Source organism: Lethenteron reissneri, chromosome 47 (genome assembly GCF_015708825.2).
Source record: "Lethenteron reissneri isolate LAM-NWPU_2019-01 chromosome 47, ASM1570882v1, whole genome shotgun sequence".
Classification (NCBI taxonomy): Eukaryota; Metazoa; Chordata; class Hyperoartia; order Petromyzontiformes; family Petromyzontidae; genus Lethenteron; species Lethenteron reissneri.
The window spans coordinates 6,598,053-6,670,141 of record NC_083825.1 but is presented as its reverse complement, the minus strand read 5'-3'; the positions used below and the strand labels follow the sequence as shown (position 1 = coordinate 6,670,141).

The following is a 72,089-nucleotide window of genomic DNA, read 5'->3' as shown; positions in this document are numbered from 1 at the left end:
CACGATTAGATTTGCGAGTACCCACACTTTACACCACCACACGTGATTTGCCGATTCACCCAATTGTGGTGAACCCATTTAAACTTGCCCCGCATGCCCCCCCCCCCACCACCACCGTCCGCCATTATTTCAACTGCCGCGCCGGTAGATCGGTTCGAATCGACGACCTCTGGATTGCAAGTCGAGCGTGCTGACCATCGATTCCGCCAGAACAGCGGGACACAAAGGGAAGTTCGCAGCGTCACGGCGCCTCTAGAATCCCGCGTCCTGCATTCAAACCACTTCCTCCACGTGCTAACGGCTCCGGCACGGCAGGTGTTGGGCCACGTGGCCACGTGACCACGTGACCCGCAGTGCGCAACACAAAATGCTGAGCCAGGCGGCCGCTGACGATCAAACCGCGGGTTCTCAGTCGGGCCGAGTGAGTTGATGGCGCCGCGGTGGCTAGGAGATGTTCACTACCTCGCCTGGTATGCAGGAGGTCGTGGGTTCGATCCCGACCCTGACGATGACTGCTGCAAAATTTGGAGTCTGCGTCTCTCATCATCATCACGGTGGCTAGGAGATGTTAACTATCTCGGCTGGTACGCAGGAGGTCGTGGGTTCGATCCCGACCCTTACGCCTGCTGCTGTATATTTGGAGTTTGCGTGTCTCTCTCATCATCACAGTGGCTTGGAGATGGTCACTACCTCGCCTGGTATGCAGGAGGCTGTGGGTTCGATCCCGACCCTGGCGCCTGCTGCTGTTTATTTGGAGTCTGCGCGTGTCTCTCTCTCAGCATCATCACAGTGGCTAGGAGATGTTTACTACCTCGCCTGGTATGCAGGAGGTCGTGGGTTCGATCCCGACCCTTACGCCTGCTGCTGTATATTTGGAGTTTGTGGTGTCTCTTTCCCCGTGGTCGCGTGGATTTTTCTCCGGGTCCTCCGGTTTTACCCTCCACGTTTAGAAACGTGCGTTTATAGGATTTGGCTGCTATACATTTTGACGTGATAAGCCGCTTCGCTCTCATTCGTGGCAAGTTTGCTTCTGAAAAGGAATTATATAGCCCAAGTGAGACTTTTATGATAATATAAAAATAGTTTAGTTTAGTTTTTGTATGGTCTCAGGCCTAGTTACCGATGACCTCTGCATAAACCCGTAGACTCACACGTGCCTGTCCACCTCAAGCTCTGTGTGTCAGTCCAGTGCTGGATGAAGGCATTCTCTGACCATACTTCACCACGCTGGTCGGTGCGGGTTTTGCTGAAGGAAATTCACATCGAGGTCATATATACAGAGACCAATAAACTCACGTAGTCACCCATAGACTCACATAGAGACCCATCGACTCACATAGAGACCCATAGACTCACGTAGAGACGCATAGACTCACGTAGTCACACATCGACTCACATAGCGACCCACAGACTCACGTAGAGACCCATAGACTCACAAAGACTCACACAGAGATCCATCGACTCACATAGAGACATATCGACTCATATAGAGACACAGATACATAGAGACCCATAGACTCACAAAGACTCACACAGAGATCCATCGACTCACATAGAGACATATCGACTCATATAGAGACACAGATACATAGAGACCCATACACTCACAAAGACTCACACAGAGACACATAGACTCACATAGAGACACAGACTCACACAGAGACCCACAGACTTACATAGACCCATAGACTCACACAGAGATCCATAGACTCACACAAACTCACACAGAGATCCATAGGCTCACATAGAGACCCATAGACTCACATTGAGACACATAGACTCACGTAGATACACATAGACTCACATAGAGACCCACAGACTCACACAGAGACACATAGACTCACGTAGAGACACATAGACTCACATAGAGATCCATAGACTCACAAAAACTCACACAGAGATCCATAGACTCACATAGAGACACATAGATTCACATAGAGACATACACTCACAAAGACCCACACAGAGATCCATAGACTCACATAGAGACACATCGACTCGCATAGAAACCCATACACTCACAAAGACCCACACAGAGATCCATAGACTTACATAGAGACACATCGACTCATGTAGAGACCCATACACTCACAAAGACTCACACAGAGATCCGTAGACTCACATAGAGACACATAGACTCAGATAGAGACACATAGACTCACATAGAGACACAGACTCACATAGAGACCCCTAGACTCACGTATAGACACATAGACTCACATAGAGACACAGACTCACACAGAGACACATAGACTCACATAGAGACACAGACTCACATCGGCTCACATAGAGACACAGACTCACATTGACTCGCATAGAGACACACAGACTCACATAGACTCACATAGAGACCCATAGACTCACATAGAGACACAGACTCACATAGAGACACAGACTCACATAGAGACCCATCGACTCACGCAGAGACCCATAGACTCACATAGATACCCACAGACTCACATAGAGACACACAGACTCACATAGAGACACAGACTCACATAGACTCACATAGAGACGTATCTTCTCACACAGAGACCCATAGACTCACATTGAGACCCACATACTCACATAGAGACACATACTCACACAGAGACACAGACTCACACAGAGACTTATCTTCTCACACAGAGACCCATAGACTCACATAGAGACCCATAGACTCACACAGACTCACATCGACTCACATAGAGACCCACAGACTCACATAGATACCCACAGACTAACATAGAGACACACATACTCACATAGAGACACAGACTCACATAGAGACACACAGACTCACATAGACTCACACAGAGACACACAGACTCACATAGAGACACACAGACTCACATAGAGACTCACACAGGACCCATAGACTCACATAGAGACACAGACTCACAATGGGTTCACTTGCAGTGCTCCCACCACTGCCACGAGCTCGCCACCTCTCAGCTCGGCGAGGTGTTGGAAGTTTCACAAATCTCGCCGTGATCTACCAACCCTCGACTCCACAGCTTCTGCACGACAGCCCCACCACCATCAACACCACCACTATGAAAACCACCACCATCAAAACCACCGCCATGAAAACCACCACTATGAAAACCACCACCATCAAAACCACCACCATGAAAACCACCACCATGAAACCACCACCATCAAAACCACCACCATCAAAACCACCACCATCAAAACCACCACCATCAAAACCACCACCATCAAAACCACCACCATCAAAACCACCACTATGAAAACCACCACCATCAAAACCACCACCATGAAAACCACCACCATGAAACCACCACCATCAAAACCACCACCATCAAAACCACCACCATCAAAACCACCACCATCAAAACCACCACCATCAAAACCACCACCATCAAAACCACCACCATGAAAACCACCACCATGAAAACCACCACCATGAAAACCACCACCATGAAAACCACCACCATGAAAACCACCACCATGAAAACCACCACCATGAAAACCACCACCATGAAAACCACCACCATGAAAACCACCACCATCAAAACCACCACCATGAAAACCACCACCATGAAAACCACCACCATGAAAACCACCACCATGAAAACCACCACCATGAAAACCACCACCATGAAAACCAACGCCATGAAAACCACCACCATGAAAACCACCACCATGAAAACCACCACCATCAAAACCACGACCATGAAAACCAACGCACGGTTTGGGCCACCCCTCTATACATTGAGCAACGCATTTCATACATTGCCCCTGTTTTTTCAGAAGCACGTGGTCCACTTTTTGTGTTGTTGTTTAAATTTATTTTGGGCCTCATGGGCCCTCAACCCTGCTGGCCCCCCTTAATTGGTCCCCTAATGAATTGTGGGCGACAGGACGATTCATCAGCACGCACGGGAGTCTGGGGCCCGGTGGGGGAGGGGTGAGGGTGGGGTGAGGATGCCCTGTCCCGATACTGCCACGATACAAACCGATTCCTCCGATGAGCACGGCTGGCTACGTACGGTGCGAAAGAAGTGCAACATGCACACGCGCGTGCTACATGATGACATTGCGAGTGGCGTTTCACGATAAGCGAACAGGGATTGATTCCCACAAGCCCAATGTCTGTGCAATGTTGGTACGAACAAAAAGAAGAAATGACTGCTGTGAATAACGATGATGTGATGAACACGATTTGAGTGTATTGGAACGAGACGGGGGACAGTGGAAACAAATGACGGTGGATCGCTGCGGGCTATCTGGCCATGAATCGTGATGATGACACTGGTCAACAAAAAATCTTTTTTTTCTGGCCTGGACTTTTGCAGCTGTCTTAGACTAATTTCAGGGTGCTGATTCCAAATCTGATCTCAGATTTGCTCTATCGCATCCCATTTTTATGCTATCGGCATTCCCCATTTTCATTGATTTTACCCGAAATTAACTCTGTCACTTATGATTACAAGTTGTTGCGAGTCAGTGACTGATTTAGTGTTAAAATATGGTACTGTATTTTTAGGATAGTGTGTTTATAATATAATTTTATGTAGATATCCACATTTCTTTAATATTTGTCTTCTGCAGTTTTTATTGAAAATGCAATATTTGATATCTCAAAAAAAAAAATCACCCCAAAATTACCTTAAAACCGTTGGAATACCTTATGCCAGAAAAAGTGTGTTCACCAGTGTGATGAAAGGACAGAGAGCATGGCTTACGCACTGACGCGCGCGTATTGCCCAGTGCCCAGGTGTCGCTGCTTTACCAGCAGCCTGCTGCTGTCTGTGGACCTTCATCGGTGCTGCTACTCGCTAACAGCACTTGCCGCCAACCGCATGTTTGAGGCTACACGAGGGGGTGGGTGGGGAGGGGGATCTTTAGATTTGAAGCTTTCGTGACTGCAATAATTCATACTCTTAGGTTTTTTCGGTAAAGTCACGTGAGTAAAAAATAAAATTAAAAGTTAATAAAAGTAATAATAGAAATAAAATAAAATAATAAATCACGACGTTTCGAAGGCAACACAAGTCTCCGTCATCAGGTGGGACCGTCACAGCTAAAATTAAAACCTCACTTGATGCAGTAATTTTAGCTGTGACGGTCCCACCTGATGACGGAGACTTGTGTTGCCTCCGAAACGTCGTGATTTATTATTTTTTAAATTTCTATTATTACTTTTAGTAATTTTTTATTCTATTTTTTTACCTACGTGACTTTACCGAAAAGACCTAAGAGTAGGGGGATCTGTGTCTTTGCCCTCTGGGTGGATTCGCCGTCTCTGCTTCGCAGGGGACGTCCCGGATTCCCTGCGACGTCGTCCGCGGGAGTCGAAGCCGGCGGCGTCATTGCTCCACTTTGTCAAAATTCGAGCCAAAAAAACTAAAATTTGACACCGCGAAGTGACTCGATCCAGTTGAACGCGTCGCGGTCGAGTCGGCTATCGCGACCGATGTTATCCAGAAGAGAAGATGTTTTATATTCTTAGGTTTTTTCGGTAAAGTCACGTAGGTAAAAAATTTAAATGAATTAAAAAAAATAAAAAAATCACGACGTTTCGGAGGCAACACAAGCTTCCGTCTTCAGTTGGGACCGTCACAGCACGATAGCTGTATCAAGTGAGAGAAATTCCAAGAAACAGTATTTGTATTTCTTGGAATTTCTCTCACTTGATACAGCTATCGTGCTGTGACGGTCCCACCTGAAGACGGAAGCTTGTGTTGCCTCCGAAACGTCGTGATTTATATATTTTATTTTATTTTTTAGTTTATTTTTATTAATTTAATTTTTTTACCTACGTGACTTTACCGAAAAAACCTAAAAATATGAATCCTTGCAGTCACGAAAGCTTCAAATCTAGAAAGAAGATGTTTTGTTCAGGGTTGGATCATCCCCGCTGGAGTTCTGTACAGAGGGATCAAATCACACCCCCACCACCACCTTCCAGACTGTGACAACTTGGCAGGATCCTCTTGAATAAGTGTCATAATACTCAGTAAGGTAAATCCGTGTTATAATTGTAATCATAATAATAATCCATTTTTAAGAATCGCAGCTCTTTACAACCACAACCAACGCTCCGCCATCACTAGCATCATCATCATCATAGACTCACGTAGTGACCCATAGACTCGCTTAGAGACCCAGAGACTCAGTAACATCGTGACGAACCACGCTCGTCACCATCTCTTCACCACCACCGCCACCCACCCGTGCCAGGCTACGTGCACCCGCGTTGTGGATCCGTGCAGCCTCACGCTGCTGTGCGTCTGTGCACCCCTCCCCACACTCATGAAGACAAAGATCCCCGCTCAGCCCCACAGGGCACGGGGTATAAGAGTGAACCTACAACCCCATAGGGCACGGGGTAGAGGAGTGAACCTACAGCCCCACAGGGCACGGGGTAGAGGAGTGAACCTACAGCCCCATAGGGCACGGGGTAGAGGAGTGAACCTACAGCCCCATAGGGCACGGGGTAGACGAGCTGTGAACCTACAGCCCCATAGGGCACGGGGTAGAGGAGTGAACCTACAGCCCCATAGGGCACGGGGTAGAGGAGTGATCCTATAGCCCCACGGGGCACGGGGTAGAGGAGTGAACCTACAGCCCCACAGGGCACGGGGTAGAGGAGTGAACCTACAGTCCCATAGGGCACGGGGTAGAGGAGTGATCCTATAGCCCCACGGGGCACGGGGTAGAGGAGTGAACCTACAGTCCCACAGGGCACGGGGTAGAGGAGTGAACCTACAGCCCCACGGGGCACGGGGTAGAGGATTGGACCTATAACCCCACGGGGCACGGGGTATAGGAGTGAACCTACAGTCCCACGGGGCACGGGGTAGAGGATTGAACCTATAGCCCCACGGGGCACGGGGTATAGGAGTGAACCTACAGCCCCACGGGGCACGGGGTAGAGGATTGAACCTATAGCCCCACGGGGCACGGGGTATAGGAGTGAACCTACAGTCCCACGGGGCACGGGGTAGAGGAGTGAACCTACAGCCCCATAGGGCACGGGGTAGAGGGGTGATCCTACAGCCCCATAGGGTACAGGGTAGAGGAGTGAACCTACAGCCCCACGGGGCACGGGGTAGAGGAGTGATCCTACAGCCCCACAGGGCACGGGGTAGAGGAGTGATCCTACAGCCCCTCAGGGCACGGGGTAGAGGAGTGAACCTACAGCCCCATAGGGCACGGGGTAGAGGAGTGAACCTACAGCCCCATAGGGCACGGGGTATAGGAGTGAACCTACAGCCCCACAGGGCACGGGGTAGAGGAGTGAACCTACAGCCCCACAGGGCACGGGGTATAGGAGTGAACCTACAGCCCCACCGAGCACGGGGTATAGGAGTGAACCTACAGCCCCACAGGGCACGGGGTATAGGAGTGAACCTACAGCCCCACAGAGCACGGGGTAGAGGAGTGAACCTACAGCCCCATAGGGCACGGGGTATAGGAGTGAACCTACAGCCCCACAAGGCACGGGGTAGAGGAGTGAACCTACAGCCCCACAGGGCACGGGGTATAGGAGTGAACCTACAGCCCCACCGGGCACGGGGTATAGGAGTGAACCTACAGCCCCACAGGGCACGGGGTATAGGAGTGAACCTACAGCCCCACAGGGCACGGGGTAGAGGAGTGAACCTACAGCCCCATAGGGCACGGGGTATAGGAGTGAACCTACAGTCCCACGGGGCACGGGGAAGAGGATTGAACCTATAGCCCCACGGGGCACGGGGTATAGGAGTGAACCTACAGCCCCACGGGGCACGGGGTAGAGGATTGAACCTATAGCCCCACGGGGCACGGGGTATAGGAGTGAACCTACAGTCCCACGGGGCACGGGGTAGAGGAGTGAACCTACAGCCCCATAGGGCACGGGGTAGAGGGGTGATCCTACAGCCCCATAGGGCACGGGGTAGAGGAGTGAACCTACAGTCCCACAGGGCACGGGGTAGAGGAGTGAACCTACAGTCCCACAGGGCACGGGGTAGAGGAGTGATCCTACAGCCCCACAGGGCACGGGGTAGAGGAGTGATCCTACAGCCCCTCAGGGCACGGGGTAGAGGAGTGAACCTACAGCCCCATAGGGCACGGGGTAGAGGAGTGATCCTACAGCCCCATAGGGCACGGGGTAGAGGAGTGATCCTACAGCCCCACAGGGCACGGGGTAGAGGAGTGATCCTACAGCCCCTCAGGGCACGGGGTAGAGGAGTGAACCTACAGCCCCATAGGGCACGGGGTATAGGAGTGAACCTACAGCCCCACAGGGCACGGGGTAGAGGAGTGAACCTACAGCCCCACCGGGCACGGGGTATAGGAGTGAACCTACAGCCCCACCGGGCACGGGGTATAGGAGTGAACCTACAGCCCCACAGGGCACGGGGTATAGGAGTGAACCTACAGCCCCACAGGGCACGGGGTATAGGAGTGAACCTACAGCCCCACAGGGCACGGGGTAGAGGAGTGAACCTACAGCCCCATAGGGCACGGGGTATAGGAGTGAACCTACAGCCCCACAGGGCACGGGGTAGAGGAGTGAACCTACAGCCCCACAGGGCACGGGGTAAAGGAGTGAACCTATAGCCCTACAGGGCACGGGGTAGAGGAGTGAACCTATAGCCTCATAGGGCACGGGGTAGAGGAGTGATCCTACAGCCCCATAGGGCACGGGGTAGAGGAGTGATCCTACAGCCCCACAGGGCACGGGGTAAAGGAGTGAACCTACAGTCCCACAGGGCACGGGGTATAGGAGTGAACCTACAGCCCCATAGGGCACGGGGTAGAGGATATTTATCACAATTTCACTCCCAGTCCGTCTAGAGTAAGGCTTATCGGACAGGTCCAGGTACCATGGATATTTTGTGGCTGGGAATTGATCACAAATAATATTCGATTTAAAGCTTTCGTGACTGCAGGGATTCGTCTTCTTGGTTCTTTCGGTAAAGTCACGTAGAAGGGAAGCAATAAAATAATAAAAATAAAACACAATTATTTTATTATGTTTTATTTTTATTATTTTATTGCTTCCCTTCTACGTGACTTTACCGAAAGAACCAAGAAAATAATATTCAATTCATAGCTGACCGGAGCTTTGCACCGAGTGCTGTTTGCGAGCACCTATTAAGGCCGGCACACACATGACGCCAGCACGGCGCTTGATTCATAACTCGATATTTTTCTGGAATACTAATCGGCTGGCTGAGAGCAGGTTTTTATCGGCGTAAGGCACTACCACGAGAGTGAAAAGTAGGTTTATTAATCTGCTTAGGGGCTGACTCCAGGGTCAATAAAACAAGTCAAAAGAATGAGAAATTTCCACCACTGGCTAGAGCTTTAAGCAGGGAATGAAGACAGCCTAAAAGCACATTGGTGCAGGAAATCACTTTGGGAAGTCGGGAGTTTGGACACGAGGCACAAGAATGCAAGTTACACCTGCATAAAATAATATAATCCACCATCAGCGTGCTATACTCTATATTCCTGTCATCCTCATCCGAACAGGTCTATGAAAATGACAAAATCATGCGAGATGGGATGTTGAGTGGCAAGAAATTATTCCAGGAATTGCATTCCTCCGGACTGTTCCGACTCAAAGTTCATCACCGGTTCTACATGATCACACCATATCATTAAAAACAAGTTTGGCTGGCTGGAAGGATGGACGGCTGGTCACGTTCCCAGAAGGCGCAGGCTGCTGTCGCCAATCGAGCCCGGGTCAATGTGTATACGGATATATTTACGTGCAATGTTTTCCGAATATTTTTTTTTGCGCGTGAATTTCGCAGCGGGCAAGCGGGCGATGAATGGAATAACGAGACGTAGTCAATGCATGTTTAAGGCCACTTTCTACCCCCCCTTCTAAACCGCCCACAAGTACCGTCTGCACATACAAAGACAAAGATCCCCCGTGTAGCCTTAACAGACTGTAGGGGCAAGTGCCGTTATCGAGCATGAAGGCCGGCACGGCACACGAGGGGGTGGGTGGCCAACACCACGCCCGGCCGCCTTTGTCTCCCTAGCGGCGATATTTACACATCGCACCAGATACTCATTTGAGGCTGAGTCGACCTAGGGGAGGCCCGGTACTGGTTCAGATAATCGTCGCAGGTGTTGGCCGTGAGCGGGAATCGAACCCGGGTCGCCAGGTTCATAGCGCAGCGCGCTAACCGCTACACTACCGCTCCCCACACACAGACACACACAAGCAGACACATACACAGACACACACACAGAGGTACAGACAAAGATCCGCTCTGCGCAGCTGCTGGGCCAAGTGCTGTTAGCGGACCGACCTATGAAGACCGTCTCCCCAGTGCTGATATTTACGCACTCAATCTATGGATCATTTTACAGGCGGAGTCGACCTAGGGGAGGCCTCGAAGCATCAAAGCCGGCCTCGATATCGTATCGACCGCGGGCGTCGCTTGACCATAGTTGACCAGGCTGGTCAGCGCGGTCGCTGGGCTCGTAGTGTAGCACGCGAGCCGCTACACTACAGCTCCCCATCACACGCCACACACAACACGTGCACAACGTAGGCACTCACACACACACAGACACAGAGACGAGGACGAAGATGACCGTGGACTCGCGCTCCTCTCTCCAATCCCCAAAAACATCCCACAGCGCGACACCTCTTCATCTTCCCCTCCTTTAGTACCACCCCCCCCACCACCACCCCCACCACCACCACCCCCCACCACCCCCCCCACCACCACCCCCACCACCACCACCCCCCACCACCACCCCCCACCACCACCCACCACCACCACCCCCCACCACCACCCCCACCACCACCACCACCACCCCCACCACCACCCCCCCACCACCACCACCCCCACCACCACCCCCCACCACCACCCCCACCACCACCCCCCACCACCACCCCCACCACCCCCCACCACCACCATCCCCACCACCCCCCACCACCACCACCCCTACCCCTCCTTTCACCCCCCACAGCTCCGCGTCCAAGCCTAATGACCAGCAAAATTGGCTTCAGTGTTTTAAATTGGCTCTCACGCTACGGCCACGCAAACGAGAGGGGGGTGGTGACGGGGGCGGGCGATGGGGGCAAAGGTGGGGGGAGGGGGGCAAAGGGGGAAGGGGTGAAAGGGGGATGGGGGGCAAAGGGGGAGGGGGGTGACAGCGGCAAGAGGAGCAGCCCCTGGCTGGGAAAATGTCGGCTCCGAGTGAAACACTCTTTCAGACGCGCTTCCGCGGCCGTCTGGAACGTTCTTCCCTTCCGATATTAGGAAGCCACTTGGTGGCTACGCACTTTTAAATCATCTCGATTGAAAACTCATTTCTTTAGAGCTGCTTCGTTGTCCTTTTCCACTCCGAGCACCTCCGATTAGCGCGGTTGGCCAACGTACGGCGCGAAAGAAGTTCAACATACAGACGCACCTCTGAGGTCAAGGGTCGCTGGCACGTGTACACATGGGTGACCGGACCGAGATATTCCGTCGCTATCATGGCAGCGACCACGCTTCTTCGACGGAGGAGGGATAGCAAAACGACGCACGAACTCTCCTCTCGCTTTCTGAAACTCCTGAAGCCCACTCGTTGTGGCCAACGGCAGCAGCAGTAGACTCACATAGAGACACAGACGTTAGCTCACGAACATCGAGCACAGGGTCCTGTAGTGCAAGGCCCGCGGGCTGTTGGCGGGCCTTGGTGGCCTTTAGTGCGGCCCCCGACAATTCACAAATCGTGAGAACTCCCCCCCCCCCCCCACCATCATCCATAATAGAGGTTGTTTTTGGGTTAGATCGTGTGAGTGTGTAAATGTGTCGTTAAAACCCGACACAGCCAACTAGTAAGAGGTTGTCACGAAAACAGAACGTGGCCAATTCGTTACTAGTACAGCACACCGGTGTGTTGGAGAGCCAAGCCACAACATTTACAATCTACGTGTTAAACTGACCCCCCAACATCATCATCATCATCGTGCTGATGTCAAACCCAACAATGGTTTCACATGTTGTGGCGGACCTTGCACTGATGATGTCTTATCGGCGAAAGTGGATACCCCCTCTGAAAACGAGTGAAGAACACTGGGCTAGCTGCTGCCATCATGCGCAAGAAGACGGGTCGAGTGAAAGTGCCTCACATTAGCAAGCGACGAGGTTCGAGTCGGAGCGGTGGTTGCGGTGTGTGCGATTGTTTGCTTTTGAGGCTGCGTTGGTAGTGCCCTTGCCAATAACATCGGGCAACCCAGCAAGTAGCCTGTGATGTTCATTATTCTTTCGTGATGAGAGAGTTGCAGAGATGATCTTACTGATTATTTACAAAATAAAATTAGTCCAGCGGCGGCGGTGGTGGTGGCTACGCTGCTACGCGTGGCCTGGAAGCCAAGCGCAGTGGAGGCATCAGTCAGGGTTGGCGGCTCACACGCAGATGCTGCGAACCTCCCTTCCCCGTGGGCGTCGTTGAGGTAGCGTACCCTGGCTCGCCAGAAGGCGGTACTGAACAATGTCAATTCATATCAACCATAAACTAAATTCATATAATCCATGAACTTAATTCATATCAACCGTTCCATCTGTACGAGATAGCGTGATACCCTCTCGCATGCACGCGTGGGTTTTCTCCAGATACTCCGGTTTCCCTCCCGCATGGAGCAAAGACTCAGTTTGCCGAGGACACCTTCATATGGAGAGGATCGCAGAGCTTGGAGGGTTAAAGGGGGGGGGGGGGAGGGGATATGGCGCCTGATCACTGCATGGCTGCCGCCGCCTCTCCCGCTCGTCTGTGGTCCCTCCTCGTCCTGGCGCCTCTGAGTCGGCCTTTCGGCGGTGTACAGAACGAGAAAAAAGATGCTGGAGGGTGACACTGACGGCTGCTCTGTGCTTCCAGTGTTCAGAGGCCTGCTTAAGGCGCGGCTCCGGCTGGAGCACGCCATGTACCACACACATGTCGGTGATGTGCAGCGCGTCTTCTTCGAACGCTGGGGAGCCGGACAAGCCCCTCTCTGCACCAGCGTGGACGGCACCCTCGTGGTGTTCACCTTCTGAAGCGCTCGCTCGTCACCGTGGCGTGCGCGATGACACCACAACTACCACGTGACTTTTATTTTGTATTGTGCGCGGTGCTTTCAGCGCCACAGCGCGTCGATTTGTAGCGTTAAATTCATTTTGTTTGAGAGAGTTTGTGAGTGAGTTTGAGAGAGAGTTTCAGAGAGATTTTGTGAGAGAGTTTGTGAGAGAGTTTGTGAGCGTTTGTGAGAGAGTTTGTGAGAGTGTGTGAGAGAGTTTGTGAGAGAGTTTGAGAGAGACTCTGTGAGAGAGTTGGTGAGAGAGTTGGTGAGAGAGTTTGTGAGAGACTATGTGAGAGACTCTGTGAGAGAGTTGGTGAGAGAGTTTGTGAGAGAGTTTGTGAGAGAGAAAACTTGTCGGCGCTGTTGGCCATGTGGGAGTTTTTGCTTAGCAGGCACGACGCTGCTGATGACACTCACAAAGGTTGAAACTGGTCCGCCACATTTTTATTTATTTCATTTTATTTTTTTATGCCGCTGGATAACATTGGCCTCGTAAGTGAACAAGACCGATGGACTAGAGCAAGATGTTACATCCATTGAGAACCAGTACCAACACAGCCGCCATTCGCCACGAAGTAACGGTGATGTCACCACGGCGCCCGTGCCAGGCCACGTGCACTTTGAGGCCACGTGAAGTGTCGAAGGCTGCTCGCTGACGGGAGGAGGTCACGGGTCAGACCCAGCAGGTGCCCGTGGGTTTTGTCGACTGACATGACTGAAAACCAGACAGGAGGTCACACACAACGCTCCGCACCAGGTTCTGTTGTTGTTGTTATTGTCGCGTGGTTCAAGATGGCCCTCTCGGTGGAGATAGGAGTGCTCTTGCTAGCGACGCCTGGCAACCCAGCGCCATTGTTGTTTTAGCAGGCACCACTCTGCTGATGAGACCGTGGAGGCTGAAACCGGTCCGGAGTGTGCCTGCTGAAGCACAATGCTGATTCACGACATCGGGCAGAGAGGCCAATATCGGCTGATGGGTTGAATTTATTTATTGAGCGCATAGGTGAGTTGGTGCACGAGTCATTTCCTTGCGTGCACGTCGGGTCTTGTTTGCTTAATGATCGCTAATCAAGACGGGGATGATGTCTCTCTCTCTCTGTGGCTTTATCTTTTTGTTCGCCCGTCTGTCTCGGGGTGTCTCTGTTCGTCTGCCTCAGTCGTTCCAACTCTCTCCGTGTGTCACTCTGCCCTCTCGTATCTGTTTGGGTCTGTCAGTCTATCGATTTAGTCCAGCCTCTCCCTGCATGTCCGCCCGCCCGTCTATCGAGTGTGTCTCTAATGTATGTGTGTGTCTATCGAGTGTGCCTCGTGTTCTGTCTGCCTGACATTGTGTCTGTGTCGGTCTGTCTGGCCGTCCTTCCCTGTAGCTGCCATCCATTCACTCATCGGTGCTTTGTCCTCTGTCCATCTGTACGGCTCCCTGGTCGTCTGTGTTTGTTTGTGGGGAGCGGTAGCGTAGCGGTCGTGAAGATTTGAACCGGTCATGGGCCTCCCCTAGGTCGACTCAGCCTCCGGGGAGACAAAGGCGGCCGGGCGTGGTGCTGATCACCCACCCCTTCATGTGCGGTGCCGGCCTTCATAGGTGCTCGCTAACAGCACTTGCCCCAACAGTCTGATACAGGCCCTCCGGGAGATCTTTGTCTCTGTGTGGTGAGTGTCTGTCTGGGTGTGCGAGAGACGCATGGGGTGTCCAGGTGCACGCGGTTTCCCTCCGAGACAGCTGCGAGGACGGAGCGATGACAGCTGACAGGCAGGGCGATTTGGGGGGGGGACGGGGAGGTGGGGGGAGGTCCCTACGGGTGGGGGAGAGGGCGGGGAGGGTGCGGGGAGGGCAACTTGTGCTCGCTTGTCCTGACAAGCAACCTGAACCACCCCCACCAACACGAGTAACTACTCACCCATGCACTCACTCACCCACTCGCCAACCCACCCTCCCACTCACCCATCCGTACACACACACACATCCACTCACCCGCCCATCCACCCACTCGCCAACCCATCCACCCATTCCCCCTCCAATCCACTCACTCACCCACCCATCCACTCACTCATCCACCCATCTACCCACTCGCCAACCCATCCACTCACTCACCCACCCACCCATCCACCCACCCATCCACCAATTCACCGACCCACCCATCCACCCTTCCACTCATCCATCCATCCACCCACTGTGTCATCCACTCTGCCATCCACTCACCCTGATCATAGCACACTCACAACATTACGCAACAAAGACAAAGCCCCTCCGTATAGCCTGTAACAGACTGCTGGGGCAAGTGCTGTTAGCGAGCACCTATGAAGGCGACACGGCACACGAGGTGGTGGGTGGCCATCGCCATGTCCGCCCACCCGACCGCCTTTATCTCCCCAGTGGCGATGTTGACACCCCGTCCTCACTTGAAGCTGAGTCGACCTAGGGGAGTCCCAGGGCCGGTTCAAATAATCGTCACTGGTGTTGGGTTGCCGATTTCGTAGCGCAGCGCGCTAACCGCTGCACCACCACTCCCCACACACGGACGTGCAAACAATCACGTTTCCCAACCCCAATACAGACCGCACGCACCTCTACACCCCCCCCCCCGCCATCCTCCCCCACCCTGAACCCCCCCTCGCTTTCATTGCAATTTCTTTTCGAGCCTTAAAATAAGCAAATTGCACTTTGAGGCTAATTTGAAGTGAATCGAAATCGGATAATTAGTCTCAAGTTTGTCGCTAATAGAAATTGATTTCTCGTGGTGAGCCTGTCCAGCCCTCTTACCGGTGGCATGCGCAGCAGTCGTCTACTGGACGTGACAAAGAGCCTCATAGCTCATCGGATTCCGCCGGTCGAAATAAAGATTCCGATTCGTCAGTACGCGAAGCGGCTTCCAGAGCACCCCAAAGTGTGACGAAGCCAACGTTTTTAATTCTAGATTTGAAGCTTTCGTGAACTGCAAGGATTCATACTCTTAGGTTTTTTCGGTAAAGTCACGTAGGTAAAAAATTAAATTAAAAGTTAATAAAAGTAATAATGGAAATAAAATAAAATAATAAATCACGACGTTTCGGAGGCAACACAAGTCTCCGTCATCAGGTGGGACCGTCACAGCTAGATTTACTGCATCTTGATGCTGTAATTTTTGCTGTGATTTATTATTTTATTTTATTTCCATTATTACTTTTATTAATTTCTAATTTTATTTTTTACCTACGTGACTTTACTGAAAAAACCTAAGAGTATGAAGCCAAGGTTTTTTTTTTTACCGCCGCAAAGCCGATTCAATCACTCCACTCGTCCCTTTGGTGGACGTGCTATCTCCTGTGGCTGTAGCTCTGTCATTAGCCTCGACAGCTGACCATTGACCCTACGGTGGCTAGGAGATGTTAACTACCTCGCCTGATACGCAAGAGGTCGTGGGTTCGATCCCGATCCTGCCGCTTGTATATTTCGAGTTTGCGGTGTGTCTCTCTCCCCGTGTTCGCGTGGATTTTTCTGCGGGTCCTTCGGGTTTTTCTCTCCACATTTAGAACATCACGCGTTCATGGAATTTGGCTGCTTTCAATTTCCACATGATAGGCCACTTCGTTGAGCTATCATTTGTGACCAGATCGCTTCTGAAAAAGGGCTACACAGCTAAGTGGGCCTTACCTGGTAAAATAAAATATGATAATTGTTTTTTACCCCTTTTATCTGAGAACAAAAATGACACCTTTTTTTACAAGGAGTCATGTTTGCATAGACCACAATACCTGCGGTCGGAATGCAAACAAAAAACACAACTCTGATCATGTATGCACTGTCCTTGAAATTGATTGGTCCACACCCGAGACAATTTTCTTAGAGCCTAGTCTCACATGGTAGTGGACCAGATGACGCCAAAAGGCGCACAACTCAAGGACAACGGACCATCAGAGTATGAGAGCTCGGAGTAAGCATTTACACCATTGGAACCTCATTTGCCAGTGAAAAATATGATAACAATATGATAATACATTATCAGAGTCATGTTTTTTGTTTGCATTCCGACTGCAGGTATTGTGGTCAATGCAAACATGACTCCTTGTAAAAACGTATCAGTTTTGTTGCCAGATAAAAGGGTAATAAACCAATTATAATATTTTGTTACTGACAAATGAGGTTCCAATGACTTTACCGAAAGAACCAAGAAGATGAATCCCTGCAGTCACGAAAGCTTTAAATCGAAATAAAATAAAATAGTTTAGTTTTTTTGTTTACGTGTATCACGATGCGTCGCATGCACCCAAATCCAACTTTTTGTTTTTCCTCGGCCACTGTGACGTCTCTGACGTGCCTTCTTCCTCCAAACCACGTGTCCCCCGCCCTGTCTCTCGATGCGATGCCACGTGTTCACCTCGCAGCGCGTATCTGCGCACTTTTAAGCTTTTGTTCAATTTTCTACTGTCACATCCGGTATCCGTGATCTTCGTATTATTCTTCTTGGTTCTTTCGGTAAAGTCACGTAGAAGGGAAATAATAAAATAATAAAAATAAAACATAATAAAATAATTCTCACGACGTTTCGGCCACAACGCAAGCAGCCGTCCTCAGGTGGAGAACAGGTCTGTCGAGGAGACAGAATCTGAATGACTCGACAGACCTGTTCTCCACCTGAGGACGGCTGCTTGCGTTGTGGCCGAAACGTCGTGAGAATTATTTTATTATGTTTTATTTTTATTATTTTATTATTTCCATTCTATGTGACTTCACCGAAAGAACCAAGAAGATGAATCCCTGCAGTCACGAAAGCTTTAAATCGAAATTTCGTATTATTCTTATTTTTCTCATTCTTATTTCGTACGGCTGATGGAGACTCAAAGCAACAACCACAACTTCACATCCAGGCGGTCAAGCCCAGATAACCGCATCAGGAGCAGCCGAGCAGTGGCATCGCTGTGGTGTCTCCTTAGTATGTGTGGATCGGGCATTGCATCGTCATACGGTCCGTTCTGGATGGCCACAGTCGCACACTGGAGTGGAGTGTCATTTTGGAAGCTGATTAATGAATGAAAAACAACATTCCGCGGTGACTAGAAATTTGGCAAAGTTCGAATATTATCCACAAATTTCTGAATTGAGATGGCTGTATGCATGACAGTAGTCATCGCCCCCCATACTGTCAGACTCATGCCCCAGGTCAGGCTTGCCGTCTCTGGAGTCCTCACGAGGTGTAACAAGATCAACTTTCTCCTGCGGGATATGGGTCACGAACGAACACGGACGTCAACAAACTTGACGGGACATAAACTGCGAAGTGCACCAAGCAAAGTGTGGAGAGACGCGCGCTTGGGATTGCACTGAGATAGCGCGTGGATCACATCGGTCAAATATCCCAGCAAGAGCCTTTGACACTCGGTGAGACCTCCTTGACCGAAACAAAACGAAGGCGTTCCAACGCCGCCGCTCGGCGCGATTGCCCGACGTTTCGTGCGTACGCGCTGCGAGCTTCTTCAGGAACCGCATTGGACTTGTTTTGTTGTTGTTCAGGAACTCAAATCAACCCGCAACAGCCGACGTATTTCGGAAGTTCCAACATCATCCCTCCGACTTTGTTCCTGCGCCACGACCAGAGCCTCCCCCACCAACCTCTACCCCCCCCACCCCCTACTCTCCCACCCCCCCACTCCGTCAAACCTCACACCCTAATCTAAATGCACCCTCCCATCCACACGCTGTATCCGCGGAAGATTAATGTAATTCAGCTCGCGAAGCACTGGGTCGATGGACAGGCGCTAGGAAGAGTATATCGGGTCTCCCGATCGATCGGCGCCTGTTTTTTGGGGATGGCTTAGGGAGCGGGAGAGTGGAGGGGGGTGGGGGGTGGAGGGGAGGGGGGTGCAGGGGTCAGGGCGCAGGGAGGAGGTAATGGTTAAAGAAATGAAGCCAATGACCAAATCACCCCGCACTGCGCCCCAATCTCGTCGCGCCTCGGGTGCTAAGCAGGCCCTCGTGGAGGGTCGCCTCTGAATGCGAGAGGCTTCTTCGTCGTGCGCTCGGGGTTGCGAGGTGCCCAGCAGCAGAAGGGATTGGATGGAGTTCCTTTGAATCTTTTCTCTCGTACGGCTGCTGATTTCCATGCGGAACAACGCACGAAGATTTCACATTCGCGTGGTCAAACCAGATAAACGTACTCAATTGTAAATGTTGTGGTTTCACGCTTCAACACACCGGTGGGCTAAAGCAGTGAACTATTTGTCTTTTGTCAACGTGACACTTTTTTACTGATTGGCCGTGTCGGGTGGTGGAGGGTTACGACACATTTATAAATGACGCGATCTAAACCCAAAAACGTTGATTATGGACAGATTAACGCGTCGGCAGTAGCGGAGTGGTGTGTCACCATCGCCGCGATGTCTCCTACGTGTTCGTGGATGGGGGCAATTGCGTCGTCGTTAGACGTTGTCCACCATTCTGGATGACCGCAGTGGCACCACTACCACTCGAAGAGTTTTTGATTTTCCATTTGTGGCATCGGGTATCCGCGTTTGCCGTGGTTTGTGCAGTGGATGTGATTTAGGGTGGACTTTGAGCTTCGTGGAAAATTAAACCCAGGGATCGTATGCGTTGGGTTTTTCTTGAATCTCTCTGTGCGGAGTATTCCGTATCTCCCCACTTGTATGTATGTTTGTGTGCGTGCATGGTGGGGTGTCTATGGGTACAGTACTCCGGTCTCCTGCCACACGGAGCCAACCCACGCGCGTTGATGGAATTTTCCAAATATTTAAATTCAGGACCCTCCAGAAACCCAATACATCTTTCTAGATTTGACGCTTTCGTGACAGCAAGGATTCATACTCTTAGGTTTTTTCGGTAAAGTCACGTAGGCAAATTTGTATTATTATTATGAGAAATTGTATTATTTATTAATTTTTTACCTACGTGACTTTACCGAAAAAACCTAAGAGTACCAATACATCTTCTTCAAGAGGGGGCCCTGCTACATTGGCATTATTCGGCCAATTCCTTTGCAAAATATCGCGCGGTTTGCTCCCTGTGGCAGTATCACGCGGAGAACCCGGAGACAACTCAGCACAACAGTGAACGCTCTGCACACACGCTCCAATAACTGAGATGCCCCATTTCTAGAAGACGCTGCTGGAACCCCCAACCGCATCAGAACATCAAGAGGCCGATGCTGCCACGCGCTTCCTTCACGAATAGCACATCATCGACACAAGCCACACGAGTGCGACTGTGTCCATGCGACCACACACTGTGGACCGTATAGCAAACCCCCCGTGCTCTGCGCTCCTTTAACGGACGAGGAGGGGAGCAGAACAACGACACGAACTCTCTCTCTCGTCTTGGCCAGGAGACCGCGGCAGTGACATTTAGCTCATGAACATATCGCTATCATTCGCGAGGATAGAATACAGAGCAGTGAGACAAATGCCGACTCCCCCAACGACGGAGCCCCTCCATCTCATTCTCGTCCCGAATGTTAAATCCCAACTACACGTGGCCGTGATCCATCGGCGTAATTCACGATTCGTAAAGCCGTCGTCCGTATAACGCACGGTGACCGCGATATTGATTTATTTATTCTTTCTCGTCCTTCTCCTCCTCCTCCTCCCCTCTCTCTCTCTCGTTCTCTCCACGTCCGATTTGGTGTTGCGAGCGAAGCGCTGTTGACCCTCCACGACGCCGGACCGCATGACCTCTGGGGCGAGTGCACGAAGCTGACGGAGCCGACGGCGGCATAGCGCCACGATGATGAATGGAATTCATTTGTGTCTCGGCGTCCGTGGATCAGCAAGTACTGCATCGCCAAAAAAACAAAAGTCGATATGCATGAATGGATGTGTTTAACAAAGTGTGCGCGTGTTCGCGCGGATGCGTGCTTGTGTGTGTGTGTGCGTGTTGGGTGTGTGTGGACGCATGCATTTGTGTGTATGTATGTGTGTATGTGTGTGTGTATGTGTGTGTGTGTATATGTGTGTGGGGAGCGATAGTGCAGCGGTTAGCGCGCTGCGCTATGAATTTGGCGACACGAGTTCGATTCCCGCTCACGGCCAACACCAGTGACCGGTCCGGGCCTCCCCTAGGTCGACTCAGTCTCAAATGAGTACCTGGTGCGGTGTGTAAACATTGCCACTAGGGAGAAAAAGGCGGTCGGGCGTGGTGCTGGCCACCCACCCCCTCGTGTACCGTTCCGGCCTTCATAGGTGCTCGCTAACAGCACTTGCCCTACAGTCTGTTAAGGATATACGGGGGATCTTTGTCTTTTGTATGTGTGAATGTGTGTACTGTGGGGAGCGGTTTGCGCACCTGCGCTACAAACCCGGCGACCCGAGTTCGATTGCCGCTCACGGTAAACGCCAGTGACGATTATCTGAACCGGTCCTGGGCCTCCCCTAGGTCGACTCAGCCTCAAATGAGTGCCTGGTGCGATGTGTAAACATTGCCACTGGGGAGACAAAGGTGGTCGGGCGTGGTGCTTGCCACCCACTCCCTCGTATGCCGTGCCGGCCTTCATAAGTGCTGCTCGCTGACAGCACTTGACCCAAAAGTCTGTCAAGCCTATGCGGGAGATCTTTGTCTTGTATATTATATTTATGTACGATACGTGTTGGTGGATGTGTCTTATTATAAATGTACATATGTGTGCTCATGTGTGACATGTATTGTATATGTTTGTATGCTTGCTATATGGCAGCATTTGCTCCAACAATTCTGTATGTCTATAGGAGCGATCTTTGTCTCTCTCTATACCTGTGTGCGTGTCTATGGATGTGTAGTCGTGTGTGCTGCATGCATGTGATTAGGTGTTCGCAAAAAGCACTTACCCCAGCAGTCTCTGTAGGCCATTCGGGGGACATTTGTCTTTGTGTGCATTTGTGTTTGTGTTTGGGGAGCGGTAGTGTAGCGGTTATCTGAACTGGTCCTGGGCCTCCCCTAGGTCGACTCAGCCTCAAATGAGTACCTGGTGCGGTGTAGTAAACATCGTCACATGGTAGATAAAGGCGTCCGGGCGTGGTGCTGGCCACCCACCCCCTCGTGTACCATTGCGGCCTTCATAGGTGCTCGCTAACAGCACTTGCCCCAACAGCCTGTTGAAGACTATACGGGGGATCTTTGTGTGTGGAGATCTCGTCGAGCCGGTGACCCACCTCTTGGTTACAAGTCCAGCGTGCTGGCCATTTTCTCCACTGCGTGCGGGACCCTCCACACGAACTGGGCTGCGTTCCAATGCCACCGATGGCGTGCAAGGCGTGCTTCGTGAGGTTCTGGTCGTGCACCGATAACTCGATAAACAACTCGTAAACGTTGGGAGTTGGTAGCAGACAAAGTTTGATTAAAGACTCGACTGCAACATCTTGCGTGCCCAGCTCAGAGCCCGTCGCGTAGCGCGACCGCACAATTTAAATACAAAAAAAATGAAACACACACAGAGAGAGAGATTGAAAACAACAGAGAGTGCATCGGAGAGGTGGGAACTTCCTCCCCTCGACGACCGTGATTCGCGATGTTCGCCCCCAATTGAAAATGTGTAGGAGTCGTTTTATTATTATTATTCTTTTAGTTTCCTTGCGTGATGGAGCCAAGATTGTCCTGAAATAAAATCCACGCGTACGAGGGAGAAACACAAACACACACACACACAAAACCGTAGGTGCACAGAGGAAACCGTCAGCAGCCTACTTGCTGTACTGTGTACAATAGGGGCGCAACCACTTGGTTGTCCTTCACGTAGCAGGAGGTGGCTGGTGCGCGGCAACACGTGGCTGTGTTTCTTTGCGCGAACCACCAACCCCCCCCCCCACTCTCAAATGCGTTGTTAAGTCTCTGCAAGTTCAACTTGTATGCATACGGTAATGAGCAGCTCCCTTGGTCTATCCACTGCTGGATGTAGGCCTCCCACCCCTCCCCTCCCCATGGGTAGTTGTTCGACCATACTTCACCACACAGGTATGTAATCGGTAAAAGCGGGGGGGGGGGGGGGGGGGCGTACATGAGCATCGGTTCAGATAATTCGCTCGCCACTGATGTGTCAGCCGTGGTCGGGATCCGACCTCGGGTCGCCGGGTTCTGGAGGGCGCCTTTTGAAAGTCCCTCGATAGAGAGGGAGTTTCCACCTCCTCGGGTGGCCGGGTTCGTTGGGCAGCGCCGCTAACCGCTGCGCCACCGCTCCGCTCAATATTAGCGTATTCTCGTTCGAGGATCGTGATGCGGTCGGATGACGAAAGTAATGACACCGATGTGACAGAAACGAACAACAAACAAACAACCCAACCGACACAACAACGACGCAAATGAAAAATGAAAACGATCACAGCAACACTTTCTGCGCCGGCGACCGTCTTGAGCAATATCCACAGGCAAACGGAGAGACACAGAGAGAGAGAGAGCGAGCGACTTGAGGTGGGGGTGGTGGGCTTAAATTAGTCTCAAACATGGTCACACCGTCCCCTTTGCAGACTTCTCTCATCGCGTGCCAAAGTCAAAGTCCTCTCCAGCGGCATGAGCCCTCTCATCGGCACGTCACTTCTTCGCCACTTTGGCTCGTTGACGTCGTGGTCCGGGCTCCTACGATGACATTTCTCCGTCTCGCGGACAAAAAAATAAAAAAACGTGACAGCGGCCGAAACCGCTTTTGACAAACTTTTGCATCGCATTTTGATTGATCACGATCTGGCGGCCGCGGCTTGCGACTGCGACGACGACGACGAACGGAATTGCTTTGGGAGCCCGTCGAGAGGGGGGCGAGAGGGGGGCGAGAGGGGGGCGAGAGGGGGGCAAGAGGGAGCGGCCCCCCCGGTTCGTGGCTCCGATGTCGATCCGACGTTTTGCCGCGAGCTTGATGGAGACTCGCGATGCCCACCGCCGTCGTGAAGTTTGGGAGATTTCTCGGCGTCGTTGACAAATGGACGTACTTCGTCATGTTTGACAAGCACTACGGATCTCTCTCCCCCCCCACCCCCCACACTCGAAACCACTCTAGCCACCCCATCCCCCACTGCCCCAATGAGCGTTTCCTCGCCGCGTCTGCGGGAGCCTCGGAGCGCGCTAAGGTCACGTCTACCAGGGCGAATTTACAAACGCGCGGCGCCGCGAATTGGATTTTTTTCGGGAACACTGCGGAGTGGCTCGTTTGGGACGGATCAGTGGCCGCGGTCGCAGATAAGGTCACGGATTGCCGGCGCAGCGGCCGTGCTGGTGGTGCCGATCGTGGTGTTTGTATTCGTTGTCGTTGTTGTTGTTGGTACATTTTTGGCCGATTTTTTGTTGTTTGTGGCGGATAGGGGGCGGGGGGTGAGTAGGTGGATGGCGATAATGGAGATGTTTGTGTTTGGAACACACGACCGTGTATTCCGGCTGCGGCGATGGTGGTGGTGGCGACAGAGATCTTGGTGTTTGCATTTTGTTGTTGTTGTTGGTAATTTTTTTGCTGTTTGTTTTTGAGCGGTGGTGGGGGATGGCAGAGAGGTGAGCGGTGATGTGATGGAGAGACGTTTGAAGAGCCCGTCTGGTCGGATCTGACTGCAGCAGTTTCTAAAGGGCACACGTGAAGAAACCGTGCGGTGTCTTTCTCAAGCCCCGTCTGTAAAGAGAGGCACCTCCCACTGGAAGAAGTTCTAGCAGGCGACCACCTCTCCCACGTCGGCTGGACATCCTTTTGAAAGAGGTGGACGTAACTCGCCACTTTACCCCACCACTACGATGCACCCACTGACACCGATGGGTGGACCGTGGCGCACCGGGGCGTGTGGGGGGTCAATAAACTCGCACCATCCATCAATTACCGCGCTCAGGGAGATGGAATCGAACCGGCAAACTTCTGGATCGCAAGTCCAGCGCGCTGATGACCGTTACACCACGGTGGGTGGCAGCGTCCGCCCGAGTTGAATTGGAGGAATTTAAGGCGCGAACAGGAACTAGTTTCGTTTTTTGTTTGTGTGTCGTATATCCCCGTCCACGTTGAGTTTTTTGGGTAGTGGCCGAATTAAAATTCCTCTCGTGAAGAAAAAAAAATGGTCAGAAAAGGAATAAGTATATTCTAATAATAGTTATTAACAATGTCCTTTATATACACAAGAAAAGCTTCATCGAATTTAAATTGTTGTTTTAATGAGGGTTCTACTGCGCCATTGGGATGTTTGGCCAATGCCATTAATGGGCGTGACGGTAGCAAGATGTCAACTACCTCGCCTGGTACCCAGGAGGTCGTGGCGTGGGTTCGATCCCGATCCCGACCCTGACGCCTGCTGCTGTATATTTGGAGTTTGCGTGTCTCTATCATCATCACGGTGGCTAGGAAATGTTAACAACCTCGCCTGGTATACAGGAGGTCGTGGGTTCGATCCCGACCCTGACGCCTGCTGCTGTATATTTGGAGTTTGCGTATCTCTCTGCCCGTGGTCACGTGAATTTTTCTCCGGATCCGGTAGCTGCTAAGAATTTCCACACGATGAGCCACTGCTCGGCTTTTGACATCTGACCAAGGTTGGGTGGTTGGGTGGTTGGGTGGTTGGGTGGTTGGGTGGAATCCCGTTGATCTGGCCATTATTGAATGAAGTGACTAAGCCTGGTATGGCGATCCGTGATTTATGTCTTAACAATGTACGGAGCAGCAGCCCAGGAATGGAACGCGTCCCAGAGGAGATGGAGCGATGAAATCGACTCACCCAGCAGTGCATTGCTCATGGCTGATGATAATTGATGAGGATGAAGTGACGTCACCTGTCTGCTCTCACCTGTAAGATAATCTCCGTTCTTCTTCGAAGGCTAGGCTGATGGGAGCGCTCCGTTGTTTGGAAGAGGGGAGGCCGGAATGATCCACTTATTCTCGATTCTGATTGGATTGTACGGAGCAACTGCCCCGATCACTCGGCCACTCCACTCCACCCGCACGTCCGGCGTGTCCAGCCCTTCTCATCTCGCTGCGCGGGTTGACTCAGCCGAACGATGAAATGGCTTTTGGGGTGAATTCCACGCGAAGAAACGCGATGATCTGCCCTGCCCTGGATGCGTCCGTCGTTGTGCCGCAGTGCAACGCCACCGGTAAAAGACCAAAAAAAAATTTGAAATTCGCAAAATGAACAGAATTAACGAGACTGCGTAGGAGTTTTTTCCCCGCGTTTTGTGTGCCGCGACTTTGTGTCCGACGGCTTCGACGACTCGCTTGCTGAAGAAGCTCCCAGGAGGTGGGTGGTGAAACGTCGGACACCGTGCCGTCGTTGAGAGCCGAGCAGAACCCCCCCCCCCCAAAAAAAAGAAACTCCTCGGTTGGTCGTAAAGAACTCGCCCAGTGCTGTGGACAATCGTGGCTCCGGCTCCTGAGCTGAGAAACTCCATGTCGGGATTTTGGGTTGTGGATGGATGCCTAATTGTGACGACGTCAAGTTATTTATTTGTGAAAAGTGTTGTTTAATTTCTTGCCCCCGCCCCCCACCGTCCCCCTCCACCTCCCCTGCAATTGTATTCCAACTGCGCCATCGGTCGCTTTGCCGTGTCTTTGAGACGAAGAATCCCCTTTGAAACTCTCTCAGAGCACAGAAGAAAGCCCACTGAAGCAGACATCACAGAACCACTTCGGAGACCTTGAGTTAGAACGTGAGAGAAAATGAGGCTACGGCCGCATTCCGCCACCCGTTTCGCTTTTTTTTTCTTTCTACGTTCCACTTTCGAAAGCTCCGCGCGGAGTTGGATCCTCACCGTTTGTTCCGTGCCGGGCGACTGAAGCACCAATTCTAGATTTGAAGCTTTCGTGACTGCAAGGATTCATATTCTTAAAGCACCCCCCGTGCTTTTGTTCGCCGCGTGTTGTTCGGGGTGCGGTGACGCCATCGGAGAGAGCGCGATCGGAGAGATTCTCCCTCTCGCTGCAAGGTGTCCCAATGTGGTCTCGTTATGTCCCCGCTACCGATCCCATTGTGGCCCCCATTATGGTCCACGTTTCTGATTGAGCACAATTCAAGATTGACAATTTTTTCCGAGCCGTGCGAGCGATGGACGCTTCCGACGCGGTCGATCCGAGCTGCGAGGTGAGCGTCAGGGCTGACCGTGCGCTCCGCGGGGTAACTGAACGGGCCACTCCCCCCTTCCGCTTCCTCCAAGACGTCTGCCCAGCGTGGAAGGTGGAAGAGTAGGCCAAGATGACATCTAGAGAAGGTGGGGGGGGGGGGGTGTGTGTGGGGGGGGGGGGGGCTCTCTCTCTGGCATGGGAAGGCAATCGAAGGGCTGCACCACTGCACCGACGTGAGCTGTCCTGACCGTGCGATTGGTTGATTTTTCGGGATTGAAAGCCAGTGGCGGGCGGTGTCTCGCACAAAGCCGCGCTCGGTATCAAAAGGACGTCGTTCCGCTCTCTTGCGAGCTGAGTGGTGGCGGCCGAGTGAGTTGGGAGGAGGGGGGGGGTGATGGAGGGGGGGGGGGTCACCGACGTCCACCTCATCGACCGTGCTCTCTGCATCGTCCACGGTGCGGGCGTCGAACCTTGACCGCGACTAGTGGCGGTCGAACGCGGCTGTGGCGGCCGGGGTGGCGGCCCCGCGTGTCGCCGTGCTGTAGTAATAGGGGGAACCTGCGCACGCCCAGACACAGAGACGAAGATGCGCCCGTGTAGCCTTTCGACAAAACTGCTGGGCCCAAGTGCTGTTGAGCGAGCGGCAACGCCTCGTGAAGGCTACACGGGGGAATCTGTTTTGTCTTTGTTGTGAGAACTCACCCAGAAGCCCCGAGTTGGTGAATCTCCACGTGTCGTTGTAGGTGGCGTACTGCGCGTGTGGGTACGGGTTCCCGGAGAACTCGGGCGCTTTAGAGGAGAAATCAAAACGCAACAGCATTATTAGTAATTTTTTGGTAATTTTTGTTCATTTTTTTCATTTGTGGCTAATTTTTTGGGTAATTTCCCCCGGCACCCTATCGCCCTCCCCTCGTCCCCTTCCCCCACCCCCCAACGTCATCGTGAACTCAACTATCTGCAGCGCGTCATCACGAGATCAATAATCTTTTCGTATATCTCTTGGGTACCACTCACTGATGGTGGGTGGGTGAGTGGGCAGCGTTGAGTACTCACTGATGGTGGGTGGGTGAGTGGGTAGCATTGTATATTCACTGATGGTGGTTGGGTGAGTGGGTAGCGTTGAGTACTACACTGATGGTGGGTGGGTGAGTGGGCAGCGTTGAGTACTACACTGATGGTGGGTGAGTGAGTGGGCAGCATTGAGTACTACACTGATGGTGGGTGGGTGAGTGGGTAGCGTTAGGTTCTCACTGATGGTGGGTAGGTGAGTGGGTAGCGTTGAGTACTACACTGATGGTGGGTGGGTGGGTAGTGTTGTGTCCTCACTGATGGTGGGTGGGTGAGTGGGCAGCGTTGAGTACTCACTGATGGTGGGTGGGTGAGTGGGTAGCATTGTATACTCACTGATGGTGGGTGGGTGAGTGGGTAGCGTTGAGTACTACGCTGATGGTGGGTGGGTGGGTAGCGTTGAGTTCTCACTGATGGTGGGTGGGTGAGTGGGTAGCGTTGAGAACTCACTGATGGTGGGTGGGTGGGTTGAGTACTACACTGATGGTGGGTGGGTGAGTGGGTAGGGTTGAGTACTACACTGATGGTGGGTGGGTGGGTTGAGTACTACACTGATGGTGGGTGGGTGAGTGGGTAGGGTTAAGTTCCTCACTGATGGTGGGTGGGTGGGTTGAGTACTACACTGATGGTGGGTGGGTGAGTGGGTAGCGTTGTATACTCACTGGGCACCATGCCAGCCAGTGAGGAGGTCGTGTAGCCAGCCTGCCCGCCTGGGGGTACGTGTGGCGGGTACCCGGGCAGTGTCGTGTTGCCCATTTCTCTACCTGTTGAACACACAAAGACAAAGATCCCCCGTATAGCCTTTAACAGACTGTTGGGGCAAGTGCTGCTAGCGAGTAGCACCTATGAAGGCTGAAACGGCACACGATAGAGTGGGTTGGCCAGCACCACGCCCGGCCGCCTTTGTCTCCCCAGTGACGATGTTGTCCCACTGCACCAGGTACTCATTTGAGGCTGAGTCGACCTACAGGAGGCCCAGGACCGATTCAAGTAATCGGCACTGGTGTTGGTGGCCATGAGCGGGAATCGAACTCAGGTCGGCGGGTTCGTAGCGTAGCGTGCTAACCATTGCACTACATCTCCCCATGCACGTCCACACACACACACCGTCCATATAACCACACCATCCTGTGTATCCGATTCAGACTGTCAGGGCAAGTGTTCGTGTCCAGGGTTTATGCATTGACTCCGTTCATCCATAACTCTCATGAGGACGATCCGATATGAACGAAGTTTTCCCACAACGTTGTGTTGTGAGACTCGCCCTATTGATGACTTGGAAAACAATAAAAGCAAAGAGGATGACAGTATTTGTCGATATGCAAACGCATTTGCCATGATGCTTGCTACAAAACACTTTCCTGCGGAGGGAGCTGGTAGGAACGTTGGGTTGCTCGGTCAATGGCCAGGGTCAACGGCGGCGTGGTGTATTCCGCAAATATGCCCGACTGTGAGGGCGGGCACAAGCCGGCGTGAGTAGGTTAAACGTTGAGTTTTATAAGGGCACCACGGGGTGACCAGCCCCTCCCCTTCCACCCCCCACCCAGCCCCACCCTCCCCCACCCAGCCCCTCCCCACCCAGCCCCACCCAGCCCCTCCCCACCCTCCCCTACCCCACCCAGCCCCTCCCTCCCCACCCAGCCCCTCCCTGCACGACGGACACAATAATCTCCTGTGGGCTGGTGTAACCAGGAGGTTTCCTACCAGTATTAACCACATACCTTTCTGATCTCGTCAAAGGGGCATAAACCATCATCCTGCGAACTCCAGCCATCGAGCAAAAGACTGTGGTCACCACATCGCGCGCTGCGCTTTCAGACGCGCTTCTGCGGCCGTCTGGAACGTTCTTCCTTCCGATATTAGGAAGCCACCGGAGCTATGCACTTTTACATCTAGAATGAAAACTCATTTATTTTAGAGCAGTTGTTTTCGTGTGTGTTAGTTTGTTGTTCTTCTCCTGCACCTCCAATTAGCACGGTTTGGCTACGTACGGTGCGAAAGAAGTTCAACGTACATACACATACAACACGGTCCGTGTCTCAGTGCGAATCAGGTGACTCCTCGTCCTTCCCGCTAACCCTCGTCACCTTGCAGCAAATGCACCTTAACTGCGAATCAATACGCTCTCAATATCATCTCGATCGTACATCAATACCCAGTCGATATGAATGACTTTGCTCTCGCGCGCCAGCACGCCAGACTCAGGCCAGGGGGCAGACGACCTCCACACCTGGGGGCCATCGTTCTCGTCAGGTGGTCTCAGGTAGTCTCAGGTGAACTCAAGCAAAGTCACGTGGCCTCAGGTGATTCCAGGTGAACTCAGGTGAACTCAAGCAAAGTCACGTGGCCTCAGGTGAACCCAGGTGAACGCAGGTGAACTCAAACAAACTCACGTGGCCTCAAGTGAACCCAGGTGAACTCAGGTGAACTCAAGCAAAGTCACGTGGACTCAGGTGAACCCAGGTAAACTCAAGCAAAGTCACGTGGACTCAGGTGAACCCAGGTGAACTCAAGCAAAGTCACGTGGACTCAGGTGAACCCAGGTGAACCCAGGTGAACTCAAGCAAAGTCACGTGGACTCAGGTGAACCCAGGTAAACTCAGGTGAACTCAAGCAAAGTCACGTGGCCTCAGGTGAAACCCAGGTGAACTCAAGTGAACTCAAGCAAAGTCACGTGGCCTCAGGTGAACCCACGTGAACCCAGGTGAACTCAAGCAAAGTCACGTGGACTCAGGTGAACCCAGGTGAACCCAGGTAAACTCAAGCAAAGTCACGTGGACTCAGGTGAACCCAGGTGAACTCAAGCAAAGTCACGTGGACTCAGGTGAACCCAGGTGAACCCAGGTGAACTCAAGCAAAGTCACGTGGGCCTCAGGTGAACCCAGGTGAACTCAGGTGAACTCAAGCAAAGTCACGTGGCCTCAGGTGAACCCAGGTGAACCCAGGTGAACTCAAACCGCACGTGGCATCAGGTGAACCCAGGTGAACTCAGGTGAACTCAAACAAACTCACGTGGCCTCAGGTGAACCCAGGTGAACTCAAACAAAGTCACGTGGCCTCAGGTGAACCCAGGTGAACTCAAACAAAGTCACGTGGAATCAGGTGAACCCAGTTGAACTCAGGTGAACTCAAGCAAACTCACGTGGCCTCAGGTGAACCCAGGCGAACTCAGGTGAACTCCAAGCAAAGTCACGTGGCTTCAGGTGAACCCAGGTGAAACTCAGGTGAACTCAAAACAAACTGACGTGGCCTCAGGTGATCCCAGGTTAACTCAGGTGAAACTCAAGCAAAGTCACGTGGCCTCAGGTGAACCCAGGTGAACTCAGGTGAACTCAAGCAAAGTCACGTGGACTCAGGTGAACCCAGGTGGTCTCAGGTGAACTCAAACAAACTCACGTGGCCTCAGGTGAACCCAGGTGGCCTCGACTCGGGTGGACGCAGGGCCTCCCACGCCGCTAATGAAGTGGCTATTGCTTGGCTCGGCAAAACGAGTGCGCGATAATAATGATTCCACAGAGTTTTGAACAAATGCGCTGCGTGTTGTTGCTGTGCTTGTGCACGGCTGCTAACGCAGCAGCAGCAGCATCGGGCAATCATCAAATCATTCTTACACTTAATCTCCTTGCCACCCGTCTCTCTCTTTTGTATTGTGCGCGGTGCTTTCAGCGCCACAGCGCGTCGATTTGTAGCGTTTATTTTCTTTTGTTTGCTGGTGACTGTATTTCATATTGAAATCGCCTCCGGTGCTTTTGCTGCTGGCGGCAATAAAATTTGTTTAAAAGTCAAAAGTCTCTCTCTCCTGTCCACTTCTCTCTGTTCGTGGCTGCGTCCCTCAACCGAGAGGAGGCTTCCATCCCCTCTCGTCTCTGAGCCCCTCCCATCACCTGTCCACGGGGTTCTCACCTGCCACGAGTGGGTAGGCTTGGTGAGCCGTGTGAGGCCCACTCAGTCCTTTCCCGTCTTCCAGACTCCCCCCGCCTCCTCCTCCTCCTCCTGCCAGCGACAGGGGTGAGAACTCCGCGGCCTGACCCCACACGCACGCACAGAGGGCACGGGGTGAGCGGTCAACACGCGTGGAGGTCATGGCGTGTGCACAAATGCATGCCGTTGCATCGGTGGCGGGGAGCGGTGGGGCAGCAGTTAGCGCGCTGCGCTACGAATTCGGCGGACCCCGAGTTCGATTCTCGCTCATGGCCACCAACACCAGTGAACCGGTCCTGGGCTTCTTCGAGGTTGACTCAGCCTAAAATGAGTGCCTGATGCGGTGTGTAAATATCGCTACTAGGGAGACAAAGTGACCGGGCGTGGTGCTGGTCACCCACCCGCTTGTGTGCCATGCCGGCCTTCATAGGTGCTCGCTAACAGCACTTGGCCTAACAGTCTGTTAAAGAATATATGGGGGATCTTTGTCTTTATGTAGGTGCTCCCCAGGCTATATGGGGGATCTTTAATGGACAATTTCATCCATAACAAAGGTTTTTTGGGTTTGATCGCGTAAATATAAATGTGTCGTTAAACCTCCCACCACAGATTATACAGGGTGCTTCAAAAAAATGTTGACACCTATATGGGACTATAGTTTTTAATGGAAAGTAGAACGTAAATAGAACGGATAATACACTGCAACATTATAAAAAAATGTATGTTAATAGCTTCAAAAGTCAAAGAGTCTCTACTTTTTCGCCATCATTGTCAACACGTGCCTGGAATCTTCTCCAGGTGGTCTCCAGAGCCAGGAGGAGGCCCACTTCTTGTGGCATTGTTTCAAATTCTCTCAAGTGTTAACATTTTTTTGAAGCATCCTGTTTCATTGAACCAGGTGAGGACCCAGGAGGCCAGGATAAGTCCCATCGGCAAGCGAGCCCTGGGCGGGTAGTCTGCCGATAGATGGGGGTGATGATAATCTTCATTTAATTCTAGATTTGAAGCTTTCGGTTTTTTTGGAATTTCTCTCACTTGATACAGCTATCGTGCTGTGACTGTTCCACCTGAAGACGGAAGCTTGTGTTGCCTCCGAAACGTCGTTATTTTTATTTTATTTTTATTTTACTTTTATTAATTTTAATGTTTTACCTACGTGACTTTACCGAAAAAACCTAAGAATATGAATCTTTGCAGTCACGGAAGCTTCAAATCTAGAATGAGTTGTTCACCTTTGCCCATACTTCGCACGCCTATCACGTGTTGTATTATTTGTTGCTGTAACGTTCTAAAACTCGCGCCCCATACTGGACTTCTGTGAACAAGAGCTTTACAGCTCATCGGATTCCTCCTTCAGTATGCATATTCTGATTCTCTTCCGAGTGACGTCAAAGAATCTTTAAAGTCCGCTGTGAGTGAAGCAGACTGCGCGTCGCAGTAATTGTCAGGGTCACTACACCCGCAGTATTAACCAGGGCGGGCCGCTGGATTTGAAACCATTAGGCCACGTCATCATAATCAGCAACAGCAGCGGTGTTTAGTTTGTTGTCCTTCCCCCCGCACCTCCGATTGGCACGGTTGGCTACGTACGGTGCGAAAGAAGTCCAACGTACAGTACATACAGCAGTGACAGCAGCGTCGACAGCAGCAATGCCGACATTCATTTCCAATTGAGTTGAATATTCACTCTGCTCAATTCACATGTTGGCCGTCTTCCCTCTCTCCCCCCTCGCTCTCTCCCCCATTGCTCTCTCCCCCCTCACTCTCTCCCCCCTCGCTCCCCACCTCTCTCCCCCCTCTCTCTCCACCTCTCTCCCCCCTCCCTCCCTCGCTCTCTCCCCCCTCTCTCCCCCCTCTCTCCCTCGCCTCTCTCCCCCCTCACTCTCCACCCTCTCTCCCCCTCTCTCCCCCCTCTCTCCCCACTCTCTCCCCCCCCTCTCTCCCCCCTCTCTCCCCACTCTCTCCCCCCCCCTCTCTCCCCCCTCCCTCCCTCGCTCTCTCCCCCCCTCACTCTCCCCCCTCTCTCCCCCCTCTCTCCCCCCTCTCTCCCCACTCTCTCCCCTCTCTCCCCCCTCCCTCCCCGCTCTCTCCCCCCTCACTCTCCACCCTCTCTCCCCCCTCTCTTCCCCTCTCTCCCCACTCTCTCCCCACTCTCTCCCCACTCTCTCCCCACTCTCTCCCCCCTCTCTCCCCCCTCTCTCCCCCCTCTCTCCCCACTCTCTCCCCACTCTCTCCCCACTCTCTCCCCACTCTCTCCCCACTCTCTCCCCACTCTCTCCCCCCCTCCCTCCCTCGCTCTCTCCCCCCTCTCTCCCCCTCCCTCCCTCGCTCCCTCCCTCGCTCTCTCCCCCCATCTCTCCCCACTGCACACCCACCCTCCCCCCCACGAACCTCGACGCTAATTAGTGATGAGGCTTGGCACTCATTATCGGCGCGACAGGCCTGATGGATCGCCGCGCGCGTGAGCGCGGAAATTAAAATGAAGTCAATTACAGGAGAGAGAGTGAGAGAGAGTGAGAGTGAGACTGAGCGAGAGTGTAAAGGAGAGTGAGAGAGTGAGACTGAGTGAGAGTGAGACTGAGTGAGAGAGTGTGAGAGTGAGACTGAGTGAAGGAGAGTGTGAGAGAGTGAGAGAGTGTGAGAGTGGGACTGAGTGAAGGAGAGTGAGAGAGAGTGAGACTGAGTGAAGGAGAGTGAGAGAGTGAGAGAATGAGACTGAGTGAGAATGAGTGAAGGAGAGTGAGAGAGTGTGAGAGTGAGACTGAGTGAAGGAGAGTGAGAGAGTGAGACTGAGTGAGAATGAGTGAAGGAGAGTGAGAGAGAGTGAGAGAGTGAGACTGAGTGAGAGTGCAAAGGAGAGTGAGAGAGTGAGACTGAGAGAAGGAGAGTGAGAGAGTGAGAGAGTGAGACTGAGTGATAGAGTAAAGTAGAGTGAGAGAGTGTGAGGGTGAGTGAGTGAGAGAGTGAGACTGAGTGAGAGAGTGTGAGGGTGAGTGAGTGAGAGAGTGAGACTGAGTGAGAGTGTAAAGGAGAGTGAGAGTGAGTAAAGGGGATGGACAGAGAGTGAGTGAGCCAAGGAGGGAGTGAGAGGGTGAGGGAGTGTGAGAGAGTGAGTGAGCCAAGGAGGGAGTGAGAGGGTGAGGGAGTGTGAGAGAGTGAAAGAGTAAACGTGGGAGTGAGACAGCCTAAGAGTGAGTGAGCCAAGGAGGGAATGAGAGAGTGAGAGAGTGTGAGACTGAGTGAGACGGTAAAGCAGTGACTGAGAGAGAAGGGGATGTGAGCGAGAGGGCGAGTGAGTGAGCGAGACAATGAGAGGGGCACAGAGTGCCTAAGAGACAGCGAGCCTGCGAGTGAGGCTGGGTGGCTGAGTCGGTGGTTGTGGATCTGGGAGGGAGTGAGAGATGAACTGGTGGGGGGGGGGGGGGCGGGGGTGTTAGGGTTGTGGTTGTTGTTTTTGTTGGTGGTGTGGTTGTTGTTGTTGGTGGTGTTGTTGGTGGTGTGCCGACTTGGGATGCGCTCGGGGTTGGGGGTTCTGTGGTCTGGCTCTGTTGGGGGGGGGGCTGCGAATGAGTGAGGGATGCTGCACGATGGTGTGTGGGTGGTGGGTGGTGTGGGCAGGAGGAGGAGGGGGGGTCTGGGGTGCGGTGGGCAGGAGGGGGAAGAGGGGGGGTCTGGGGTGGCGAGCTGCCATACCCACAGACGCCCCGCGGGAGAGCCCGTGCCGCTCGTTATTAATAGACTCTCTCGTTCCGCTAATGGGTTTATGAGGCCAAACGGTCGCTTATCCCCCTTTGAGGAACCCCCCTCCCCTCCTCCAACCCCTCTTAACCCCCCACCCCCCATCCCATGGAACCCCGGTTGGTCTCAGGTGGCGACCTCTCTTCAATACAAGGGCCCCAGCAGACATCTGCTACGATTGCGGGGACAGCCATTAACCAGGAGCGATACCACGAAATGCGCGTGTGTGTGTTTCTGTGCGTACGTTGAACCTTGAGGCCTCGTGGCCTCAAGGTGCACATGGCCTGGCACAGGCGTCGTGGTGACGTCACCGCCACTTAGCGGCAGTTGTTGTTGTTGAACTTCTTTCGCACCGTACGTAATCGGAGGTGTAGGGGAAGGACAAACAAACTAAACACGAAAAGAAGTTAGAAATAAATTAGTTCTCAATCGAGATGATTAGAAGTGCATAGCTCCGGTCGTTTCTTAATAAGTGGAGGAAGAGCGTCGCGTGGTGTGCGTGGTAGTAGGACATCGTATCTCGCCAAACTTTACCGTTCCATTCTTTTTGGGGAAATTGTTTTCGCTTAACGCGTTTTTAGTTTATCGCGGCACTTTTCGGGAACGCATCTACCTCGTTAAACGAGGACCTACTTAAGCATCGCATTGTGTAACATTGAATTGTACCCGTGGTGGCTAGGCACGTGTCCTGTAGTCCAGCACTGACAGGAGAATGTGGTACAGCAAAGCAAGAAACGTGGACTCCGTCTGTTACATCTGTACGGGATAGAGTTTCCTCCAACACAATCAATTGTTGGTGGCATTGGCTCAACGCGAGACTCCCGCTGCTGCTGCCTGCTGGGGCAAGTGCTGTCAGCGAGTAGCACCTATGAAGGCCGGCACGCCACACGAGATTGTGTGGGCGTCCAACATCACCTTGCCCAGCCGCCTTTTTCTCCCTAGTGGCGATGTTTATACATCGCACCAGGTGCTCATTTGAGGCTGAGTGCACCTAGAGGACAGGCCCATGAACGGTTCAAATAATCGTCACCGGTGTTGGTTGCCGTGAGCGGGAATCGAACTCGGGTTCGCAGAAAATAGGATCGCGGATAATAGGATCGCGGATCGTAGATAGTAGGATTGCGGATAGTAGGATCGCGGAAAATAGGATTGCAGATAGTAGGATCGCGGATCATAGATAGTAGATTGCAGATAGTAGGATCGCAGATGGTAGGATCGCGGATAATAGGATAGCGGATAGTAGGATCGCAGATAGTAGGATTTCAGATAGTAGGATCGTGGATAATAGGATAGCGGATAGTAGATCGCAGATAGTAGGATCGCAGATAGTAGGATCGCAGATAGTAGGATTGCGGATAGTAGGATTGCAGATAGTAGGATCGCAGATAGTAGGATTGCAGATAGTAGGATCACGGATAATAGGATTGCGGATAGTAGGATTGCAGATAGTATGATTGCGGATAGTAGGATCGCAGATAGTAAGATTTCAGATAGTAGGATCGCGGATAATAGGATAGCGGATAGTAGATCGCAGATAGTAGGATCGCAGATAGTAGGATCGCAGATAGTAGAATTGCAGATAGTAGGATCGCGGATAATAGGATTGCGGATAGTAGGATCGCAGATAATAGGGTTGCGGATAGTAGGATCGCAGATAGTAGGATCGCAGATAGTAGAATTGCAGATAGTAGGATCGCGGATAATAGGATAGCAGATAGTAGGGTCTGTGCCGTCTGGCACCTGCTCGGCCTTGACGGGCTCGCCGGAGGCTGCGGCGGCGGAGTTGGTGAAGGGCTCCTGGTAGTGGTGCTGGCGCTCGAAGGCGCGCTCCAGCGCCTCCAGCTGCTGCTGGGCGAAGGCGTCGACACGCAGCTGCTTGCGGCCTCCCGCGTGGGGCACCCCCCCACAGCGCCCCTCGCCCCCGTGCAGCGCCGCGTCCACTGCGGGTGTGGGGGAGACACAGGGGTGTGTGTGGGTGAGGTGTGTGGGTGAGGTGTGTGGGTGAGGTGTGTGGGTGAGGTGTGTGAGTGACACACAGGTGAGTGATACAGGTGTGTGTGGGTGAGGTGTGTGGGTGACACACAGGTGAGTGATACAGGTGTGTGTGGGTGAGGTGTGTTGGTGAGGCACGGGTGTGTGTGGGTGAGGTGTGTGGGTGAGGTGAGTGAGTGAGGTGTGTGGGTGAGGTGTGTGGGTGAGGCACGGGTGTGTGTGGGTGAGGTGTGTGGGTGAGGTGTGTGGGTGAGGCACGGGTGTGTGTGGGTGAGGTGAGTGTGTGAGGTGTGTGGGTGAGGTGTGTGGGTGAGGTGTGTGGGTGAGGCATGGGTGAGTGAGACAGGTGTGTGGGTGAGGTGTGAGAGTCACACAGGTGAGGGAGCCACAGGTGTGTGGGTGAGGTGTGTGGGTGAGGTGTGTGAGTCACACAGGTGAGTGAGCCACAGGTGTGTGTGAGGTGTGTGAGTGAGGTGTGTGAGTGACACACAGGTGAGTGAGACAGGTGAGTGAGTGAGCTCCAGGTGTGTGGGCGAGACGTCAGGATGCATCGTCTGTTTTCTTGTATCGCTTCTGCAAGTCATCGTCTCGCTTGGCCTGCACCTTTGCTGTCGCGTAAGTCACCGGAGTTGCTCTCGACGAGTGAGGAACCGCGTCGCGTTAAAGAGGCGTCCATTAATCGTGGGACGCGGTACGTTTGTATCAAAAAATAAAAATGCTCGCTTTTCCTTCTTGTCCACGAGCGCGATCCCACCCCCTCCCTCCCTCCCCTCCCTCCCAGCGCTGAACTGCGATTCTCCAAGCCGCTCGCCCCAATCGGCGAATTCCCCGGCTGATCTGTGACGTCACCACCTACTGTGACGCGTCACACGCCCCTAACTGTGACGCGCGTCGCCCGCGTGCTCGAGTCAGCCGCTGCGCCATCGTAGCCAACGGCAAAGGAAGAAAAAAAAAACAACCAGGGGTGGGGTGGGGGGGTGGTGACGCCGCTAATCATATTTGACGTCGTGACATCTTTAGGGCCGTAACAATCTACGCATCCAACCCGTAGCGCCGCGCCCCCGTGGTGTGATGGGGTGGAGCGGGGGCGAGGGGGAATGGCATCGGCAGTGATTGGGCTACAGTCTTGAGTGCGCAGGCGGTGAACCTGCGTCGTTGCCTATGAGTTGGAGGGGTGCCAGGTGGCTGCAGGATATATTTTGTAAACCCCTTGCCTGCTGGGCAATGTTGGTCTGTTAATCCGATTGGATGATTGACTAAGACAGCTGTTCATCTGTGCGCGGAGATGCTGAGCTGAGCTCTGCTTGTACACAGAATTCTCCGCGGCAAAGAAAAATGAGTTCGTGGCGTGGCACGGCTGTTTGCGTTGAAAATGGTCCAATGGATGCAATGGGCGTGCTCTTGCCAATAACATCTGGCAATCCAGCTGACGTTGTTCACTTCACTAACAAGCGTGACTGCTGATGAGACCGAGGATGCTTCGACAAATGCTGCGTCATAATACGTGGCCGAGAGAGCCTATGGACAAAAGCATGGCTTTACTTTTAGACAGAATAGAGTTGTGTTCATATTCTTAGGTTTTTTTCGGTGAAGTCTATCGTGCTGTGACGGTTCCACCTGAAGACGGAAGCTTGTGTTGCCTCCGAAACGTCGTGATTTTTATTTTATTTTAATTTTACTTTCATTAATTTATTTTTTTTACCTACGTGACTTTACCGAAAAAAACCTAAGAATATGAACCTTGCAGTCACGAAAGCTTCAAATCTAGAATTAGAGTTGTGTTCCTATGTCACGAACTCATCGTTGAGGGCCATTATGTAGGATGTCAATGGCTAAAGAGAGAACGCATCCTGCACACATTAGTCTCTACACGTCAATTGTGTTTACACAATCAGCTGCACGGGTTTCAACATGCAGCGTCTCATCAGCAGTCTGACTTCCTTGAAGCAATGCTGGCGAAAACTGCCCGATGTTCATATGCGAGAGGATCTGCTGAGACGTGTAAAGCAATTGGTGATGCCGCTTGTGTTGGCAGTGGTGCGAATATCAAAATCGGTGGGCTAAAGCAGTGACATATTTGCCTTGTGTCAACGTGACACTTTTTTGCTGATTGGCCGTGTCGGGTGGTGGAGGGTTACGACACATTTATAAATAACGCGATCTAACCCAAAAATGTTGATTGTGAATATCAATATCTCCCCAACGCGTTCGCCAATACCGACACTGCGTGTGTGGCATTACAAGGAAAAAACACACGTAATATTGTAGACGACGTTTCGGGCAATGGGCCTGTTTCTATAGCACACAAATCGAGAGTAACTATTCACACGGCAATTTAAAAACGGGCCATCAGAAAGCTTGTTTTAAAAACCGAATTCTTATCAGGCCCCACGAAGTAACGTCCAATCTCCAACTCTTACAGCCCACTATGTATCTATGGCCTCTCTATTCATGCGCTATGAAGAAGGGTCATTGTCCGAAACGTCGCCTATTATATATTGGATTCATTTTAAGGCAACACGGTGTTTTGCTCATTCTGCCTTCCATGGGTATCGTAGAATCCACTCCTGAGTGCAGTCGATAATGCTTTCTAGGAAAATGTTTTATATTTGTATAAATATTTTTTAACATGAAGTAATGTTTACCGTCTGTATTATTATTAGCGCTATTACTGATGCCCAAATGAAGCCCTCATATTGCTCACACGAAAGAAATAACGCTGCCGGGAACGCATCCCAGATAATGACCCCTTTTAGCTCTCATTCGGTTAGGAACGCGCGTCTCGAGCGCTAAGCGAGGTCTGCCTGTGTGTTCACTCTATACACATTAGTTTCCATGGCAATGCGTAATGGGTTTGTGTGCGATATTACAATGACAAGCGGCTTGTCCACACCCCAACCATCCAGTTATCCATCCCGCTCCCCCCACCCTTCCCTAACCCTCCCCTCACCATCACAATTCAGAAATTCGATTCAATTCGAGAACCAATCGATGTGGTAGCATCGGTCATCGATACTTTATCGCGATTCATTCATTCTCCGCACCCACCCACGCAGAGAGAGAGAGAGCGAGAGAGCAAGAGAGAAAAGAAAGATTGTAACTTCACACACGGCCCCCTAACCCACAACAAACACCCACCCCGCCCCTACGCATCACCCAGAATCTGCGCCGTCCGTCTGGGCGATGGCGAGGCGCCTTGCGGGAGAGTTTCTGCCGCAGCTGCTCTGGCTCAGAGGGTCCACAGTGAATTCGCGTGCAGGGCACTTCGCAAATTGTGGTGGTGGGTGGGGGGGAACGCGCTCCGATCGTCTATTCAGAGTCTTTGCGGTCACCCCCCCCCCCCATCTCTACTCCCTTCCTCTCTTCATATCTCTCTCACCCTCTCCTTTTTAAATCCTTTATATTAAGTTCGCGTGCTTGCTTGCTTGCTTAGGACCGTGCAAATCTTTCGGTCGTTTTTAACCCACTTCCCGTGATCCAATTGAGCTGACATTTTGCAGACAGACTCGTTGTGCGTGACAATTAATGTTGGTGTAAATTTTTGTTCCAAAATTTTCCACTTTTTAGGACAAAAATATTATATTTAATTACCAATTGCTTAATGGTGCAATGCAATCATCTGACCCATAGGTGGCAGCCATCTCAAGCCAGAGGACGAGAGGACTCGAGCCGCGACGCATATAAAGGATTTATAGTGAAAAACTTTGTTTTTACGGGTTATACTTATTTTGTTTTGTGCGCGGTGCTTTTAGCGCCACAGCGCGTCGATTTTTAGCGTTTATTTTCATTTGTTTGCTGGTGACTTTGTGTATTTCATATTGAAATCGCCTCCAGTGCAATTGCTGCTGGTGGCAATAAAAGTTGTTTAAAAGTCAAAAAAGTCTCTAATTCTCCTAGCCGTGCATTACACAACTTCGCTTCGCAAACCCTCCCTAGAGCAGATCGAGCGGCAGCTGCATTGAAGTAAATAATTTACCATCGTCATCATCATCATCATCTTGTGTCACTGTAATCGGGCATGATCTATCCGCTGCTGGATGAAGGCATTTGCAATACCAGTCGCCACCCTTTCATGGTCCAGCGATTCCACAACGCGTCTCGATCTCATCGCTCCATCTCCACGGGCGTCTCGTCCCGCCTCCTGAGACGTTTTCTCGCGGTGTCTTTGACTGCCACTGCGTCCCCGGTCTCGCCCATCGCGGATGCCGTCAATGGGGCTCGGCAACACGCGGCTCTTTCAGGGCTGCCTCGTGACGTTATTGATCAAGGACCGCCGTCTCGTGTTCACACGAGGGCGCCGCGGTGGCGAGATATATGTAGGAGGTTGTGGGTTCGATCCCGACCCTGACGCCTGCTGCTGTATACTTAGAGTTTGCGTCTCTCTAACCACGTGACTTTTCTTTTGTATTGTGCGCGGTGCTTTCAGCGCCACAGCGCGTCGATTTGTAGCGTTTGTTTTCTTTTGTTTGCTGGTGACTGTATTTCATATTGAAATCGCCTCCAGTGCTTTTGCTGCTGGCGGTAATAAAAGTTGTTTAAAAGTCAAGTCTCTCTCTCCCCGTGGTCGCGTGGATTTTTCTCCGGGTCCTCCGGGTTTTCCCTCCACGTGTAGAAACATGCGTTTAGAGTATTTGGCTGCTATACATTTCCACGTGACGAGCCACTTCGTTAGGATATTATTCGTGGCCAGGTTGCTTCTGAAAAAGAGCTGTATAGCTCAGTGAACCCGTACTTAGTAAAATGTAATTAAAAGTAAATAGTAATCTGAGAATAGGTTTTAACCCTTTTTTCTGGCAACAAAACAGCCGTTAAGTTGTTAAAACACCAAACTGAAACCTTTTACAAGGAATCATGTCTGCATTAACCACAATACTTGTGGTCAGAATGCAAACAAAAAAGATACTCTGATAATATATGCATTGTCCTTGAAACTGATTGGTCCACACCAGAGACAGCTTTCTTTTGAGCCTCGTCTTAAATGGTGTTAGACCAGAGGACGCATTCTGACCACAAGTATTGTGGTTAATGCAGACATGATTCCTTGTAAAAGGTTTCAGTTTGGTGTTTTAACAACTTAACACCTGTTTTGTTGCCAGATGAAAGGGAAAAACCTATTCTCATATTTTGGTACTGGCAAAGGAGGCCCCATGATTTTAAAGTAAATAGTCATCTGCACACTCGAGACTGCAGGCCACGCAACGCCACACTCGCTCATTCGTCATGGGCCTTCCCCGTAAGTTCAAGCAAAGGACTCGGTGCCAAGCCGATGAATGTTTTTTTTATTCCCTTCTCTGTAATTGATACCGGGCTAGCAGGAGACGCGGGGCTGCGGGTGGCGATTCCGATTCATGGAGGGGCTGGCGTCACGAAGCGAACGACTGGGGGGGTGGAGGGGGTTCGTTGGTGGGAAAGGTATTTGGGCAGAGCGGACCCCATTATTTTTTGTTCATCGTTTTAATTTTAAAAGTTGACGTCTGTTGGAGTGGCTCAAAGTCCGCACCTGTGTTGCCTCTCAGCCGGCTGACAATGAATCCCGGGGCTTGCTCACCTGGTCTCTACCCCCCCCCCTCTACCCCCAATCCTCCCCCCTCCTACCCCCACCGGGCACCTCGAACTCTACTCGACTGCCAAGGAAATTAAAAACGGGGTTTGCGAGGAATCCACGGCGCTTCTGGATGTTCGAGTGCAGGTGGATTGCGGAGGGTGGCCGGGATTTCACGGCAGGGCACAGGGCCCGACAGCGTGTTAGGAGTTTAAATTTCGATTTAAAGCTTTCGTGACTGCAGGGATTCATCTTCTTGGTTCTTTCGGTAAAGTCACGTAGAAGGGAAATTATGAAACAATAAAGATGAAACATAATAAAATAATTCTTACCACGTTTCGGCCACAACGCAAGCAGCCGTCCTCAGGTGAAGAACAGGTCTGTCATTCAGACGCTGTCTTTCCGAAACGTCGTGAGAATTATTTTATTGTTTTATCTTTATTATTTTATTATTTCCCTTCTACGTGACTTTACCGAAAGAACCAAGAAGAAGCGTGGAGGAGGTTCAGGGCTTTTGGAACACGTCTTGGTGCATGCGATCAAGTAGAGGGGATTTTTGCGGATGGGTGAGACGCGTGTGTGGAATGGAAGCTTCTGGTAAACAATTTGGGAATTTCATGGCAGGATAAGGGTTCAAAACATTTGAGGTTTGGACTAGAACGTGGCTCATGGAATGTGGTCCAGACGTGATCAGGGCTAGACGCACTAATTGGGTACTAGAGGGGGACATTTTTCCTCGCAGTGGATTTTGACTGGCCATCGCACAAAGACGGTCACCGCCCCGGACGGTTTCAGATGCGCTTCTGCGTACGTCTGGAGCGCTCTTCCTTTCCGATATTAGGAAGCCACTGAAGCGATGCACTTTTTAATCATCCAGATTGAAAGCTCATTTCTTTAGAACTGCGTTTCATGTTTAGTTTGTTGTCCTTCCCCCGGACCTCCGATTAGCGCGGTCGGCCACGAATGTTGTGAAAGAAGTTGAACACACAGACTTACATTGTCGACCTGGTAACACTGCCTTTCTCATTTAAGCACTGCGCTCAGGAATCTGTTGACTTTCAGATAATTCTGAGCACCAAGTCAATGTACACAGTCCTCGTCTGATCCTAGTTTAGTCTCATCTCATGTACGGTAATGGCAATTGGCTCTGAATAACACAGTATACACATACACCACTCGTATATGTAACAAAGACAAAAATAGCCCCAAAAAAGCCTTAACAGACTGTTGGGACAAGTGCTGTTAGCGAGCACCAATGAAGGCCGGCACGGCACACGAGGCAGTGGGTGACCAGCACCACGCCCGACCGCCTTTGTCTCCCCAGTGGCGATGTTTACACACCGCACTAGGTACTCATTTGAAGCTGAGTCGACCTAGGGGAGCCCCAAGACCAGTTTTGATAATCGTCACTTATGTTGGCCGTGAGTGGGAATCGAACTCGGATCGCCGGGTTCGTAGCGCAGCGTAGTGCTAACCATTGCACTACCGCTCCCCACTCGTAGACACATATACACACCCACGACACACACACACCCACGACACACACACACGGTACACACTAAGCACCGCGGCGTCTCCCCGTAATTGCAGAGCAATAGCTACCTCCACCTTGCGTCGCGTAGGGATGGTTAACACTGATTGGGAGTCACCTTGGCTCGACTACAGCTGGGCATCAGGGTGGTTGCGATGAGACGCGTGATGTCAGGAGCTTCGAGTCGCTGACTCTTAGGCGAGGGCCACGCTAACCCAAGCCCTCGCCATGGGAATGGTTCCTCGCCGCTGGCTCAGCGTGAGGAGGTGCAGCGGAGAGGGCCCAACTTTCTAGGCCCATGGAACCGGTGAAAGAAGTTGAACACACAGACTTACTCCGTCGGCTTCGTCCTGATCTAAATAAAGATTTTGATTGTCATCGGATTCTGAGCTGCCTAACTCAAGATGGTATTCTTTTTATTTACTTACAGAGAACCATCATAGAAAAGTTGGGAACGTTAGGGGGCCTGGTTGTGAGACGTAAGAACAGGGCCGGAGGGGCGATGTTGGAATTCCCTTACCGCGTAGGTTTGTCGCAGTCACTCTGCAGCACGTGGCACGGAACATCGGACATTGCGACGAGCAACGATGTTGGAATGTTTTTGTCGGGGGGGGGGGGGTTGGGGGGGGGGGCGTCAGGTGTGAGCTCGTACCCTCGTCTCGCTTCCTCTTGGCATCTCCGTTGGCCCGGGGGATGCCCAGGATCCCGCTGATGGAGTAGGAACTGGGCCCCAGGGAGCTCTCCACGGGCGTCATGGCCCCGCTGGACACTGCAATACACGGGGACCACACGGAGACCACATGGAGGCCACACGGGGACCATGTGGGGACAACACGGGAACCACATGGAGGCCACACGGGGACCATGTGGGGACAACACGGGGACCACATGGAGGCCATACGGGGACCATGCGGGGACAACACGGGGACCACATGGAGGCCACACAGGGACCATGTGGGGACAACACGGGGACCACATGGAGGCCACACGGGGACCACATGGAGGCCACACGGGGACCATGTGGGGACAACACGGAGACCACATGGAGGTCACACGGGGACCATGCGGTGACAACACGGGGACCACACAGAGACCACAAAGGGGTCCATGCGGGGAACCACACGGGAACCACACAGAGACCACAGAGGGGACCAGACGGAGACAAGATGAACACCACACGGAGACCACACGGGGGACACATGGAGATCACACAGTGACCATGTGGGGACAACACAGGGACCACACAGAGACCACAAAAGGGACCACACGGAGACAAATGAAGACCACACGGAGACCACACGGGGGACACATGGTGACCACGCGGTGACCACACGGGGCCCACGCGAGGACCACACGGGGACCATATGGAGACCAGATGGAGACAAAATAAAGACCACAAGGAGAAAACGTGGGGGACACATGGAGACCACGTGGTGACCACACGGGGAACATATGGAGACCACATGGAGACAAAATGAAGACCACACGGAGACCACACGGGGGACACATGGAGATCACACAGTGACCACACGGGAACGGCGCTCGGCTCTCGCAAACCAAGCACGGGTGTAGGGCCCCAGGAAGTTCGCTATCGTTTCACGACATCTCTTCTGCCATCGTCGTCATCACCATCGTCGTCGTCACCATCGCCAGTGATGGAAAATCCACTGCTGGATGAAGGCCTCCCCATCGGCACAGTAACCTCCGTGAGGGTCCCGCCGCGATGTATAACACCAGCACGCGAGGAGCTGATTATATCGCTCCATCTCCCTGTCGGATGTCCTCTCGGATCCCATGGCTACCACTCTTGTCTCGACCATCGTCCATCATCCCTTCTGAGTGACAGCTCCTGCCCAAGCCTCCCTGCTTTTATTCTCAATTCGGATGAAGTCATTAATCATGCACGTGGTCTCTAATCCACGTGGCCGAATGTCTTCAAATGCCCATGGTGGTGAGATATTAACTACGTCGCCTGGTACACAGGAGGTTGTGGGTTCGATCTTGACGCTGATGCCCCTGGATATTTGGAGTGTGCGTGTCTCTCTCTCCTCGTGGTTACGTGGATTTTTCTCCGGGTCCTCCGATTTTCCCCTTTACAAAATGTACAAACGCGCGTTTAGAGTATTTGGCTGCGATACATTTCCACGTAATAAGCCACTTCGTTGAGCTATCATTTGTGGCCAGGTCGTTTATGAAAAAGAGCTATATAACTCAGTGAGCCTTATCTGGTAAAATAACAATAATTGAATTTAGTTTTATCCCAGTAGCGTCCTTCACGAACCTCCTCCACAGAGGCCAATCTTGACACCGCTGGTACCAGCCGTCAGCAAGTCCACTCGGCTCCAGAACATCCTTTACCGCATCGGTGGGGAACCTTTTTTCTGCCAAGGGCCATTTGGATATTTATAACATCATTCGCGGGCCATACAAAATTATCAACTTAAAAGTTAGCCCGTTATATTTGGTCAAACGTTTAATCAACTCACCCCTAATGCGATGGCTGGAACTGCTTCTCTTTGGCGAGGCGTGTGATGTTAGCTGGTATTGATGATGTTGCTACTCGCAACTGCTTTTCTAGGTTTGCTCTTAGATTTACTGAATTTCGAGTCCCGCCTGCGGTTGCCTTGGCAGGGCCACACCAAATGATTTCGTGGGCCTCGTACGGCCCGCGGACCGGACGTTCCCCACCACTGCTTTACCGCATCACCTCCATGTCTTCTCTAGCCTGTACCGTGCCCATTTAGGCCCCTCTAACTGGCCAAACAGAAGCTGCTGGGCATGCGGGCAACGTGACCCAACCAAACACAGCTTCGCCTGCAGGGGGATCTCACAGATGGAACTGTGCTCAGATCTTTCAATGATCTGAGCTCCTCACACTATAATCGAGTCTGGTTAAACAAAGATCCCCCGTATAGCTTTAACAGACTCTAGTAGCAAGTGCTGTTAGCGAGCAGCTATGGAGGCCGGAACCGTACACGAGGGGGTGAGTGGCCAGCACCACGCCCGGCCGCCTTTGTCTCCCTCGTAGCGATGTTTACACCCTGCACCAGGTACTCGTTTGAGGCCGAGTCGACCTAGGGGAGGCCCAGGACCGGCTCAGATAATAATCGTCACTGGTGTTGGCTGTGAGCGGGAATCGAACCCGGGTCGCCACCCACACACACACCTATGGTGTGTCCACTGGGCAGTCCTTGTCCTGGGCTGTCTTGAGGGCTGGGATGAAACGGCTGCTGCACCTTGGTCCGGATTATCCTGGGAGTGGGGGGGGGGTAAGGAGGGGGGGGGGCAGAGGCGAGAAGGAAGAGTGACAGGAGGGGGGGGGGTACCACGCCGTCTGTCATTGTCGTGGTGACCGCGAAAACGCCACGCGTCCGTGTGTAACATCACGAGCGAAAGCAAACGCGGGTTGCCCCCCTCTCTTTACGCGGGTTCCATTTGTGTGAGTCGATGCTCCTCGTGCGGAAAACCTGCGCCTACCCAAAGATTCGCTGCATATGCGGGTTGATTTCACTCCTGATATTGTTTCATATTAATCGAGAAGCATTAGCAGCTCAAATGCGCTCGATAACATAGCAAAACAAAACGGGAACAAACATGTCGTGATTTAGTTAGCAGGGGCAGTGCATTGACCGATGAATGAGTGACCCTAACAGAGGGGGCGTGGGGGGGGGTCACGAGAAGGCTACAGGGGAGGGACGGGACCGAGTGGAGGGGCGAGGGGAGGGAAGAGGAAAGGGATGGGCAACGGAGAAGAGGTGGCGAGGCTTTGAGGAAGGAACAGAAGGTTAAGAAGGCGGACTGCTTCATGTACAGGGGGGAGTGTTGAGTCTATGGGCAGTGTTGAGTCTATGGTGCAGTGTTGAGTCTATGAGCAGTGTTGAATCTTTGAGCAGTGATGCGTCCATGAGCAGTGTTGAGTCTATAGGCAGTGTTGAGTCTATGGGCAGTGTTGAGTCTATGAGCAGTGTTGAGTCTATGGGCACTGTTGAGTCTATGGGCAGTGTTGAGTCTATGGGCAGTGTTGAGTCTATGGGCAGTGTTGAGTCTATGGGCAGTGTTGAGTCTATGGGCAGTGTTGAGTCTATGGGCAGTGTTGAGTCTATGGGAAGTGTTTAGTCTATAGGCAGTGTTGAGTCGATGGGCAGTGTTGAGTCTATGGGCAGTGTTGAGTCTATGGGCAGTGTTGAGTCTATGGGCAGTGTTGAGTCTACGGGCAGTGTTGAGTCTACGGGCAGTGTTGAGTCTATGGGCAGTGTTGAGTCTATGGGCACTGTTGAGTCTATGGGCAGTGTTGAGTCTATGGGCGGTGTTGAGTCTATGGGCGGTGTTGAGTCTATGGGCAATGTTGAGTCTATGGGCAGTGTTGAGTCTTTGGGCAGTGTTGAGTCTATGGGCAGTGTTGAGTCTATAGGCAGTGTTGAGTCTATGGGCAGTGTTGAGTGTATGGCAGTGTTGAGTCTATGGGTAGTGTTAGTCTATGGCAGTGTTGAGTCTATGGGCAGTGTTGAGTCTATGGGCAGTGTTGAGTCTATGGGCAGTGTTGAGTCTATGGGCAGTGTTGAGTGCACGGGCAGTATTGAATCTTTGAGCAGTGTTGAGTCTATGGACAGTGTTGAGTCTATGGGCAGTGTTGAGTCCATGAGCAGTGTTGAGTCTATGGGCAGTGTTGAGTCTATGGGCAGTGTTGAGTCTATGGTGCAGTGTTGAGTCTATGGGCAGTGTTTAGTCTATGGCAGTGTTGAGTCTATGGGCAATGTTGAGTCTATGGACAGTGTTGAGGCTATGGGCAGTGTTGAGTCTATGGTGCAGTGTTGAGTCTATGGGCAGTATTGAGTCTATGGCAGTGTTGAGTCCATGAGCAGTGTTGAGTCTATGGGCAGTGTTGAGTCCATGAGCAGTGTTGAGTCTATGGGCAGTGTTGAGTCTATGGACAGTGTTGAGTCCATAAGCAGTGTTGAGTCTATGGGCAGTTCAGACTTTTTATTTCTTCAACAATTGTTGATGGATAGCATCGGTCTGGAAAACCCATAGGCCGACTAACTTAATAACAATCCGTATGTATGCGTAGACATAGAGCAGAGTTCTGCTTATGAAAATATAAACTATAAATATAATCCGGATAGAGCAGGAGGAAGGGGGCCCTGCAATGTCTGCGAACAATATGAATCCCCGTCACTGCGAGCGTCTTAGCCACACTAATCGGGTTCTAGAGGGGACTTTATCCACCCTGACAAACAAATAAAACCACACAGCGCCACGCTGCGTCTGTTCCGTCATTGCTCGGGCCTCTATAACGTGACTTTACCGAAAGAACCAAGAAGATGAATCCCTGCAGTCACGAAAGCTTTAAATCGAAATTTAAAGATATGAAAATTGTATTTTATTTTGCTAGGTAAGGCCCACTGAGCTGTCATATCGCTCTTTTTCAGAAGTAAACTGCCGACAAATGATAGCCCAACGAAGTGGTTTATCTCGTGGAAATGTACAGCAGCCAGACACTCTAAACACACGTTGACTCTCAATGTCGAGGGAACGCCGGAAGGACCCGGAGAAAAATCCACGAGACCACGGGGAGAGAAAGAGACGCAAACTCCAATCATACAACAGGCATCAGGGTCGGGATCAAACCCACGACTAACTGTGTACCAAACGAGGTAGTTAACATCTCGCCACGGTGGGGCCCCGCATATTTAAAGCGTTATTGTTGAAGAACGCGCCACAAAGTTGCAGGCTTTAATAGGTGCTCGCAAACAGCATGTGTCACATAGGCGTGCACTTGACCCCGACAGTCGATGTTAGGCTATAGGGTGTTTGTGAGTGCGTGAAGGCGCTGTTATTTGGATCTTCTTGTCACGAACCCCACCAGCCCTGTCACTCCCTCCCCTACACCCAGTGCCCCCCTCCCTCATGCCCCCCCTCATGCCCGCACCCCTATCAGCCCCTCCCTCTCCCTCCCCCACCACCACCCCCCCCCAATCTTGCAAGCCATAAATGAAGCGTTGGCCGTGATCGATACGGCAAGGATATAAAGATTTATGTGCGCGCGTGTTTGCGGCAAGCCGGGAAATTACAAGCAAATTTGCTGGAGTTATGGTGGTGGTGGTGTGGGTTGGTGAGAGTGCTAGGGAGAGAGTTGCCTGCGGAGAGAGAGAGGACACACAGCGAGAGAGAGAGACAAAGACTTCGAGAGGAGATACATAGACACGCACGAATAATGCACGCGTAAGAGAAACAAAAACAAAAAAAGCTGTTAGCGAGCACCTATGAAGACCAGAACGGTACACGAGGGGGTGTGTGGCCAGTACCACGCCCGGCTGCCTTTGTCTTCCCAGTGGTAATGTTGACACACCGCACCGGGTACTAATTTGAGGCTGAGTCGACCTAGGGAAAGCCAAGCACCGTTTCAGATATTCGTCACTGGTGGTGGCCGTGAGCAGGAATCGAAACTCAGGTCACCGGGTTTGCAGCGCAGCGCGCTAACCACCACACCAGCACTCCCCCACGAAAACAAAGATCCCTCATATAGCATTAACAGACTGTTAGCGAGCACCTATGAAGGCCGGCACGGCATGCCAGCACCGCGCCCGGCCGCAGACACACAGAGACACACACCGAGACAGACACACAGAGACACACACCGAGACAGAGACGCAGACACAGAGAGATGGGGGGAGAGGTACAGAGAGCGAGATACAGAGAGAGAGAGATTTTAGTCCGAGTGCAGTTATGCCAAACGAAGTTTGGTGGATAATAAAGTCGCTGGCATCGCTCGAACACATGATGCACATTGTGACTCAACGCCGCGTTTACAATGAAATTCAGTTCTGGTTTATATAGAAACACATAGACACTCACTCACACACCCATACACTCACTCACACACCCATACACTAACTCACACAGTCACTAACTCACACACACAGATATTTACTCACTCACACACACTTACTCACACACACACAGACATCAACTCACACACACAGACACGTACACACACAGACACTTACCCACTCACACACACAGACACTAACTCACACACATACACTAACTCACACAGTCACTAATTCTCACACACACACACTATCTCACACACACAGACACGTACACACACAGACAATAACTCACACACAGAGACACTAACTGACACATACACACACTTACACACACAGACACTAACTCACACACACAAACTCACACACAGACGCCACTAACTCGCAGACCCGTACACACAGACGCTAAGACACACTTACACACAGACACAAACTCACACACACAAACTCACATACACCGCCACTAACTCACACACACAGACACGTACACACAGCCGCTAACACACACATACACACACTTACACACACAGACACTAACTCACACACACACACACACAGACGCTAACTCACACACACAAACTCACATACACCGCCACCAACTCACACACACAGACACACAGACGCTAACACACACACACAGACACGTACACACACAGACACTAACTCACACACACACACAGACGCTAACTCACACACACAAACTCACATACACCGCCACTAACTCACACACACAGACACACAGACGCTAAGACATACATACACACACTTACACACACAGACACTAACTCACTCTCACACACAGACACTAACTCACACACACACACACACACACAAACTCACATACACCGCCACTAACTCACACACACAGACACATAGACGCTAACACACACATACACACACTTACACACACAGACACTAACTCACTCACACACACAGACACTAACTCACACACACAGACACACACACACACAAACTCACATACACCGCCACTAACTCACACACACAGACACACAGACGCTAACACACACATACACACACTTACACACACAGACACTAACTCACTCACACACACACAGACGCTAACTCACACACACAGACGCTAACTCACACACACACACAGGCACAAGGTCACAAAGACCACCCGTATAGCCTCAACAGATTCATACTCTCAGGTTTTTTTTTCGGTAAAGTCACGTAGGTAAAAAATAAAATTAAAAGTTAATAAAAGTAATAATGGAAATAAAATTACTGTTATTAACTTTTAATTTTATTTTTTTACCTACGTGACTTTACCGAAAAAACCTGAGAGTATGAATCCTTGCAGTCGCGAAAGCTTCAAATATAGGACCTAAACAGATTATTGGGGCAGGTGCTGTTAGCGAGCACCTACTCTATGACGACCGACAGGACACACGAGGGGGTGGGTGACCAGCATCACGCCCGGCCGTCTTTATCTCCCTAGTGGCGATGCTTACAGATCGAGACAAAGTCGGCCGGGCGTGGTGCTGACCACCCACCTCCTCGTATGCCGCGTGCCGGCCTTCATAGGTGCTCATAAATCAACGTTTTTGGGTTTAGATCGCGTTACTTATAAATGTGTCGTAACCCTCCACCACCCGACACGGCCAATCAGTAAAAAAGTGTCACGTTGACAAAAGACAATTAGTTCACTGCTTTAGCCCACCGGTGTGTTGAAGCGTGAAACCACAACATTCATAGGTGCTACTCGCTAACAGCACTTGCCCCAACAGTCTGTGAGGCTATACGAGAGGATCTTTGTCTTTTGGCCGGTATCGGCGGGCGAGCGAGCGGGCGGGGGGCGTCTTAAGCTACAGCCCAGACTCCTTCATCTCGCCTTACGGGGTTCATCTTCCTTCCTCTCGCTGTATTTACCCTTTCACATGTAAATCGGTGCTACCGACACCACGGGGCTCATCTGCCGATTGGCAAACGCGACGAACAAGACGGGGCCTTGTGCGCGCGCCCCGGGTTGGCGAGCACGTCCGGCACGTGGAAATCCACTTTCGTATCGTAGGTTCGGGTTGAGATAGCGGGCTGACGCAGGTCTATTGTGCGCGGTTACCCGAGATCATGTTTAAATTCATAAAGATTCTGAGATAGCTGTGTGTGTGTGTGTGGAGGCTCGTGAAGGACGCTGCTACTGGGCAGGCAGTCGCTCCTCCAACAACAACGGAGGGCAGAGGAGCGATGCTCACAAGAAAGTGTGGAGCACGGGGTGGATAAAACACAGCACGGGCCCAGCTGGTGCATCTATCGGTTATCTCAGTGAGCCAACCCATGTCACCTGGGTTTGTCCCGTGACCTTCCTATCAGCGAGCCTTCGACGCTTCACTTGGCCTCAAAGTGCACCTGGACTGGCACAGGCGCCGTGGTGACGTTACCGTCACTTAGTGGCAAATGGCGGTAAAGTTGTATTCCACGTGTAATGTGTACACACATACAGCACGTGTACACGCACACGTGCTGTACGTGTGCGTGTACACTTGTTCGACTTGACAGCGTTAATTGCTTGGCGTGTCACGTGGGACACACTCCAGTCTCATCCAATAGAGAAGCCGCGTCTCATCCAATAGGGAAGCCTCGTCTCATCGAACAGAGGAGCCTCGTCTCATCCAATAGAAAAGCCTCGTGTCATCCAATAGAGAACTTGCATCTCATCCAATAGACAAGCTTCATCTCATCCAATAGAGAACCCGCGTCTCATTCCGACCATGGCTTGCAAAACGTGGCAAATCTCAGGCTATGCCTCTTCTGACTTATGGAGTCTCACTGTCAAAACTGTGTGGTTGGGTTCGACATGGGTTAAGACCTTCATCCAGCAGTGAATAGACCACGGCTGATTATTGTTGTATTATTGTTACTTCGCTTGTTAACCCAGGAAAGCCTCAGTAAGTCTCATCGACTCGTATTCTCAGGAGGGTATTGCCAAGTTTTTTTGCAGGAGGGTGCGACGTTTCAATGAATGTGTGTACGTATGTAGAACTTATTTCGCACCATACGTAGCCAACCGTGCTAATCGGAGTTGCAAATTACAATAGATTAATTTGAAGGTCAACTTTAAGAATTTGAATGCTTTGGCTGACTCCAGGTGGTACATTCTACAGCAGAAGAACACACAAAGCAGGGATACAGCACACAGACTCCACGCAGAATTCTAGATTTGAAGCTTTCATGACTGCATAGATTCATACTCTTCGGTTTTTTCGGTAAAGTCACGTAGGTAAAAAAGAAAAAAAATAATAAAAAACAATAGAAATAAAATAATAAATCACGACGTTTCGGAGGCAACACAAGTGTCCGTCATCAGGTGGGAACCGTCACAGCTAAATTTACTGCATCACTTGTGATTTGCACCTCCGATTGTTATTTATTTTTTTATTTTTTACCTACGTGACTTTACCGAAAAAAACCTAAGAGTAGGAATCCACGCAGAATGGCACCCGAGTCAGGAATGAACCCCAGGCCCCTTCATGCTGGAAGACGCGAGGTTACACCACCTCGCTACCTTGCCACGTAACTATAACCCTGAACCAAAGACAAAGAGCCACCGTTTAGACTTTACAGACTGTTGGGGCAAGTGCTGTTAGCGAGCACCTAATGGAGGCCAGCATGGAACACCACGCCCGGCCACCTTTGCCTCCCCCAGTGGCGATGTTTACACACCGCACCAGCTACTCGCTTGAGGCTGAGTCAATCATGACCCCACTCACCCACGTCACTCACAGCCATCAACAGGTCAGCACGCGGGATCGGTGGCGCAATGATTAGCGGCACTGCGCTACGAACCCGCCAGACACCCGAGTTCCATTCCCGCTCACAGTCAACAACACCGGCAGTGACGATTATCTGAACCGGTTGGCGACCTACCGCGTGAAAGAAGTTCTCCGTAATACCGTACATACACACATACTCGCTAACAGTACTTGCCCGCCATGGTCTCTTAATGCTACACGGGGCTTGGGGTGGTGGTGTGGGATCTCTGTCTCTCTTAAATTTGGAGCTTTCGTGACTGCAGGAATTACTCTTTGGTTCTTTCGGTAAAGTCACGTATAAAGATAAAATAATAAATTAAATAATAGCATACGACGTTTCGATTGCAACACAAGCAATCATCATCAGGTATAAATGAAAGAGCAACAAAAATCTAGCCATAAAACTATAGACAGACATATAAGCAGACAGATATCACCAAGATACATAGAGAGAGAGAGAGTAACACATGCACAGAGAGGGAGATCGTCTCTGTGGCGAGGCCTTAAATAGACAGAGGGGGGCGGGGGCGGAGAGAGGGAGGGGTTAGAAATGTTTTCTCTAACCCCTCGTATGCTATTATTTAATTTATTATTTTATCTTTATACGTGACTTTACCGAAAGAACCAAAGAGTAATCTCTGTCTTTGTGGGGAGCAGCGGATAGACTCTTGCGAGGAGCACCTGTTAATGGATGAAACGCTGGGAACGCTGTCGGGGTCGCAGACCGCCTCGGCGAGCAGGCGGTCCCGGATCTCCCAGGCGAACATGGTGGGGTTGTGCCGCTTGTACTCGGCAATCTTCTCCACCACCTTGGGAGTCGCCACCTTGGGCTTGGAGCCGCCAATGACGCCCGGTTTGATGCTGCCCGTCTCGTAGTACCTGGCAGGTCACGCGCAGGCGGCGTCATCATCGGTAGCGGCAGCAGTAGCTGAAGTGACTGCTGCTGCTGCTGTTGGCTGTTCGCTCCATCTCTTTCAGCTGTACGGGGGCACAGTGGTGTCGTGCACACCCTCAAACCCCACTACCCCGTGCCTACCACGGTGGAGAGATGTTGACTACCTCGCCTGGTGTACAGGAAGTCGGCGGTTTGATCCCGACCCTGACGCGGTGCTGCATGTTTGAAGTTTGCGGTGTCTCTCTCTGCATTTTTCTCCGGGTCCTCCGGTTTTCCCTCCACGTTTAGAATCAATTTATTTGGCTGATAGGCATTTCGATAATAGAGAGTTTTGGGTTAGTTCGCGTACATATAATTGCGTCGTTAATTGTCCACGTGATAAGCCACTTTGTTCAGCTATCATTTGTGACCAGGTCGATTCTGCAAAAGAGTTATATAGCTTAGTAGGCCGACCCGGTAAATTTTAAAAATAGTTCATAGTTGAACTTAGTTTATATTAAAACCAGAGATGGGGTGTGTAAATCCAAATAAATACAGGGTTCCAGACTTTTCTTGTTGAAATAGACACTGGTGATGCAGTCGGAGTAACATAGGCAGTGGCAGAAGCCATAGTAGCACTATCTGTTGTAGCAGCAGCACTTGTACCCTGAGCAGCAGCCGTAGTTGTAGCAGCAAGCTAAGTTATACCAGCAGTAACAGCAGCAGCAGAATCAGTAACAGCGATAATGGCTATAGCTTGGATTGAAACTCATGTCTGGAGAACTGCTTTTTGTGTTTAGTTTGTTGTCCTTCCCCCACATCCCCGATTAGCACGGTTACCTATGTACGGTGCGAAAGAACTTCCACAAACACAAAGCAGCAGTAATAGAGCAGCAACAACAGCAAGCAGTTGGAGTAACATCATCAGAATCAGCGCCATCATCATCATCGTCGTCATTTCCATCGAAACAGCGTCTGCTCAAAGGGAGGTCGCTCCTTCTCTGCTGCTGCTTCCGCGTCTGGAATGTCGTCTCTCTGCTCCCTGCTTCATCTGCAAACTCCCTGCTTCATCTGCAAACTCGAGACCGATTTCGACTCGTCTGATCCTCATCAGCAGGCCACCGCCCTCGCTCAACCCCCGCCGCTCGTCTTGTCCGTCCGCCTATTCTCTCGTCGCCCATCCCAACATTCGTTTCTGCCCCCCACCCATCTCTCTATCTCTCTCTCCACCAGTCTGCCCGCCCGCCCGCCGGCCTGTTTACTCTTGTCCGCCCACACGCATTCTCGCCGACCCCTCTCCTTCCACCCGTCCATCAGTTCACATCGCGTTCCCCACGCGTCCGACCGTCCGGCTGTCCACTCGCACCGTCCAATTGTCCGCCCACCCGCCCGCCCGTTCGTCTTCCTCTCTGCCCGCTCATCAGCCCACCAAGTTTGTCCACACGTCCATCTGTCCGCACGCCCGCCCGCCCCGCTATTCCGCCAAACTCCAACCCCCGGCACCTCCGAGTAGCACGGTTGGCTACGTACGGTGCGAAAGAAGTCCAGCGTACACATACACACTGCTCACATCCCTCCCACTCCACGCACCGTTCACCTCCCCCCCCCGCACAACTACGCCCGTTCTTCCACCACTCCGCCCACCTGTAAGCCACTGCGCCAACAACTCTCCGCCCGCCTCTCCTGCACTCGGCACACACCTCTGCCACTCTGCCCACACCTCTACTCACACCTCTGCCACTCGTCCCACACCTCTGCCCACACCTGTGCCACTCTGCTCACACCTCTGCCCACACCTCTACTCACACCTCTGCGCACACCTCTACCCACACCTCTGCCACTCTGCCCACACCTCTACTCATACCTCTACTCACACCTCTGCGCACACCTCTGCCACTGTGCCCACACCTCTGCCCACACCTATGCCACTGTGCCCACACCTCTGCCACTGTGCCCACCCACCCACCCTCCACCCGCATCGTCCGTCCGTCCGTCCGCCGACCTGCCGAGGATCTTGGAGACGCACCCGTGCGACACGCGCAGCTGGCGCGAGATGTCGCACGGTCGCACCCCGCTGTGCGCCAACTCCACGATTCTTTGCCGGACCACGTCCGGCAGCGGTCTCCCGTTCACGAACACCCCGCCCAGCTGATTGACCCCGCCGTGCCCTGCGATGCACCCAGTGGGGGTGGTGGGGAAGGTGCAGGGTAGGGGATGGGGTAGACACGGAGGCGACAGAAAGGTAATATAGCGGTTGTTCTGTATTCGCGAATTTGGCCGATTAGTATACTCGACTCATCGGATACCACGAAGGTTGCTGTAGAAAAAGTCTCACATCTCCCCCGCCACCCCCCCCCCCCCCACGTGTGCCGCTGGACGGGAGGTGATAGTATGACTCGGTCGCGTCAATGGCATCAGCCGCGTCGCGCTGGGTGTGGCTTGTAAGGGGTTTCCCGCCTTCGGGAGGATGTGGGGCCTGACGTCGCGTTGGAAGCTGCCCGAGTAATCGACCACGAATAAAGTAGTCGATGATTATTTCAGTCGATTGGTTCACTTAAGCGACCAATAGTCGTGCCAGCTCGACGCTACAATGCCCGCCCTTTAGTCAATTTGTGCTTTGAAGAAGAGCCATTGCCCGAAACGTCGCCTATTGTATATCTTTTAAGGTCTAAACAAACGGCGTTATTGAGGAACGCGCTGATTTTTTAATCCTTTATATTAAGTTCACTTGCTTGCTTGCGCGCTTACGACCGTGCAAATCTTTCGGTCGTTTTTTATCCCACTTCCCGTGATCCAATCGAGCTGACATTTTGCACACAGACTCGTTGTGCGTGACAATTTCTTTTCGTGAAATTTTTTTCCAAAATGTTACACTTTTTAGGCAATTTATTTATTTATTTACCAATTGCTTAATGGTGGCAGGCAATCATCTGACCCATAGGTGGCAGCCATCTCAAGCCAGAGGACGAGAGGACTCTAGCCGCCCGTTTCAAAGACCAATGTGGGCTGGGTTGTGGCCCATTGGACACGCATATAAAGAATTTATATTGAAAAACTTTGTTTTTACGGGTTATTTTTTTCCGTCTCAATCGGAGCCTGCATTTACGACGTACAAAGACAAAGATCGATCTACCGTATAGGCATCATAGGTTCTTGGAGAAAATGTTGCTAGCGAGCACCTATGAAGGTCGGCACGCACGGCACACTAGGGGGTGGGTGGCCAGCACCACGCCCGACCGCCTTTGTTTCCCCAATCGCCATTGAGGCAAGTGCTTCTTTGCGAGCGCTTGCCCCAATGGCGAGGGGTGGATGGCCAATGTTTAACACACGGCACCAGGTACTCATTTGAGGCTGAGTCGACCTAGTGGAGGCCCAGGTCCGGTTCAGGTAATCGTCACTGGTGGTGGCCGTGAACAGGGCATCGAACTCGGGTGGCTGGGTTCGTAACGCAGCGTAGCGCTAACCGCTGCACGACTGCTCCCCATCAACAACAACAACAACCGCCATTCGCCACGAAGTGGCGGTGACGTCACCACGACGTTTGTGCCAGGCTAGGTGCACCTTGAGGCCACGTGAAGTGTCGAACGCCCGCTGGCAGGAGGTCACGGGGCAGACCCAGCAGATGCCACAGGTCGACTGACTGAGACGACTGGCTGATGCATAGAGTTACCCCATAGATTTACACACTACCTGCTACTCCTCATTCATATGTATGCTAATATAAGTGATGAACACGTTCAAATGATGATGTTAAAAACAGATCACATTTTCACATAACTTACCGCAATATATGACAAATATTAAATATTCGTATTTCAATACAGTTGTTTTTAAATAGTGATGATAATAATGAATTAACGACCCTTTGTCAATCCATTGCTGGATGAAAACCTCTCGATGCCGTACCGGTCATGGGAAGTTGTTTGACCATACTTCACCACGCTGGTCACTCACTGATGTTAGCCGTGGTCGGGAATCCAACTTGTCGCCCGCGGTCGATGCACGTTGCAGTGCGCTAACCGCTGCGCCACCGCTCCCCCCATCTCTCCCCACGAAACATGATGACGTAGCAAATGCATTGCTACGTACAGACTTCTTGCAGTAAGTTACTGAATGAAATAACAAAACGTTACCGCCATCACCGCATTAGAAGATTCGCTGCCCCCCACCCGTATATGGCCCCTGTACTGCAAGTGAGGGTGATGCGTCTTATAAACCGGTGTAGGTTTGCGTGCGTCTTACTTTTCGGTGCGTCTTATATTCCGGCGCGTACGATAATTATCGGCTCAAGTTAATTTGCGTGTATAAAAAATAAATAAACCCAAACACGTCATTACGGACTACAGGGGACTATTGTAAACACCAGCGGCGTTATAAACATGTTAAGAATGTGTTGGCGTTCAAATGTAAGCAAAAAAACCACACCACATTTATACATAATAGGCCTGTTAAATGTGCAATAGTAGTCAGTGGCCAGCTTCACTTTGCTTTTTATCGGCTCTAGCGTGTCACTCCGCGGGAGACGAATTGGTTGGTGGTGTTGGTCGCGTGTACATTCGTTCAGCACGAGCCCGACGGATATTTACTGCGTGCAATGTACAGGCGTGCAGAACATTACATGCACATTAACGCGCACGCATAAAGATCCTCCGTATAGCCTTAGCAGACTGTTGGGGAAGAAGCTGTTTGCGAGTAGCACCTATGATTGGGTGGGTGACCAGCAACCCGCCCGACCGCCTTTGTCTCCCAAGTGGCGATGTTTACACATCGCACCAGATACTCATTTGCGGCTGAGTCGACCTAGGGGAGGCCCGGGACCGGTTAAAAAAATCGTCACTGGGTGTTGGCCGTGTGCGGGAATCGAACTCGTGTCGCCGGGTTCATAGCGCAGCGCGCTAACCGCTACACCACCGCTCCCCATACGTCTTAACACACACGCACAGACACACACACAGATACATGACGGAGAGGGTACGGCTGTCATCTAGTAGTGGACGAACACAAGGGCTTTACGCGTGTATACAGCACGAGCCTTGGCCAGGCGCCGAGCTTTAGGATGAACGTGCGCTCTGAGTGATGTCAATCGATCTCGATGCCCTAATTTCTCTGGGGCCCAAGTGGGGGGGGGGGGGCGGGGGGTCAGATCGTCTACTAAAAATGTGCGTCGTAAATCCCTCCTCCACCCGACACAGCCAATGAACGAGCTTGACGCGTGCCCCGTTCGCGAACATTATCGCGACGTCCATCGGTCACTCGGCTTCCTATAGCCCTTCTCGAACACGGGGGTAGCGTCTCCATTTGCCACTCGGGTTCACGATGAGTCCATCGCGCGTGAGATTATTTCCTTGCGTAAGATGCGCAAAGTTGCGTGTGCTCGTGCAGACGGGGGGGGGAGGGTGGAACGTCGGCGCAGTGGGTAGCGCACGGTGATTGACGGCGACAGAGTGAGCGAGCGAGCGCTCTCGTGAGTGAACGAATACGTTGAGCGAATGAATGAAACTCGTGAGCGAGCGAGTCAATGAGAGCAAACGAGCGAGAGCGGATGAGCGAGCGAGCGGATGAACTGCGTACGATAGAGTGGGTGACGCAGTGGGCGAGCGAGCGGAAGAGTGAGTGAGAGCCCGATCAAGCGAACGAGCGAGAGAGTGAATAGGCGACTGAGTGGATACGTCGGTGAATGAAGGAGTGTGCGAGTGAATGAGCAGGTGGAGGGATAGATCGAGCGAACGACAGCGAGTGAATATGCGACTGTGGGAATGACCCACTGAATGAGTGAGCGAGCGAGCGAGGGTCTGAGTGAGTGAATGAAACGGAGAGAGAGCGAGGAAATAAGCGAAATTAATAAATGGATGAGTGAGAAATTCCGCTATTGCTCGCATTTTCATCCCATAACGTTCTTGCAGCCAGCCGTAGCTCACAACACAACAGCCATCCATTAGCGTAACACTCGTGCTGTGTGTGTGTGGAGTTGTTTGGTGTGTGTGTGGAGTTGTTGAGTGTGTGTGTGTGGAGTTATTGAGTGTGTGTGTGGAGTTGTTGAGTGTGTATGTGTGGAGTTGTTGAGTCTGTGTGTGAGGCTAGCGCTGCGCTACGAACCCGGCGACACGAGTTCGATTCCCGTTCATCGCCAAACATCAGTGGCGAATGTCTGACACGGTACTGGGCCTCCCCTAGGTCGACTCATCCTTATACAAGTAGCTGGTGCGATGTGTAAACATCGCCACTGGGGAGACAAAGGCGGTCGGGCATGGTTCTGGCCACCCACCCCTCGTGTGCCGTGGCGGCCTTCAAAGGTTGTTCGCTAACATCACTTGCCCCAACAGTCTGTTTAGGCTACACGGGGGATCTTTGTCTTTGTTATTGAGTATGTGTGAGTTATTGTGTCGTTTAGTGTGTGTTGATTTATTGAGTGTGTGTGTGTAGTTGTTGATGGTGTACGCTGTATAACATCCACATTGTTTGTGTATGTATATTTGCACATGTGTAAACATCAGCACTGGGGAGACAAAGGCGGCCGGGCGTGGTGCTGTTCCACACCACCCCCTCGGTGCGACTCGCTAAGAGCTTTTGCCCCAACACGCCTGTTCAAGGCTATACGGGGATCTTTTTATTTGCGGAGAGTTAGCGGAGTAGTGGTTAGCAGCGCACTGCAATGATGAAACCGGTCACCTGAGTTCGATTCCCAGCCGTGGCAAACGGCAGATAAACGAAGCCGTTCTGGGCCTCCGCTAGGCTGACTCAGCCTTGAATGCCTACACAACGGCGGGCTGGTGGGCAAAATGCTGGCTAGACCAGCCTCATTGCGAGCTTCCATAAGTCGACAGCACTTGCCTCTGTAGTCTGTAAGAGTTGTGCATGGCTACACACGAACCAATGTGTGTGTGTACATGTGAGCGCATTATATATATGTGCGGAGCGGTGGTGTAGTGGTTAGCGCACTGCGCTTCGAAACGGGCGAAGCGATGTTAAATTCTCACTCTTGGTCACCAACATCAGTGGCGACGATTTTAATTGTTCCTAGGCCTCCTCTAGGTTGACTCAGCCTTAAATGAGTATTGGGTGCTGCGGGTAAACATCAGCATTGGGGAAACAAAGGCGGTCGGGCGTGGTGCGTTTGCCACCCATCACCTCGTGTGCATATCTTGGCGTTAATGCTCGCTAACAGCACTTGTCCCAACAGTCTTTTAAGGCTATACGGGGGATCTTTGTCTTCGTGTCGTGTGTGTGTTGGTGTGCATCTACGAGTATATATGTCGTATAAAAACAGCCGGTTTGTAACGTCCCCCCGTATATCTTCCACAGGTTTAGGGGCCATCCGTTTAGTGCGTACGCATGGAGGGAGGAGGGGGGGTAACCCAAATGTGTACGCGTGCGTATGGGGGGTGGGTCTACTGACAATGTACGCATAGGAAACGGGGGGGGGGGGGGGAAGCCTCGATAATAATTTGTCTACATTGGCCTTCAAATGAGTTAGATCGTCCGGCGGTGGACTGTTTTCTTCAACACGTTAATATGATTAATCCTTGATCGTTTCTGCGTGGATTAAATATCGGCCGCTCTAGAGGATTCTGGGGGGGGGGGGGTGCGTCAGGCGTACGTACGCAGGTGGGGGGGGGATGAAAAGTCCGCGTGCGTACAGGGAGGGGGGGAGGGGGGGAGGGGGGGAGGGGGGGAGGGGTCAAGTTTTGACAGATTTTTTGCGTTCCTACTAAATGGATGGCCCCTAACGGAGCAAGTGCACACATACACATGGGGACATTAACACGAAAACACACAAAGACAAAGATCCCCCTTATAGCCTTAACAGACTGTTGGGGCAAGTGCTATTAGCGAGCGCCTATGAAGGCTCGCACGGCACACGAAGGGGTGGGTGGCCAGCACCACGCCCGGCCGCCTTTGTCTTCCCAGTGCGACGTTTATACACCACACCAGGTACTCTTTTGAGGCTGAGTTGACCGAGTGGAGATCCCAGACAGGTTCAAATCATCGTCACCGGTGTTGGCCGTGAGCGGAAATCGAACTCGGGTCGCTGGTTCATAGCGCAGCGCGCTAACCACTGGCCCACCGCTCTATTTTCTGTTACATATATACATATACGTGCGGACACGCAACTGCACACGCATTCACACGCATTCACACGTCAAAGCAGGCACACTAACGCATCGCGCGTGCCGCCTGAATGTTGAATGTTGTAACACGCGCTTCAAGCTGTGCATTAAGCACGTGACAGTACAACAGATACAGCTGGCTGTAAGAGCGTTAATGGATGAAGATGCGAGCAATAGCGGAATTTCTCACTCATCCAAAAAATAAATAAAAACAATGTATTGTATATTAGTCGACGTTTCGGGGGAATGGGCCTTCTTCATGGCAGAGCGATGAATAAGGGCAATTGCCAGAAACGTCGCCTAATTTATATCGTTATATGTTTGTTTTCCAGGCCGGTCTTAGTGAAGATTGCGTTAAAAGTCACGTGTTAAGTTGTAGTTGTTTGCGTAAAACTGCCAACGTGCTATCACAAGTATATATGAATGTATATATTTATATGGATAGTATACGCACACATTAAATTGTTTTACCGAGTCGAATATTTTACACCGTAAATAACATGCGTGTTGTACAAATATATTCGTTTTGCTTGTTGGTGTCACTAATATTAAGGGGTATCATATAAATTACAATATTTGTCTTTATATCTGACTTGCCCTATGTCTAAGTACGAGAGATAATTATTGATTAATAATTTACGGGAATTAATCTCTCGTTCACTGAACCTATCCAACGTAATTACATAAATCTTATCGTAGCAGAAAAATAACACATTTCAATTAAGATCAGGGCATCATTTCTCAAAGGATGTTTTCCGAAGCTCAGTCCCGAACAACTCCGGCTGGAATTAACCCGTGATTATGATGAATGTGTGATGTATGTATGATGTATGTATGATGTATGTATGTATGTTGAACGTCTTTCACACCGTATGTATCCAGCCGTGCTAATCGAAGGTCCTGGGGGAAGGACAACAAACTAAGCACAAAAATCGGTTCTAAAGAAATTAGTTATGAATCTAGATGATGATTTAAAAGTGATGATATTTTTATTTAAAAATAATTTGTCAGCAAGAAAATCTCACGGATTCTCACCACTCGCATTTACGACGGTCCGATATTTGGATGTTTGTCCAATTTCATTATTTGTCAAATTCCCATTGAATTGTTGTTACTGTGTTCAACATGTGGTGTTAGCGAACCGGTTATTGTTTTGTCATCACAAGTCTATATGTATACATTGTCGTCACGCTTAACGATACTACAAATCGTTTACAACCATTTGTCAATGTACTTTCTGCACGGAAGCTCTCCCCCTGCCGTCACGATAGGTGAGGATTCATTGGGCATACTTCACCACGCTGGTCAATGCGGGTTGGTTAACAGTGGCGGGTTGTTGGGGGGGTCCGTGGGGGATGGGGGGGTATCACTCGCCACTGATGTTGGCTGTTGACGGGAATCAAACTCGTAATCGCCGATGGTCGTAGCGCAGTGCGCTAACCATTGCGCCACCGCTCCACCCGTCACTCAACCCGTTACGTTATACAGTTATGCGCAGTTGTGTGTGTTTCATACGAGAAGGTTAATGAATTATGTTGAGAGCCAAAGCCAGTACTTTACTGATAATAGAACACTAACATAATTGTATACTCGCTCTTTAGACTGATATTTGTATGCAATCATGAATTGTAAAACAAATATATAGTTGAGCAGGATATGTGTGTGTTACGATGTTACGCAAATCTGTCAATGTAGCGACACTTTTGCACAGTTGACATATCCAACATAATTACGTAAAGTTACGGTGTTGGAGATCGCTGCTGCTGCTGCTGCTGCGTTGGCGGTGATGCAAAAGCAGAAATAACTACACAAACCAACACCACATTCATCAGTAAACATATATAATGGCTGACGTTTCTGGCAACGGCCCTTCTTCATAACAGTCATAAATAGTCCATTAAAACCGTTGCTCAAATTAACACCTTAAAACTTAACCCTAAAACATCCACACTCTGACCGGCGTGGTGAAGTATGATCAAACAACCTCAACGACCACCACGTCACAGAGAAGGCCTTCATCCATCAGTGCATTGACGACGGGATGTACATTGTTATCACTTATTATTTAAGCTTAAGATACACCTCTGCTCAGCGAGGCTTTCCTCGAAAAATAAACAACATAATTCTTCATAATCAAGTTTTTTGGGTTAGATCGCGTTATTTATAAATGTGTCGTAACCCTCCACCACCCGACACGGCCAATCAGCAAAAAAGTGTCACGTTGACAAAAGACAAATAGTTCACTACTTTAGCCCACCGGTGTGTTGAAGAGTGAATCCACAACATTTACGGTAATATTGGTCGCGAAAGCGTACGAGTTAAACTAACATAATTCTTGCTGTCATATTATCCGGATTGTAAGACGAATTTTTATCGAGTGTTTTTCCCAAAAAAGTTCTGGGTGCGTCTTATAATTCGATAGATGTAAGACAAGATTTGTGTTACTCTATTGACAGCCGGTATCATTATTATAATGGTATTATTGTATTACATATGCGAATGTGCATGGTGAGCGGTAGTGTAGTGGTTAGTGTGGCGACGCAAGTTCGATTCCAGCTCATGGCCAATAGCAGTGACAGCGAATATATGAAATGGTCCTGGGCCTCCCCTAGGTCGACTCGGCCTCAAATCAGTAGCTGTTGCGATGTGTAAAATAAAATAAAAACATGTGCATCGTATTTAGTGCTCGCTAACAACTGTCTGTTAAAGGCTATATATGTGGCGGTGGTCTTTGTAGTTAAGTATGATAGAGAGTTGGTGAAACGATTTTACGTTCTTAATGGTCATAACCACAGGCACGCCAAGAACACACCACACACACACGCAGATACATATAGGCACACACGCCCTTCATACACGCCACAACACAAAAGCACACGCAAACCAACGTACATCCGAACGCATGCCACCTTACCCACAAAGACAACAACAACAACACACACAGACCATGAACACGATTTCACAAATAACACAGCAGTAACCGACAGACACTTACACACCAGCAAACACACACGTTCATAACGAAGACAAAGACACCCGTATAGCCTTAACATGGGAAAGTGCTGTTAGCGAGCACTTGTGAAGGCTGGCACGCACGGCACACGAGGGGTTGCGTGGCCGATGTGTACACACGGCACCAGGTACTCATTTGAGGCTGAGTCGACCTAGGAGAGGCCCACGACCGGTCAAGATAATTGTCACCGCTGTTGGCCATGAGCGGGAATCGAACTCGAGTAGGCGGGTTCGTAGCGCAGCGCGCTAACCACTACGCCACCGCTCCCGACATGTACACACATGTATACCAACACGCGCGCAGAACGATGGAAATACGTGCACACACGCGTGTCATCCAGAATAGCACACAGACACTCACACTCACACCACGCAACAACACGCACACCCCAACAAACGAATACACCCCACGCCACTCACTCGCACTTTAGTCTTAAAGACAAAGATCCTCCGTATAGCCTTAACAGATTGTTGCTATTAGGGAGCACCTATGAAGGCCCGAACAGTACACGAGGGGGAGGGTGGCCAGAACCACGCGCGACCGCCTTTGTCTCCCTATTGGCGATGATTTTAAACGCCCCCACCAGGTACTTACTAATTCAGGCTGAGTCGACCTAGGGGAGGCCCAGGACTAGTTCAGCTAATCGTCACTGGTATTGACCGCGCGCTAACCGCTACATACGTACACTCACATCAACACACATCACACACACGCGTTTGTAGGACAACTTACAATCACAGACCAAAGTGTGCACACACGCACGCAGAGTCGCACTCACGATATGTCAGACGTACGCACACAATCCACACGAACTTCACTTGCACACACACACACACACGCACTCAGACGCACACGTGCCTACAGCAACAAAGACAAGGATCCCCTCTATAGCCTGCAGAGACTCGTTGGGACAAGTGCTGTTCGCGAGCACCTATGAAGGCCGGAACGGTACACGAGCGGCAATGGAACGCGGGTTCGTAGCGCAGTGCGCTAACCACGCCACTACCGCTCCACACTACCAACGCACATTCGATACAATAACAAAGATCCCCCGCATAGCCTGAACATACTATTCGGGCAAGTGCTGTTTGCGACTACGTATGGAGGTGGGGACGGGGCACGAGAGGGTGGGTGGCCAGCACCACGCCCGGTCGCTTTTTGTCTCCCCAGTGGCGATGTTTACACACCGCACAAGCTACTCATTGAGACTGAGTCGACCTAGGGGAGGCCCATCACTCGTTCAGATCATCGTCACTGGTGTTGGCCGTGAGCGGGAATCGAACTCGGGATAACCGTGGTTCGTAGCACAGCACAGCGCTAACAGCTCATCCTCTACACACACACACAGACCAACACACACGCACACACTCAGACCAACACGCACACACACGCACACTCAGACCAACACGCACATACACACTCAGACCAACACACACACACACACACTCAGACCAACACGCACACACGCACACTCAGACCAACACGCACATACACACTCAGACCAACACGCATACACACACTCAGACCAACACGCACATACACACTCAGACCAACACGCACATACACACTCAGACCAACACGCACATACACACTCAGACCAACACGCATACACACACTCAGACCAACACGCATACACACGCACACTCAGACCACACGCACACACACACACTCAGATCAACACGCATACACACACTCAGACCAACACACGCACACACACACACTCAGATCAACACGCATACAAAAACTCAGACCAACACACACAACCACACTCAGACCAACACGCACACACACACACTCAGATCAACACACGCACACTCAGACCAACACACGCACATACACACACTCAGATCAACACACACACACACTCAGACCAACACACGCACACTCAGACCAACACGAACACACACACACACTCAGACCAAGACGAACGCACACACACACTCAGACCAAGACGTATACACACACTTAGACCAACACACGCACACTCAGACCAACACGCACACACACGCACACTCAGTCCAACACGCACACCCACACACACTCAGACCAACACGCACACACGCACACACTCAGACCAACACGCACACACTCAGACCAACACGCACACACTCCGACCAACACGCACACACACACTCTCAGACCAACACGCATACACACACTCAGACCAACACACGCACATTCAGACCAACACGCACACGCACACACACTCAGACCAACACGAACACACACTCAGACCAACACGCACACACACGCACACGCTCAGACCAACATGCACACACACACACACACTAAGACCAACACGAACACACACTCCGACCAACACGCACACACACGCACACTCAGACCAACACGCACACACTCAGACCAACACACACACACACGCTCAGACCAACACGCACACACACTCAGACCAACACGCACACACACTCAGACCAACACGCACACACACTCAGACCAACACGCACATACACACTCAGACCAACACGCACACACTCAGACCAACACGCACACACACTCAGACCAACACGCACACACACACTCAGACCAACACGCACACACACACTCAGACCAACACACACACACACACACTCAGACCAACACGCATACACACACTCAGACCAACACACGCACACACACTCAGACCAACACGCACACACACACTCAGACCAACACACACACACACATGCGTCGTCCCCAGCTCACTCCTCCATCTCCACCTCGTCCATCCGCGCGCGACCCCAGGGCGTACTCACTGTGCATGCTGACGAAGGGGTCCCCCTTACAGTGGAGGTCCATAATGGCGGGCTCGTAGTCGTTGTGGGGGGCGCGGGGTGGGTAGATGATGCTGCTGGTGGTGGTGGGGTAAATGGCGGGGGGGGGGGGGGGGGTGGGTCCACCGGTGGAGGGAGGTGCCGCGAACCGCAGAGGAGCCAAGTTTGATTCCTCGCTCAGCTCCGCTCCAAACCCGCGTCTTGAGACTCGGGGGTCATCATCGGGTCCGTTACATCGGGAGCACCCAGGACGTGCCTCGAGGCGGTTTGGTGGTGGTGGGTGGTGGTGGTGGGTGGTGGGTGGTGGTGGTGGGTGGTGGTGGGTGGTGGGTGATGGTGGTGGATGGTGGGTGGTGGGTCTCTTAGCTGAGTTGCGGCGAAAACTGAACAAAAATCTTAAACCGCCACTTCTTCGAATCGACAGGCCTCCCCCTCCTTTTTCTCGTTCCGGGGAACGTTTCCAGGCCGGGAGCTCCCCCGTTGCTTCCTCGCCACGCACGCCACTGCGCCAACTCAGCCGTGGAACACCGCTGGGGAACCCGAGTCTTCGTGATGGGAAGACTTCTCTGTCTCTCCCCCACGTCTCTCCCCCCACGTCTCTCCCCCCACGTCTATTCTCCCCCACGTCTCTCCCCCCACGTCTCTCCCCCCACGTCTCTCCCCCCACGTCTTCCCCGCTCTACAGCTTCTGTCTGCAACTCGCCGTGTGTCTGCGTGTCTCTAACTCTCTAGTTCTACATGTCTCTTCGTGTCTATCTACCGCGTGTCTCCCTCGCACCGTGTGTCTCTCTCCGTGGCTTTGCGCGTCTTTTCGTGCCCTCCGTCTTCCGATAATCTCCGCGTGTCTCTCTTTGTCTGTCCCTCCGTGTCTCTCTCGCTCTGTGCGTTCCCCCCGATGTCTTCCCACTCTGTTTGCGGCTCTGCGTGTCTCCGTCTCTCTGTCTCCGTGTCTCTCTCTCTGTCTCCGTGTCTCTCTCTCTGTCTCCGTGTCTCACCGACGCACGTGTTCCCGTCTTCTGCTCATCGTCGCCACTACGTCGCCTCGGCGCGAACTCGGGCGGTCGAGACGTGTCTGAATCGAGGGAGACATCGCGAGAGTTCTGCAGCCCCCGAGTTAACTTCTCCCCTTGCTCCGAGTCCACGCTGTTACAACTCGAACAAGTCGCGTCTGAGTTGGATGGTTGCTCGCTGATTGCGATGGAGTTCCTTAAAGCTCATCCGCCGATTCGGCTACTTGACAGGTTGCACGACCGCGTTCGTGATCGTTGCCATCGCAACCACCCACCACTGCCATCGTAATCTTCATAATAATGGTAAAAAAAAACTGTGGAACTGCGTTAAGTTAAACACGTGCTATTAATCTCGTCCATTATAAAACTGCGAAATATTTCACAAAATATTTTTTTACAAAATCACACCCCGAAGACCTTCACCAACAACATCAATAGCAACGGATGTATCGTCCAACTTGAGAATTTGAAAAAAAAAAAAAATCTTTCTCGTCTTCGAGTCGCGAATCCCGAGGAGAAGGAGGAAGAGGAGCGCGATGAAGATGATGCTGACGACGACGAGCCGCGAAGCCTCTTCCAAATTCCTCCGCGCGTCTTGCGTTCCACTCCCGAGTCTGAGATTAACAAGTATTTGCTTTTCCCCACCGCTAACTTCTTTGACGTTCACTCGACGGTGTCGTTTGCTCGCTCGCGTCTCGATCCGAACGGGGCATGGGGACGCCCGTGCGGTCTCAGCTCGCGCGCGCGTCAATGGGGATGCGAGCGACGTGAGACGGCTGGGTGGGATGAGCTGGAAGAGGGGCGAGAGAGAGAGGGAGAGGCACGGGGAGGAGGGAGACGCACTGGGGGAAGGGATCTGTGCACAGAGAGAGAGAGAGCGATGAGGAGAGGGAGAGAGAGGAGGAGGAATGGGCCAAAGCGTCACGGGATCTCTGACCA

General features: G+C 51.7%; 1 protein-coding gene across 1 annotated transcript; it reads right to left on the bottom strand.

The window, feature by feature from the left end:
- Positions 1-27,191: 27,191 nt before the first annotated feature.
- Positions 27,192-58,514, bottom strand: LOC133354471 (paired box protein Pax-2a-like). The gene is made up of 9 exons (XM_061571321.1): positions 58,275-58,514; positions 56,056-56,253; positions 47,938-48,023; positions 45,424-45,540; positions 37,447-37,646; positions 31,951-32,071; positions 28,710-28,811; positions 27,682-27,768; positions 27,192-27,537 (listed from the first exon to the last, which is right to left on the bottom strand). Exons 2-9 carry the CDS (start codon positions 56,139-56,141, stop codon positions 27,461-27,463), a joined length of 876 nt encoding a protein of 291 aa, XP_061427305.1. The 5' UTR covers positions 56,142-56,253; positions 58,275-58,514; the 3' UTR covers positions 27,192-27,460.
- Positions 58,515-72,089: the final 13,575 nt, after the last annotated feature.

What these genes read in the sequence shown, in the direction of transcription:
- LOC133354471 (XM_061571321.1), bottom strand. Translation starts at nt 56,141, where the DNA reads ATGTTCGCCTGGGAGATCCGGGACCGCCTGCTCGCCGAGGCGGTCTGC. An exon ending in AGCGTTTCATCCATTAACAG is followed by an intron (nt 48,024 to 56,055) that starts GTGCTCCTCGCA and finishes CCCCACTCCCAG; the next exon opens with GATAATCCGGACCAAGGTGC. An exon ending in CAAGAGGAAGCGAGACGAGG is followed by an intron (nt 37,647 to 45,423) that starts GTACGAGCTCAC and finishes CCACACCCGCAG; the next exon opens with TGGACGCGGCGCTGCACGGG.